The sequence below is a fragment of the Plectropomus leopardus genome, chromosome 4 (assembly GCF_008729295.1).
Source record: "Plectropomus leopardus isolate mb chromosome 4, YSFRI_Pleo_2.0, whole genome shotgun sequence".
NCBI lineage: Eukaryota > Metazoa > Chordata > Actinopteri > Perciformes > Serranidae > Plectropomus > Plectropomus leopardus.
The window spans coordinates 10719250-10791338 of record NC_056466.1 but is presented as its reverse complement, the minus strand read 5'-3'; the positions used below and the strand labels follow the sequence as shown (position 1 = coordinate 10791338).

The following is a 72089-nucleotide window of genomic DNA, read 5'->3' as shown; positions in this document are numbered from 1 at the left end:
GGGCCGCTCTGCTCATAATGACTAGCGTCTCAACATTTCTCACCGACTGTGGAGAGACAGGCTGATGGAGAAAGTGAGAGGTTGATGGAGGAAATGGTTGAAGACATATTTAGCAAAAACAAAACAAACATTTATATTTAAAGTAGATGCAGCATTTTGTTATCGGAGTAGCAAATAAGTTATTGTGTGTGTTTCCATTAACAAGGTTTGGGAAGTGTTTTTAAAGAAACAGTGTGAAAAATCTAGGGGGATTTAGTGGCATCTAGAGGTGATAATTTCAGATTGCAACCAGTTGAAGCTTCAGTGTTAATTGTTTGGGAGGTTTTCACCGGGGGCTGAATTATTCTTAAATGTCTCCTCCTCTCCAAAATAAGAAGACCAGGTGATAAAAACCAGTAAAAACACTGAAAAAAGCAGTTTTACGTTACAAATTAGTGTTTCTTCTATGCTGTTTGGCACGTCACAGAGGAGGCCACTAGCCCAGCTCACACACACAGCTTTTTTTGCTGATAATTTAATGTGTGGTCATCTTTTTTCAGATCCACACAAGGTTATTACTGAGAGCCGAATTATTCGCAGATGTCTCTTGCTTTCCAAATCAAACGATCCCAGCAATTTAAACTGGTAAAAACACTGAATAATTCTCTTTTAACTCAAGATCCAGACTTTCAGGAGGTTTTTAACAGGAGCTAGATTATTTGCAAAGGTCTCCTCTCCAGAATACAGTGATTAAACCAGTAGAAATGGTGAATAAACAGCCTGTTCTCATTCCAAAGCTGTCAAATACTGCCGCTTTGTCAGTAATTTTGGTGTAAGATACCAGCCTAGCTTTCGCCGTGGTATGATATGCTGCCAGGTGGCATCCGTTTGTTACAAGGCCGGACAGACTCTTTCGCTGAGTTATGTTAGCTGGCGGTGAGCTGGACAGCACCTGGCACGGCAGTATGATGCACCACTGAATGGCATCAGGTTGAAATACCACCCGTTACGATTTAATATAAGGAGCTGGAAGGTCCCAAGAGTGTCGGTGGGAGGGTTGGTGGATGTCTCCAACAAACCCCAGACTTTCACCCAGAAGCCAGCTCTTCACTTCACTTTCCTAATGAATGTAAATTTAAACCATACAACCTCGGGTGCTGTATGTAGACGCAAAGGGATGAAAAAATGTTGGAAAATAGCACTTTCACATTAGAAAAAAATCAGTGTTTTCCTGAAGCTTTCATTGCATCAGGTTCGTAAAAATGTTGGGCAAAGCAAAAGAAAGGCCCTTGTTTTGTTTGTCATGGCTACTGAAGAAAAGTGGCGCTGGTGGACTCTGTAGATGTCTCATTCTAAAGTTACAAAACCACAACAATTCCTATTTTCAGGTGATTAAACACCAAAGAAAACATACTTGTTAAATTATATTCCATTTCTGCCACACTAGACCTTTAAGGTGCTGAACATAGCACAAAGCTCAGGAAAGTTAATCTCTGGAAACCTGCAGCCAGCAGAGAAAGCGAGGAGATTATATACAGTGCTACCCCAACCCCCAAACATGCACAGACATCCACACTCCAGCTTTGCGATGAATTTGAACCCAGTTGATAATGCTCCTCTCTTGATCATTCAGTGAAAATATCAGATAGTGCACTTTTTAACAGAGACAACACAAGACTCAATTAACACATTGGTTGAAAAATGTTCCATTAAAGCTAAAATGAGACAAACAGCATGTCTTTGCTCGTTCAGCTTTCACTTCATCTCCTCGCTTGGTCTGCCCCTCACAAGCTTTTCCTCTATCGCCCTTCTTCCTCTCTGCTGAAGTGTCTTCTCGTACGTTAACCACAGACTTCCAAAGCACTTCACCCCACTTTAGATCCATAATAGCACAGTTCTACATGGTTCTTCTAGCTGCTGAATGTCACTTATGAAAGGGTATTGTTTGCCCACTTCAGCTGATATGGCCTTGGAGCTGTAAATCACTAGTTACTACTTAGCTTACTAACACTCCATTCAGGAGCTGGGCACAATAGATCCACAACACATTCATTCACCCGCTTTCCCACTCCCGCCCTCCTGCTATTCAACCTTACTCTCCTCCCGCGCTCTCCCTCTTTCTTTCTCCTCCCTCCTGCTACGCTAAGCTGTTTTCTCTCCTTCCCCTTCTTTCTTCTGTATTTCTCCACCCATCAATTCTGCCATTCTGGTTCCTGATGTGGTTTTGTCTGTTGTGGGGGCCAGCAGTTTCCCATGCACCTGCCAGGTCGTAGATATGTCAGAATGCACACACATACAAGCACAAATACAGCTTTGATTTAACCCTCTAAAAGCCCAAAGAATTTGCTCATCTTATGAATCAATCTTATCCAAAGCCTTTGTTGTGTTTGCGAAAAGGCTGAGACACTGAGAGAGAGATCCAAACTGCACCACAGAAAGGAGCATCACTTCTGATTGGTCTTGACATTTCAACAATCTTTTCTTATTGGCTGTGGCACTTCAAGAGTATGCAGTTTCACTCCCTATCTGTTGGGTGTTAATGCAGTGATAACCACACACGAACTCACATATGCGCACACAAATACGCATGCAAAGAACACCAGCATTGACTGTCAGACACAATCACCTCAAAGTATGCTTCATGTCCGTGCAGCAGGTAAGAGCAAGGAAGTGAGAGAGGAAAGAAAGAGTGAAAAAGATAGAAAGAGAGAGAGAGAGAGAGAGAGAGAGAGAGAGAGAGAGAGAGAGATGCCAAAGCAGTGATTTATGACCTGAAAAGACAGATTAACTCCACTGGCTGCCTAACTGGCCCTGAAACAAGCTGAATTACAGCCCAGACCAGAAGGAGAAGAGAGGTAGAGAAATAGAGGAAGAATGAAACTGAAAGGTCAGTTGCATGGCAGGATTGAGAGAGAGTGTAGACGACAAGATGGAGGAGCAGATTGGTATGGAGGAACTCAAAAATGAAAAGGTCAGAGGTAAAGAGGAAAAGATAGATTGAAGACTGCAGGGGGGACGCAGAGGCCGAGACGGGTGAGCATGGTCCAGAAAGAGACACCGGAACATGTGGATTTCGTATTTGGCCCTCAAGTTTGTGCAATCTGTTGAACCCTATCAAACCATATGTATCATATGGGATCCCATTTCCGTTGCAAGCTGTGAAAAAGCAGGGTTAGGGTCAACCCTATTTCACCTGCTTGGTGGCACGAGGTGAAAGGCCAACATACGGTGTGTGAGCAATTCACACAAATCATTTGAAGCTAAAGCCCCCCCTTATCCAACCCCAGCACAGCCTCCCAGTGAGCTGCGCCGAGGCAATTTTCTGTTCAGAGGACAGAGGAAAGCAAAGAAAAAAACAATTTCAGATGTCCGTAAAGGGAAAAGCTATGATGCTTCACTCATTTCACAACCAGTTTTAATCTGACTCATATAAGGAGGGGAGACTAAGCCTTAGCATTCCCTGCTAATGAAATGGAGTCACTGGCGGGCAACTGGGGAGTTCAATCATGTTTTGAAGTGGTCCAGACTTCTGCAATGTTAAATTATGGTCTTAAGGACCGGCCACACCAGCATTTAAAATGGCTAAATCGAGTAATTCTGAAGGATTCATCACAATCAGTGGATTTGCCCAAAAAGGCAGTAAATCCATAGTTGCAAACCCTCCTAACTTTCCTGGGAGACTCCCATTTTTAACAGCCCTCTCCCAGCGTCCTCCTGGCATCACATTTCTCCCATATTTCTCCCAATTTTGAGCTCCACGACACCCTACACTCTTAAGTCTACTGTTTCCACATGGACAACTGTGGCGACAAAATGCTTGTCACGTGACCCCAGAAAAGAGCTACTAGCTTCCGCCTTGCTAGCACCCACAGCTTCTTTATTATTATAAGCCCACATCAGAGAATTACTCTGTGGTCATTCTTACTTGTTGATAAGTAAAATAAAAACAATTTAATATATAATGCTGTTGCAGTGCACATTTGTATGTTGTTTTTTTTTCCTGAAAAAAATGCACCCACTTCATCTATATCCCACATAATCATCAGTACAGACAGTACAAAAAGTCTGAAGGCACCAGGATGCATTAGACTGTAACAGTTTCAAATGCAGGTTAAATGATAAAAATTAATTCAGCCACTGAGAAAACATCAGTGTCTAAAGTCAAGAAAATGGTCTTGCCCACAAATTTGATTACATATTCTCACTCTCAACTATTTCTAGATATTTTGACTTTTGATGTGTACATATGATGCTCCATGTATCCTGGGTGCTTCTGTTGTTGCAGTCCTGGGATGCCATGTCAATTTACACCTGGTACATGCATTGTGTCTTTTCAAAATACATTTTGTTTTTGTCATTTGGCTGATAATGTCAGTCAAGTCAATTTGAGTCAAGTCAAGGTGGTGCAAGCACCATTCAAGAAACCATTTTGTTACTATTTTGCGAGTAGACCATGTGAAAGGAATTGATAATACTGACAAAGACCCCTGATGATACTAACTACAACATGCCATAATTAGTTGCTCTCTTAAAATGCTCCTCTATTGAATAAAATGACAAAAAAACTTCCTCAATCACACATTTATCAGACTATTTAGTTGCCACATCTGCGCAGTAATCTACATCACTAAATCCGACACAAGTTGATGTCTACAGCGTCTGGGTTACAGCACAGGTTATTCTGTCAGCTGAGACAACCACAGGCAATCATGTTAAAGATTAAGAAAAGTACAAGCTTAAGCTCAGGCAGCTAGTAATCCTATGATGCACAGGGAATTCAATTAGACAGAAGGAGAGACATATGAGATCAGCTTTTTAGCTACTGAAAAAGAACCAGTTAAGATGTTTGAATTCCTGCTACACTCTCAGCATTGACATTGGGTCCTTGCTGTGTGAAGCCCCTACTAAGGTTAACACCAGTGACAGGATTCACAATACATCCACGATGAAATTCAGCTTCATACAGTGCTCTGAGGCTCAGGTTACCATTCTTTTGTCTTTCCATTGCAGAAAAAGATGGGACATTGGCCTCTTTTGCACATGCACTGCAAACCTAAAATTACCTGAATATTAGTATGTGAAAACAGAAGTGTCTGAATCAGTTGGATTGGACATTAAACAGACTTTAACCTGCAAAATCGTCAGTACAAAGTTTGTGTAATGTCCAGTTGAGCCCATATGAGAATAGAGCAGGTAATTGTCCAGAGAATTAGTAGTGTGCGATTTAGCATGTTGATGATGCTTCTATCACCGAAACTGTCACTGTCACCGAATCATCAGACAAAACAAAACAAAAACAAAAAACAAAACAAAACAACAGCAACAGATTCTGTTGTTTATGATCAAATTATGAACTGGCTACATGACTGCTATCTGTCCTGCTGAAACATTGTCATCCCAAATTGTCATATATAATCCCGCTTTGCAGTTGATTTTCACGTCTACATATAATGTTTTAACAAAACAAATCCAAGTGGCCCGATGACGCTGGACATGTTTAGACAACACAAGCACATGGCAACCAATGCTGCAATGCCAAAAAAAGCACATGCTGACATGAATGGCTAGGATTAGGTTACAAGGGCACAGATGGTTTGGTTTAAGCAAAAGGACACATGGTTAAGTGCAGAAGAAAAATAACACATTCAAACAAGAAGCAAACACTGGACTGCTAGGGCAAGTCCAGGGTTTGTTTGATTCACCCACTGCCTTTCCCATCTGCCCTTTAGGAGCCTTTGTGCTCCTTATATTATGTTGTTAATGACAGTGTTTGAACCTGACACTGTCCAGTGGTGTATCATGTTGACGTGACAGGTACCATCCGGCCGCGTTCTCAACTGATGCCAACCATCTGCATATCATGCTGCCGCAGTAGGTGCTATTTGACCATCTGCTGCTGTATAATAAGAACTGATATCATCCAGCGGCATATCATGTGGACAACAAAGGTGGCTTTCGGCATTGGGATCTTAAACTGAAAGCATACTCTACCCAGGTGTCATCCATCCCATAACCAAGTATTTCCAATACGTGGGAATGCTTCTGACAGACAGTCCCCTGTGTTGTGCAAATGGCAAACTCTGGACAGCCTTATTCTCCAGACATTCTCCTTTATATTGGTTGCAATGTGTGTTCTTGTTCAAAGTTTATACAAACCACTGAAGTCATGGTCTAAGGTGACTGTGTACAATACCATATGCATTAAAAGTCATGGAAGTAGCTGTGATACCACACTAAAAATACTGACGATAAGCTATAAATACAGTGCAAACAAAAATGTCTCAGTCTTTTCTCTCCTCCTTGGCCTTTTCCACTCCCACTCTCTCTTTCACATTAACTAAACTAGCATAAACAAATGATAGAGACAAGGCTATAAATACAAGCAGCTACCTCTCAGAAAACGTTCAATAAGAGCTGTTGACAAATGAAGTAGCTGTTCACCAATTGCCCCAGGTCCTGTTAATGTCTCTCAAGTTTATTAACTTACTGTTTTAATGGTTATCCTGCATCGTATTTCTGCATACACACACAAATACACATCCACTGACACGTCTTGTTCCATTAAGCGTGAGTGTGTTTATGTGTGCCTGTGTGTGAGTTATGCGACCGGTCGCTAATTGCAGACAAATCGCTTTGCCGCACACAATCATTCCTGTTTTTTTGATGTTTAATTTCACCAGTTGATTACCGGCGGAGTTTAGCGCCGCCATTCCTCTTCCTCCGCCACCGGGACGACTCATCCGTCTTCTCACACTCTCACTGTTGTGCATACATAATGAGCTCGCTCTGACGAACAGAGGGGTGGATTTCATAAATCATGCTCTTGTTTGTAACAGCTTTCCTCTCTCATTCCCTGTCTCTCTTTCCCTTTCAATTAAAGTAGCAGAGCCCATTTTAAATGTTGAGTGCCTAGAGACATACAGTCTAAGTAAATTATTTCCTGTATAGTTTTTCGATTTGCGGCAATTTTGCTGCCCTTCTCCCGATATCCTCCTCACTACACCTGCCAAATGACACTCCAAAACATTGGCTGGGCTTTTCTCCTCATTCTGAGTCTTTTATGTCTGTTGACTTTCCAATAATAAGTGCCATAAAGAGAGTGAAGTATAGACACAGCATAAGGACAGCAGTGGGCCAGGGATGAGGCTATAACATTGTTTATATCCACGCACATACCATGGTAGATATTTCTGTGTTGTTAAATGGTACCCAGCGGGCTTTTACTGTGTATTGGTTATGACAATGTGCATCTGCTAGGTGAACAGAAACTCACATTTCTGTCACGAGCACACACACGAAAGTGCTGCTGTCGCTGACGAAGGCAACTGTCTTGCACAAATATATTCACACACACAAATGCTATGCACGTAAATGAAAAATGCAAGCAAAGCTTAGCATTGGTGTAATACAGTTTTTATTACTCACTGCTCTCTGTGATCGGAAAATAAACCCTGCAACTAAATTGATTTATTTGTTTTTATCACTTGCTCTGTTGCTCATCCCCCTCCTCGTTGCAGATTGGATTCTCGTATAAACCCGAGAGATACACACTTTTACAACCCAATTTAAAGGCATGTTCAGAGAAACGGCAGGGTGTGCAGGGTGGGTCTGTTTGCTGGTGTGTTCTATTTAGGCTCAATTTTCCTTTGTAGCATGTTGTCTCTCTCTCTTCACCCCCTGTGACCTCTTTGAAAGTGCCTTCCTGGGTTAAAGAAAAGAGCTCTCTGGAGGTGTTAGCGCCTCTCCCTCACAGCCCGTCTGCTAACAGGTTCACTCTCATCAGCTAAATAAATAGCACCTTTCACTGTTCCTATTCAACGCACCCCCTGGCCAGTTATACTATAGTTATAGTTATACAGTGTGTTTGTGTGCATGTGTGTGTGTGACAATCCCTGTTGCGGCAGGCAGGAAATATTGAGAACTGGCGTCTGTGTTTGTGTGCAGGCATGCACCTTTTTTTCCTCACGTTCCAAATGATGTTGTAAGCTCGCCCTTGGCACGGAGGAAATTGGTGTTCGATCCTCAGCAAGGCTGGCGTGCCTTCAGGCTAGCTATTAGCCATGTGCTAAGCTAAAAACAATGCAAATACAGGCCCAGGGTCAAGCAGAGGATCATTAACAGGCACTCAGCCTCTTCAATTATACAACAGGTGATGCATGGCCGCATTGAGGGGATGCTTACACCAATTGTTCCTCAATAAAGCTCCAGTGACACACTCACTTACCTAGCGAGGGGTCATGGGAAGTGCACTACGCTGAGACTGTTTTGAGAGGGGTAACTGACGCTGCAGGCTGTGTTATTATAAGCTTGAATGCAGTGTATGATGTGTTGCCCCCGTTTGAGATATACTGATAAGATCTGGACAGGTGGCCGTTTCAAGAGATTTTGGAAACGGATGAGGGAGCTCTGCTCTGTTTGGAGCTCTTATAGGCTTAAATATATGGTGCTGCTTGAGATACAGGCATTTACTTTGATAATGGTTTTCTGGGAGGACACATGTCACTAGAGGGTAGGAGGAATAAAGCTACATTCAGCTTTAACTCCAGGGCCTCCATCCATCATGGCTGAGGTAGGTATTGACCACCTTCTCCAACTAAGAATTCCTTCTCCTGTCTTTCTTTCTATCTTTCTGTTGGTCCTTTCTGTCTCTTTCCAGCTTTTTCTCATCTTTATTTCCATCCTTTCCTTTCATTTCTCCTTCCACCTTTCTTTCTCTCTGTCTCTTTCGTCTTTCCTTCTTACTGTCTCTTTCCTTCCATGTTTCTTTCCATAATTCTTTCAGTCATTCCTTCTATCTTTTCTCCCAACTTTGCTTGCTACTATTTTTGTCTCTCCCTCCATCTTTCCTTATGTCTTCCTTCCTTCCTTCCTTCCTTGTCTTTGTCTCATTTTTTCCTACCATCTTCCCTCCCGTCTTTCTTGCTTTCTAAATTCCCTCCACCCTCCCCTTTGTCCTTCTTTCTTTCCTTTTTCTCTTTTTCCCCTTTCCTTACATCTTCCCTTCATCTTTTATTTTTGTCTTTCCTTCCATCTCTCAGCCTTTCCTTCTTTCAATCTCTTTCCTTCCATTTTTATTTCTTTCCTTCTCCACTTTTGTCTTTCTTTCCTTCTTTTCTTCACCTGTCCTTCCATATTTCCTTCTGTCTTTCCTTTGTATTTCAATCTTTCTTTCTTTCTTTCTTCCTTAAATTGGGATTTTTACAACCACATAATCCAAACACACTCACACACTCACACATAGAGGTAAGGGAGGAGAAAGTGTCTGTGATAAATAAGTGTGTGCGCAGTGTCGATGCTGGTGACCACTGATGTTAATTCATCCAGACTGTGTGCATTGTGAACACTAATAGACTCTGGCTGTGAGTGTGTTTGTGCATGTACTGTAAGCTCAGTGAGCGACTGTGGCTCGCTGTGAATCTCAGAGTGCATTTTTACACACCAACATACCACCGCCGCCCTATTTTATCAACCCTGCTATGTTCTCTGGTGATGTGCATGTCTGCGTGTGTGCACAAGTGTAAAAAGTGTGAGTGAGTGCGCATGTGCGCCGTAGATCTGGTTGTTCAGTGATTCTCTTTTTGCTGACAGGAATGAACACGCTGTTGGGCTGGGAGTGCAGTGAGCTGAGACCGGGGAGGAAGAGTGGAAGGGAAGGAGAGAAAGAACGACAGGAGAGGAGAAGCACATCGGACACCACCTATTTATCACCCTGACTCCTTCCGTCCACTGCCAAGGAGAGAGAAAGAGAGAAAGAGAGAGAGAGAGAGATGGGGCAGATGAAGACAGCAAGGCAAGAGCAATAGAAATAGAAGAGAGAGTAAAAAAAAAAAAAACAAGGAATTGAATCAGTATGTGGGCACTAAGGTCTGCCTTAATGCTTGTTGTTCACCATGGTTCATGCTTCCCTCATAACCCTGACACCCACCCCCCGCTCTCCCTAAAGCCCTCACCCCCAGCTGATTTGGTACAGCAGCATTAGATGAACAGAATAAAAGGGGTGTTGGGGGGTGGGCGTGGATGGGGTGCTGGTAAGGGGCCCCCCAGCGGAGAAAGCTACTGTTACCAAGGAGAGAGTGAAGGAATGTGCATTTCAATAGAAAAAAAATCATCCAGTGGAACACACTATAAAGAGAGAGATTTCTACCTCCAATAAAAGCTTGATGATTAGCTGGTCGATATCCAGCAAAATGTTGCAACAAAATTATACATCTAACTTCCGTATCCAAACTCACTCTCCACACAATTTCTTGTGTGTACGTGTCTGAGAGTGTGTATGCGAGTGCCAGAGGGCATACACAATAAAGGTTTTTATGCTCACAAACCAATTTACGCCTTGAAATGAGATCTAAAGTACCGTCTCACCACGCTCTCATAATTAATTGAAAAGAACTAAAATAATGATATCTGGGGAGTTATATTGATAGCCATGGTTTATTTCTGACAGCTGGCTCCTACTGAGCCCTGAAACCCTTTTTATTATTAAGCCAGAAAGAACAAAAGATTTAAAATCTCCATGGCTGCTCAGCATGCCTTGACTTTTTTTTTCTGGTTTGAATATATTTGCTGCCATTGTCAGCATATGGATAATGAGAGAGGGAGAAGACAGGGAGGAATATGTCATGTTATTGTTGTAACAGAGCCATATTATCATATTTGTAAGGCTTTGGTTTGAAATTATTTGATCTTTGCTTGTTCTACTTGTTTAGTTATTTAGGGGAGGAGTGAGAGAGAGAGAGCATTTTGTTCTATGGGCATTTGGACTCAAGCAAAGGTCCTTACCACCAGTGGGGTGATAAATTGCATGGCTAAAAAGAAGGGACACCTGTCAGCTACCCCCTACCTACCAACACTACAAAAGAGGAGACATACACATGTGTGCCCACACTTACACACAAACACACGCAGTCACGCACACACAAATTCTGTACACAGAGTTCACATCACACAGCGCAACACTAGATTGATTGGAGGTAACCGTCACCTTGAACTGTCAATTCTTTCATCTAGAACATGTACTGAGCTGTCAGAGCGCAAATGAAGTGTGTGTTATAAGCTTAGCAGTGTGTGTGTGTGTGTGTGTGTGTGTGTGTGTGTGTGTGTGTGTATGCATGTGTGCACTGGCAAGCCTTAGTGTTTATGTGTTTATGTGTGTGAGAGTGTGTGTGTGTGTGTGTGTGTGTGTGTGTGTGTGTGATCCACTTTCCACTGAACTCGTCAGAAGTTGTGACAAGTAAGAAAAGAAAAGTGCCAAAACTCAGCAGCGTTTGGTGCCCCGTTAATCACATGATAATTCTTCTCTTCTCTTTGTGTGGCTGGCACACGCGCACGCACGCACGCACACACGCACACACACACACACACACACACACACACACACACACACAAATATACAAATTCATAAGTAAAGTAATACTTCATTCACAAAATTACCATTTGAATATCAATTAGTCATGCACTGTTACGTTGACTTCATGAAGAAAAGTTGTTTTCTCACATGCCTCCATGGAAAACGGTGAACATATTGATTTAAGAATTGATTGGGGACCATGTTCTATATCAGAACATCTGTTTACAAACTCTCACACAACTTGTGCAGTATAATCCAAGTCTCATTTATCCAGTTGTATGCTCAGGACTTCCCAAACACATGCATGTTCAATACAAAGGTTTTTTTTAGCAGACTATAGCTTTGAGTTATGAGAGCACCAACACATTTCACTTTCAGCTCAGTGTTAACGTTTCACCATTGTTAAAATGCTGTCTCCAGTTAATCAGTAAATCACTATATACATTGTTTTCCATGGAGGCATGCAAGAAAAACAAAGTCTGGTAATACTTTCTATGAAGCCTATGCCTGTAATGCATTATGACGTATTATGAACATATTATAACATAATGCATTATAGATGGGCTTCATAGAAAGTGTTACCCATCATTTTGTCTTTCAATCCTGTCAACACACACACACACACACACACACACACACACACACACACACACACAATCATTGCCCTCATGAACTGAGGCATTGATCTCAAGTAAAAGGCACTTAGTGTACATCTGTGCAAAAGTGCTGCAAGAGCCCACCTGACCTTAAGTATAAAGATCAAAGGTTCCCTGTACATTTTTCCATGTTTGGAAAACCTGACACTGCATCTGCTAAAAAATTATACTGATCCATTAAAGTTAGCATTTTTAACGGCAGACAAGTTTAAAATGTTGCTATGGGAAAGGCACAGGTTTAAATGAAAGAATTAATTATGGCTCAACTCCATTTAGCTTAATTTCTTTCATTGTGCTGGTATTGTTTACTGGGTCACTGGTATACTGGCGTGATTTACTGGGGCACTTGAATACAACAGAGCCATCAGTAAAGTTATCAGTTACATCTGATGTTTTCTTACGATGACTTTAACTTGCAAAAGTTATTTCTTTATTTTAAATTTCTTTTGCGTATGTGTGAACCAGAGCGGAATAAGTGAAATTTTGAGTTATATATGACAAACAAAAGCTCCTCATGAGCTATTTGTACTGCCAAAAGGGAACTTGTGAATTCCAAATCAATCCAGAGATACCAATAAAAAAAACAAAAGACTTAAAGGTCCAGTGTGGGGGATTTAAGGGCATCTATTGGCAGAAAGATAGACTATTCATAGCTATATTTTGATTAGTTTCATTTTTTAAAATTGTTGCATTTTGTAACCTTAGAATGTGTAATTTACATCTACATATGGAGCAGGTCCTCTCTTACAGAGTCCTCCATGTTGTTCTACATAAACCCAGAATGGACAAACCAAACTTTGACTTTACACTGGGTAGTTCACGCTTTTGTTTGCTCACATCTCGCGCCGTTGTTCTCCTACATGTTGGACAAACAGGAGAAGATTCAGTTTTGGAACCTCACCTTTGGATGCCAGTAAATTGGAATTTTAATTATCACTAAACAAATTGTGTAATTGGGGCCAAATAGGGCTCCTACTCACTTAAGAGTACATTTTTCTATTAATTTTAAAATATTGTTTATTAAGTGCATCCTAATCCTACTTATGCCCCTCTGGTTCTCACCCCTTGTTTTGTATTCTAAATGTAAATAATTGTTAAGCACTTATAGTTATATTATTAAACTACAGGTGCGTGTTAATTTATGAAATGTATGACTTATGACTATGACTAATTATCACACAAAAGTCTGATAAAAGATATTTATATCAGGTTGTCATTTAAAATTAAATGAGCAAAAGGTATTTCGTGAATTTAGGTTTCAGTAAAAGATGTGAACATCACAGTTAAAAAATGTGTTTGTTTACAGTGATGATCAATCAGGATTCATTTTTTATTCTGATGTAAATAAATCTCCACGAAAACTCAAAGCAAGAGTGAGTGATAGACAAGCAGTTAGAGACTTTGACAGCACCTCAGGTGCTCTTCCAGGGATGTGGGTAAATTTTCTGGTTCAAAGCTTTGACTTGACAAAGAAGTAAAGCTCATTTGGGTGTGAAAACTCCCAAAAAGCCACAAAGTCAGCATTTAGAATATGTCTTTTTTTTTCTTCTTTTAACATCACAGCTTACATTTCTGAGCTCAAGAGCCGACAGAGTATTCATCAGTATTACTGAGCTGCCAAAGACAACAAATTAGAAACATCTTTTCGTAAAAAAAAATACATAAGTGCCACTCAAGCTAAGATTGGAATCCAAATGATGTGTTCTTAAAGAAAAGTGGATATTTTAGACAAACACAACTTTAGATGTGAGATGATGGTATCATAATTACTTGGAACAGAGCTGATTTTCTTCCTCGCTGTTTGTGTGTTAGTGGGGCATTTTGGCCTAATGAACTCAACTATAAACTAATTAACTTCCTGTACTAATTGGCCTGTGGGGGTGTGAACATGGGCATCATTAAATCATGTGCTTCTCAGCAGTGGAAAAAAGTCGAATCTCCTATTATTCGACCAAGCATCTCACGTTCAAACAAGTCATTGAAAAAGAACAAGAAAAAAACAAGTTAAGACTTGTCTGTGTTGTCACTAAGATACATAACCTTACTTTTAAGATTAAAAAGGTTATTTCTTTTGTGCATTAGCATTATTCAACGTAAATCGACAAAGGTTATTTCTTTTGTGCATTAGCATTATTCAACGTAAATCGACAAAGCTGGTTTGCTATTCCACATCTATGAAAATACAGACCTGTGATTCATTTACATTTACATATTTTGCAGGTTTAAGACAGCAACAGATTGCAAACACACATCCCTATAAATGTACCTGTAGTTCATTTTATATCAGGTTTTTCCTATTTTCTTGGTGCCCCTTTTTACCTTCTCTGAGACTGAGGGTGATGCAGGGTAACATCATCAACTTCTTAACTTGACAAAATTTTAAAAAGACTTGCAACTCAACTTGGCATTTAAAGTCAATAACCTGTGATTTCACTTGGGCTAGAGCCTTTTGACTTACAAATACTTGGTACCTTCGCCCAAACCAAGCGATTAAGTACATTATTTAAAAAGTGTGCCATGAATCAATAAAACTATCTTCAGTTCCTGAATCAGCTAACATGAACGCTATTCCTAACAAGTTTACACCATGATAATCTAACGTGTTACTGAGTACCAATGGGAAAAATTATTCTGAAGATATTTTGTACAAAAACTACATGATGGTGAAGAGAGAAAGAATTTGTGTGGGTAAAAAAATATAAAAGGAGATACAACATCCAACAACCTTATTTTAACAAGTAAACACAAAATTTAAAAAGCATCAGTATTTTTAACTACTCTGTTGTCAAAATGACACATTTGCTTAAAAGCACATTGGGACTTGTTTAGGAGTAAAACTCAAAGTTTATAGGACTTGGGACATGTCCAACTTGACTTGAGTACAAAGTCCTGATCTTACCTCTGCCATCAAACTTCATGGTGAAATCATTGTTTCATATCTCTATTTTTGTCTTATATTATGGTATACATGTTTTAATTGTTGATTGCTTTCAACCGGTGACTCATTTCATTATTGCAGTGTTTGGTACGCAGGAGATACTGTTTGACTCAGCAGCACTTAATTAGCTAAATATTGTTTTGCTAATTTGCAAAAATACAAAGCTAAGCAGACATTTTTCTGGATACAGAAACATCTTGCAGTTGTTACTTGTTGCGTTCCCCTTCCTCTCTTTATGAGCTCTAAAAGTCATTAGATAAATGAACAGCTGAAATCACCTCAATTAATCAGGGATGTTGGCCACAAGTATCACTGCAGCCACTTTCTGATATTTCCTATATTTCATTTCAATACAGCCTTTTTTATAGTCATATTTTACACTACAAATATGGCAATCAGCAGAACCCTGTTTGCACAAAGTAACTGGAGCTGAGTTATGCAGAAAACCTCAGCAAACATTTTGCTATAACTATTAGTGCTAGATGTGAAATGTGCATGTGTATGTACTTGGAAATGTTCAGCATATATTAAAAGCTGGAAGCTGCATAATGATACTAAATGTAGTTAAATTATGCATGTAAATGTTGAAAATGATTTGCTGGTTGTTTTACAAAATCTGATGTTTGAAGAAACCTTGGTTCGTTGGTATTCCTTGTATTTTTATAACCCTTAAACATTCTATATTATTTATAATCTCAACATAAGTATATGGAAAGCCTTCCAAGAATTCAACACCACAGCTTATTATCCATGAGAGATGATTTCCATTCATTTACATAGTGTGCAGGAATCCCCATGGATTTCTTATTAAACATTTCCACATGGTCCACTCCGTTTTATCCTGCAAATCCATGGTGCAGGATTACTATGGGTGAGGGGCTAAAAATAATGAATTTGAAAGTATTTAAGCACATTTAAAGGAGAATGCCAAAATGCAAAAACAGAAAAGAATTCGTGACAGTTTTCATTAGATGAATGTTCAAGCACAATCAGTGTACAGACCTTCAGCAATTACAACACACTGCATTTATGCAACACTGGGCCTCAAGAAGTGACTTCAGAGATTTCAGAAAATAATAGGTATTTGATGGGCATTTGTTTATGGTTTTACCTTTCAGAGGCAAATGTAGGAAAAATGAAAAGAATGATGATTACAATTATTGCCATTGCTTTGGCTGAAAAGACAATGTTGGAACAATCTCTTGAAATCCACAAATGTAAAGAAAACAATTTTAAAAATATATGCCCTTGTGGTGTTCAGCTTTCCCCCCTAGCAGCTGGGTTTCAAAATTGCTGTTGCAAGACTACACATGTTTAATGGCATTATCAGCGGGAGGCGGCTGACAAATTAAGTGTCCTCTGACTGACGCACACAGACTGCTGCGTGATGGCCATGATATTGCCAGCGCAGAGGAAAACAATTAAATGAAATGCATTTGAAGAAGATGCTTAAACCACATGTTAATCATGCGTCACAGATTTCGCATATGTTGAGTACTGTTATTATGATCATTCAACTGAGTTATGCTCATGTACTGTAAAACCCTGAGGCAACACAGTTCAGTTCAAGGAATTTGGACCTCGCTCATCTGTCGATTACCGTTTTTCTCTATTCCTCTATTCAGTGGTGGAAGAAGTACTCATATATTTTACTTAAATAAACCTAGCAATACCACAGCACAGAAATATTTTGTTGCAAGTAAAAGTCCTGCATTCAAAATCTTACTGAAGCAGAAGCCCCAAAGTATTAGTATCAAAATCTACTTAAAATGCCAAAAGTGAAAGTGCAAAATGGCCAGAAAATTGTTTGTTTTATTATCAGATTCTGATTGATGTAAGCATCGCTCTTATGTTAGTAAAAGTGGCACTAAATTAAATTAGGTCTACTGGATAGCATAATCCATAAAATAGGGGAGATAGGGGTTGGTTGGCACACTTTTCAATCTTTGCCATATTTCTCTGGCATAATTAGGGGGGTAAGAAGCAAAATATTTATCTCTTTAACTTTAAGTAGCACAAAATGGAGATACTTATAAAGTACAAGAACCTCAAAATTGTAGTTAAGTAGATGTACTAAGTTCTATTCCACCACTGCCTCCATCCAAGGTACTTCCAAACAGGAAAAGTGGGGCCCTACTGTGTAATGGGAATTTAGAGCCGACAAAATATAAAACAGACCAGGAAATTCCCTCCATATTGGATGATTCTGCATGTTTATGTCTGATTTCAATGTTCAGGAATAATAAAGAAAATAGCCTAACCCTAACCATATTTTATTTGCACTCACAGAAATCTCTCCCTAGTCTTAACAATGCCAGAGTTGCCATGTGCAGTTATTATTCATAATCTACATTCTTGTGTATTCTCAGAAATAGTTGATGGTATGCTGTACAGTTCAGGCCATCACAATGATTAAGTGACTTTGCACAGAAACAATAAAAGCAGTGCTATGAAGCAAAATGTATAGTGAGTAAAATTCATTTTATGTTATGTTAATGTTAATATAAAACAAAGCATGCAAAAATAAACTATTTTTTTAGTTATTTTATGAGCTTGTTTGGGGAGATGTACAGAAAAATAAAACTTAAACTCTATTAAATGCTGTGTAATATATTTTCTCTCACATTGTTCAAACTGGATGCTCCAAGCATCACTATAACAGATACTGTTACCACTTTTAAGGATTTTTATACAGATTTTCACATTTTTTTGTTTTCGTCTTAAGTTATTCTCCTTTTAGTCTCTATGTGATTTCCTCTAACTTTTACAATACAAACATCATTCTTACCTTTAAAACTTTTTGCTTTAATAGCTTTAGTATTCATTTTTGCATACTCTCTTCTGAAAAAGAGTAGGGGACATGTCCCTTGTGCCTCCCCTCTAATGTAAGCCACTCAGTGCAACCTAAATATTCTCTACTTTGCAAGGTGGCAAAAATTTTAAAGTACAATAGAAGTGGTACAACAAACACAAAATGGTGTCACTAGCTATTGAATTATGAACATCAGTTCCTCATACTGTAGCTCATTTATAGTCATGAAGTATTACCCTTTTTTTCTGAGTGTGAAGTGTATATAGGCACCCTGCTATATGTGTTTAAAATAGCTGAAAATCTGTGCTTGTGTTCTCCTTCATCATTGCTCCTCTTATCCTTCAGCCAACAGTCAGGCCTGACTGAGTGATGATTCAAGTGAAGAATATAATGGAATTCCCTGCTGGGGATCAATAAAGTTATCTTATCTTATCTTATCTTTGCACGACTTCTATACCCTCATATGGCACACTAGACACATGTTTCATAGGCAGTGGTAAAAATAGCCTTCTATGGGAAAACCAAACAGACACAGGAAGACTCAGAAAGCATGCTGGAAGACAGACAGTATGACAGGCACAGCTTTCACACTTTATCAAAGCAATATTGTGGTGCTTTTTGTCCAAAATGACCTTCATCTGGTATGTCTTGATACAAGCTAAAAGTCTGACAATGTAATTAAAAATTTGTTTCGATTAAATGTGCAGAAGCAGTTTTCCTTTTAAAGTTCAATATGGCCACATTTTAATAAAGTGTCATGGTTTGTCAGTTGTCATTGTGATGCAGTTATTTTAATCTGATTCCATTTAGATCTAAAAAAAATAAAATAAAAATGTAATTTTATAAAGTCAATGGCAATGAGAAGGGGAAAAAAAGCAGCACACACTGCAAAAAACCACAGTGTTTGGTACATTAGTGAAAGGCTTTGAGGCATGTTTGTATGATAAATGTTAATAGCAGTGTTAGCATACAGCAGCTTGTCATTATTAAACAGCTTTGATTACCAGAAAAGCAAATGACATGCAAATACAAAACAAATGTGGCTTTTATTAGATCATACCGTCACTGAGATCTGTCTCGTGTTGTCACTGTGGGTGTTAGCATGATGCTTCTTCATCCTCCTCTGCTTCCTCTCACAGTCTCGCACACTATTTCTTTGCCTCACTCAGTGTTAACTGGCAACCCTGTAAGGCAAACACAAAGGGTTTAAAAGTTGCTGAATCATTAGCAATATAATAATATTACACTGGATGCTCTAAGACCTTTTGACCTAGGAGGAAAAGAAGCCGGGGGCAAATTGAAGCTGAGAAAAACATTAGTTTTATATGTTGGTTGTCTTGGCAACAGAGAGGACATTACAGGAAAAAAAAAAAACAGTTTCACTAGTGAGTGGCACTTTTTTAAATTGTATATTTTAAAAAAGTTCATTCTAGTCTGCAAAACACACACAAGATTGTACCTGCAAACATGGAGACGCCCACTCGTGCACAATGTGTAAAAAAAACCCAAAAAATATTCATACTGAATCTGCAAACACGAGGTGACTTCCTTTTGCAATCTTGTGAGTTTTGAGGGGAACTTTTCTTATCAAACAATTCTCCCTCCCTTCCTCCAGCCCCAACCTATCTCTCTCCCTTCCCCCGTGTATCTGCCTCTCCCCTTGTCTATCTCTTTCACGCAATAAGTTTCTCGATTTTCATTTTGTCTTGACCCATTTTAAAGAGATAACTGTCGAGTAGGCAAGATAAAAGTGCCTTGTGCATATGCAAGAACAAATGTGTGTGTGCTTGTGTATTTGTGGATGCGAAAATGGGTGTGAGTGCAGTGCAGAGATAGATATTCTTGTCATTGGGAGTTGAATTATCTTGATTAATAATTCAGGTGATAACATCCCCAGTTTTTTTTCTTCCTCCTCTCTTTTGCACTGTATATTCCTTTTCATTTATTATTTTATCTCCTCATTTTTGATGATTTTTTTTAGAAGATGCTATCATAAAACTGAAGCATATACTGTATCATGAGCAATGATAATGCCTCCTGCTGAATGCAAAGTATAACAGACAGTGGGAAAAAATCTACAGGTCATCTTCCCTGCTTCTTATTCTAGATGTTTAACACTGTTCAGCAGAAAGATACAATAGATGCAGCTGTGTTTTAGCTAATTTTACAAAGTTTGAGCAAAGTGCTCAAAATGGCAATAAAGTCACAAGACAGTGCTGAAACGTTTATGTGCTGGTATCTGTGATTACGGGGGAATGAAGTGTACGCTGCCTCCTCATGAATATTATATGAAGCGAATGACAGATAGATGGGATCAATATGCCAGCAGTATTAAATGACTTTAATGTCTCGTAATAACTGCTGATCTTGGCTTAGCCTCTCACAAATGAGAATATATATATATATCAATATAGATATAAATATATATAAATTGAGTTACTGAATGATTTCTTAATTTGTGACATGATTCACACATGTGCCCAATCCTCATGGTTTTGTTGTAGTCTATTCTCATTCCAGCCTGACAAATATCATCCCTTTGTCAGTGTTGTCATGCTCAGACACCTTTTTTTCTAATCCTAACCATGTGCTTTTGTTGCACAAAATAAAGTTTATTCATTAGTTTTAATGGATTTGATTCATTTTCATGGTATGTAGCTGGCTTTGTTTTGTGCTTGCAACTTATACCTCACGCCTGGAGTGACATGCTGTATAAATAGTTTTGCTTGTATGTAACAAGCAGAAACTTTACACTTCCTGTGAAAAGGGAAGTGTAGTTTGAAAAGACACAATGCACGTAACAAGCATAAACAATGTAAACAATTTGTCCTGTAATGTCAACAACAGACAGGAGAGCACCAAGTGCATCATATTTAGATCTAAATGTCCACTGACAAAGCGGCAATATCTGGCACGTTGGGATGAGAATCTGTTGGTTGGTCATGTTTCAAGGTTCAGAAGTGGATTCGAATTCAGTACACCACATTTGGAGGTTTGAATCGACCAAAGGCAAGCTTCTGTGACGTAAAGCTGAACAAAAAAGACAAAAAATGAGCAGGCATCAAAACTAAGGAGCAGGCTGAAGTGAGACAAAGTGGGCTACCAACAAAAAACACAAAATCAGACAAGGAACAAACTGGGAATTGAGGGAACCCAACAGGGAGCGCAGCAGAAACCAACACAGATGGACTGACAAGGAACAAAGGGAAACACAGGTGTATGTACATACAGAACTAATCAGAAGAACAAGACACAGCTGGAGCAGGCAGGCACTGTCTGGCATAAGCAGGGAAACACAAGAATAGGCTGACAGACAACAAGGGTGTGGTAGGTAACAACAGTCGGGTGGAGCAAACAGGTCTAACACAAGACAGGTGTGCAGGAAAAACTCTGGAACAGGGACAGATTAACAAGACTGATAGACAGCAGGTGTGAAAGGAAACAGGCTGGACACAGACAAACATAGAGAAAACAAGACATGAAGTACAACAAAATGAAATGGGAAACACTTATTAACTGAATGAGTAACTATGAAAAAACAAAACTAGAAAACAAAACCTCATGATAACTGATTAGGTTCTTGACTAACAAAAGGTCTTTACAGTCTCTAGACCTGGAGCAGCACTGTAACAAGTTTAAAAGACACCATTACAATATTGTTGCAGTTAGCAATCTAAAATACATGTTTTCTTACTGCTCAGTGCCCCGTAAAAATACGCCTTACATTCCACACCCACTGAAAGATGTCTGCCACAATAAAAAAAGATTCATATATATCAGCCAACCAAAGAAATTTAACAAGTGGAGGTAATTTTTACTAAAAAGTAAACCCCTATGCTTTCGTAGGGAGGACAGTAAAACAAAAAAATGAACCTCATTTTTATTTTTTTCTGTTACATAACTAACAGTGTCTCTCCTCCTCAGAAGTGGCATTAACTGCCGGTCTCTAAAGGCGCTGACAGACCAATCCGACAGTCAATGTTGAGACTAGTCTTAGCGGCCCTTCAGCCCTTGATGACTTTTCTCGGCATGCTGAATCAGCGTTGGAGACTTCTGAGTCTGTCGGCTAGAGAAATCACTCTGATGGTGGCTCGGCTCAGCACACGAGGAAAGAAACAGAAGTGAGGAATGTAAACAAAGAGCTTAAATCAAGAGAAAGTGAGATTGAATCAAACTTGTTATATTAGCTACGATTATTGTTTGTCACTGAGCTGTTCGGCAGTAACATTTTCTGATGGTTTGTTTTGCTGCTCGCTGCCGTACGGTATGTATGCTTTTTTTCTTTCAACATTGTGTTGCTAACTGGCTAACTTGCACAAGACAGTCTTCAGGTTTCCCTTTTTTAGATGATGATTACAGACTGCTGCCATATTGGTAGCAGCATGCACATTATCAGTGCAGAACGTGCATGCTGGTTGGCTGTCAGTTATAGTCTTTGCAGTGAAACAGACAACATTAGGTGAAGCAGCATTTGGCTTTTGTCACCAGTAGTACTTTGATGTCGCTAAGGTGTGTCTGGGTCTTAAGGATGGCAGTTATGTTCCTGAGAATAAATGTTCACATAGGGATCTTAGTCTTTATTGAAATTATACTTCACATATGTTTCTACGCTGTTGCTATTTTTTATGAGACAGTAAGTTCATAATTTTAGTTTAAACTACATATAAACCCACCATTTTTGTCTATACATAAAAAACACTTTGTTCCTAATTTCCTAGTATATGACTAACCTGTTATATAATCTGTTTATTATATTTACAATTTTATACTAATGCCTTCTTGTTTTTGTTTTTTCCCATATCATGCATTTTATAATGTAATATTCAGCATCTGTATATATTTTTGTCTTCATTCCATAGATATTTTTAGGGTGAGTTGCAAGTTGAGATCTGAAGTATGTTCACAAACAAATCCAGGCCTGACGTTCCCTCTCAAAGCTGGCATGAAACCTCCAGTTGTCTATTTATGGGAGTAAGAGAGAGCACTGTTTTCCTCTTTTCCCTCCATGTCTACCCTGCAACCCTTCCCAAGTGTCATGTTGTCATGCCAACATCTTTTCTAAACCAGGAGACAGGAAATGATTGCACCCCAACAGCATTTTCTCTCTCACACACATACTTGCAGACACGCACACACCTGTATACGCTGAGGAAGTGAAAGCAAACACCCACACCCTCCCACTCAATCACACATACTTACAAAGACACAAGCACTTGCATATACACACAAATGAGAGCAATTCTTGAGCATATATTTAATAAATTATTTAACGAATACATAAACATGTTTGAAATGCAACATCACAAAACACCCAATTTCTTATTTAGGCTTGAAGGTTTATTCTTGACTTTGGAAACAGCAAAAACTAACTAACAACAACTAAAAAAAGCCCTCTGTAAATGCAAGGTTCAACTTTTGTGTTGTTTCTGATGCACTTCCATGACAGGTGAAGAGTTCAGCCACTGAGGATGACCATGATTTCTGGTTGAAAGTCTCAGAAACCCAACAAGTAAGTTGTGTTGAGCAATTGCTGTTTTTTTTTTGTTTTACATTACTAATTTACATTTGTTGATCTACAATATACAGAATGAATAACTAACTAAATTCAGCACTTAAAGAGGCAATCATCTCAACATTTGTTAAATAATAATGTCTGATTAATGAATAATTCAGCAGCTACCTTATTCTAACATTGCTGTACTCGACTGTGTCTTTCCCCATATACATATGCATTGCTTTGCTCCCAGTTGCATTTACTGATGCAGAAATGTCCTGAGTTCATAACATTATGCATTCAAATCATGCATTCATTTATTTGTTTAGTTCTTGCTATTTATATCAAGTCAAAATGGCAATCTAGGTTTTAGACCTCTGAATCACTGCCAACTCTTAAGGTTGTTACTCTTGTGAATGTCTGTTGCCCCATGTGGAGAAGCGAGTAAGCTGATGAAAGTTACCCTAATGCAGCCAATAAATAATGAATATTAATTGATTGAGTTATAACAAAATAGCCATTCTTAGTATCATCTAAAATAAATAAATAATCTGCATTTTGATTGTTTTTTCTTTTTTGCTTCTGATTCACCCATCATTCACACATGGTTACCACCAAACTACCATGCACGGTGCTAGCTGATCCATCAGGAGCAATTTGGCTTCCAGTGTCTAAAGGACATTTCTTTACAGGGGACTGAACAATGTTTGGACAACCCACTCTTACTGCTGAGCCATAGCTGACCCATAGAGACACTGAAGATACTCTGCCATAGTTTCACACAAACTTCAAACTTCACACCACTGCTGCACTACTTCACACTTGCTGATCAGTGGGCGGATGTGGCTCAGGAGGTAGAACGGTCATCCACTGATCAGGGGGCCGGTGGCTCTATCCCAGGCCCCCTACAGTCTACATGTCAAAGTGTCCTTGGGCAAGATACTGAACCCCAAATTGCTCAGATTGTGAGAGTGTGTGTAAACGGTTGTAGCTCTTGATGAGCAGGTGGCACCTTGCATGGTTGCCTCTGCGTGGGTGAATGCTGGCTTGTGTTGTAAAGCACTTTGAGTGGTTGCTAAGAATGGAAAAGCATGAGATAAACGCATTCTATTCATCCATGGTTTGCAGTGCTGGACATTGCAAATTTAGCCTGACTGACAATTTTAACCCAAATTAAACCAAGAGAATCATACCCCTAAAACCAATGAGCCACACTGATGATAGTTCAGCCAAATTAGACCTCTTGGTGAGAATTTAGTCTTGTCCAGTGTGTAGGATTTCTGAGAATATTTGTTGGCAGAAAAGGAACATAATAAAATAAGTATGTTTCCATTTGTGTATAATCACCTGAAAATATTAAACATTGTATTTCCGATACCTAAAATAGAGACACTCAAGACAAACCAAACATTGGCTCCAGTAAGGGCTGCTTGCATTTCGTTTACAGTAACTGTAGTTAGCAGCCCCTCCATGATGGCAGCATCGGAAAAATGGCTCCCAGTAAAAACATCCTGATTGGCTGGGTCTTAAACCATCAGAGAAAAAAGGAGAGCAAGCATTCACAGGAGCTAGGCTGATGACCCATTGCAGACATGCCAAAAAGCATAGGAGAAAACTGAACTTCAACATAAAAGTGCCTTATGCATGTTTTTACCAGTTTTAATTACTGGTCCATATGTTTTGGAGAGGAAGACACCTCTGCGGATACTTGAATGAACAAAGAATTCTAATATGGGAAAGTTTCAGCTGGTTGATTGGTTGAAATCGTCACTGCTAGACGCCACAAATCTCCCTATATCTTACACACTGTTCTTTTAACAACCTTTCGTTATTAAAACAGCACAGGGGACAGCTTGTGGTCTCACTTAATTTTTTTAGAGTAGAGTGAAGCCAAATTGTTTATGTTACTGGTGAGACAATGAAGGATAGCATAGGGCAGGATTTTACTAATCTGGAAAGTGACCAAGGTGGCATCTTTTGTCACAACGATGGCAAGTTAACCAGTAGAAATGCAGCACTCTTTTTGCAAATGAATCCACAAGGAGCTCTTTCATGTATTTGATTGGCCAATGCAGCCCCTTGCAGGATGGTGTTGGATTGCAGCGGAATTTGAACCTGTTATTCCACAGCCCCAACAGATCCAAATGTGACAGTTAAATAGACTTTAATGTTTAACATTACAACTGACACGTAGCACAGAGGGAGTACTGAGTCACACAGTCTTAAAAATAGACACAGGTTCAAAAGTTTGACATAAAGTTTGATCTTATGAGGTGAGGTACGGTGAAATGCAATGCCTGTGTAACATGATGAGACAGACAAGTGAAGTGAGCCTTCAATGGCAGATCAAGGTTGTGCCGAAAAACCCACACTAGACTTTATTTGATATAGGTGGGAAATGGGAATTTGATATTGATTTGACTTGGGAGAAGAATAGGATATGGTGGCACACAAGAGGCAGCGAAACTGAACTGGACAGATGCTTGTCATATGTCTAAAAAGGAAGCACACTGATAGTAGAACTGGATGATTTGACACGGCAGATATTTGTGTATAAAAAGCTTTTAAAATAAGAGTAAAAGCTGAGTGTAATCAGAAGTCCTGGTCCTCCACAGAGTTCTCTCTGGTTACTTTGAATAGGAAAATGAGCAAAGGGAGTCCTAACAGATACTATTCCTCCAAAAGAAAATCATGAAGATGGGAATGAGGTTAAAGAAAAAAATCCAACAAAACAACACATTCTCACCCCTGACTCACCAAATACTGATGCCTAGTATGTGGCTCTACATGTCAAACTGTGACACTTGAGGTACCCATCTAGTGTCGATTTTGGATGCTTAGGGATGGTGTGTCAATTTATGCTTGTTACATGCAGTGTCTTTTCAAAATTAATTTCCATTTTAACAGGAAACGTTGGCTCGTTTAATGCATACAGTCTCTTCAAAATAAACTCTGTGTGTAGCATAGTAGGCTATGCTACACACAATCAGAGGGTCCCTGACCAAGCATCAGAATTTGACGATTTGTGAGTGAGACCGAGTTTAAATAAATCACAATTTTACTTTGGTGATGAATTTTAAACTTTGGACAAATGGTTGTTTCTTAAGACGATTAAACATTCTGAGTAACACAGTTATTTTTCTTTTGCTATTTGCCCATGCAGAATCTATTGCCTGTAGGAGGCGACATTGATGTGTCTACACATTAATTTCTTCTGCTACAGGTAGCCTGTTGACATGTCTCAGCCTAACCCAACAAAAACTGAACAACTCCCTAATTTAAAAGAAGAAACCACTGCTGAACATGAACAAGTGGGTTCATGTTGTTAGTGACTTACAAGACTGTTCCATTAGAACATCTGAAAAAGTATGTAAGCATGTTGGGGCACTGGCAGGAGTCTTAACTTGTACCTCTGCTCTCATTAACCCCTTTTCAGCTCCATTTTTCTGCCTTTTTCTGTCAAATGTCTTGGATTCAGCAGTAAACACAAAACAAGGCATTAAGGTTTACACTGAATCCATGTTTTAATAATCATGGATATTAGTAGAAAACTGCCTCCTGAACGTTTTTCAGTGTGTCCTGTGGTGCAACACTGTTAACTTTTTTTTTTCTTTATACAGTGGTTTTTGCAACAAACTGTTGTTAGACAGGGATTAATAAAACCAATATATTAAATGACAATATGCTGGAAACAGGAGCATTTTTATGTGTACATGTAGGTGTGTGTGTGTGTGTGTGTGTGTGTGTGTGTGTGTGTGTGTGTGTGTGTGTGTGTGTTGTGTGTGTGTGTGTGTGTGTGTGTGTGCAGGAGAGAGTTGTGTGAGTTTATATGCAGTACTGTAGTAAAATGCTCGGACTCTTCATCTTCCATGACTTATAGTGTATCAGGCTCAGGTCCATTTGGTAACTTCCCAATAGTTGACTCATCATAAAGGCCTCACTACTGCTCTCTCTCTCTCTCTCTCCCTCTCTTTCACACACACACACACACACACACACACACACACACACACACACACACACACACACACACACACACACACACACACACACACACACACACACACACATTATCATGAATCAGCTGATGGTTAAAAGCAAAAATTATATTTATGACTGTATACACATCATTCCAAAACTCATTATTCTAAGGCCTGTCTTGGCAGGATTAATATAAGGCCTTGCGGTGTTTGTGTGTGTGGTGTGTGTGTGTGTGTGTGTGTGTGTGTCTGTGTGTCCTGCAGTGTGGAGTTTGTGGACTGATGGAGGCCTGATTGATTTGATAAAAATGAAAGCCATTGATTCTGTCATGAATTTACAGCGCCTCATTTACATAATTCAGAAAGCTGAGTTGCATCTTAGCAAAGACATTAATGGAAACAGTGCTCCCTGCAGTGCACCCCTACCACACACACACACACACACACACACACACACACACACACACACACACACACACATATATATATCAACCCCACTGCTGAAATGCACATGAAATAAATGCTTACCCAGCAGTCAGATGCTAACCTTCACAAATCACATGTGATGCACATTTGACACATTTCAGTAGCTGTGTATATGTTGTGTAAATCTATCCACATGATGGTAACCATTGCTTCGAAAGCCATTCTACATTGTAGATAAGTGCATGTCAACATTGGAAAATTACCAGGTAATCACACCAGCACTTAATTAACTATGACTGTAATAAAGGAAAGGGCAAGTAAATAGAAAAGATTGACACATGGAGGCTGAAATTACCAAAACAACTCTGCTCTCTCAGTCTTAAGTTGAAAAAAGCAAGGCAGAAATTTCACAAAAAAATCTGGAAAATGTGTTGTTATCCTATACCACTTTAGCCATGCACGCCAGAGTCAAATATACTTTAAAACTGTGACAAAATTTCACACCTTGCTTAGAAGTATCCAGTTAACAAGAATAGTAACATTCACAATTCACAGAGCACAAAATGATGATCAACTTGTAAATTGTAAAAAGAGTGTTTGTACTTGTTGCCATGACACTAACTCAGACTTGCCTCACCATCACACCTGCTGCTTCTGTCAGTTATCTTACATGGCAGTGTATTTTCAGTCATGTCTAAAAACAAAAATGTTGTAAATTAAGGACTGCAATGTATCACATGTTTACCCAATACCCTATAATTCAGCTGAGTTATGTTGCACTTAGTCCACAACTGTTATCTGCTGTTCATGGAAGACTTGCATGTTGGCTTCTTTGGGTGTTTTTAACAGCATATTTGCTTCATCAGTAATGCTGCCTAATTAATTTCCCCATATGGTCAAAGTCCATCCTGGCAATGCACTGTACCTAACCCTAATGGATGGTGTGGTTGTGGCCCTTAAAGAGCTTTGTTATTCCAAGACATGTGGGCATGCGTGACATTTGGCAGTGGGATGCTCTCCTGTTTTGTGGAGATAGTGGAGCCATCCTGGAAAGGCCAGTTCATACCCTGTCTGCCAAAAGAGACACCCTGTCAGTGCCATGTTAGCATTGTTGCTTAGAGAGTAGTAGGTCTTGGATTTGCAACTGGGTCTCTGCTATAACATGAAAAGCAGCATGGATGATACACACAATCCTTTTTACCATGAATTGCTTGTGATTGACAAAAACTGTATGAATAACCAACCCAATCGCCAGAATAAATGTTGGCATTACACATTTCTGCAAACCACAGAGATGTTAAATTTGTATGTTTCATATATACATGGATATGTTGAAAATTTTTGATTTTCTATTTTGTGTTGTGATTTAGGAACAAAAAAAATCCATGTAGTTATGTTTAGGAAAACATCACGATGTGGCTTAAACTACCTGGTGTAGTCCCCAAACACTTGGATTGAAATTGTCCTGACCTGACATTAAAAATACCTGCCTTAGATGTTACAAACACTGGTCTGCTGCTGTCTGCAGCATGGTAGCCTTTTTGCCTAGGTCTCACTCCATCCACCATCCCAATGTCCTCTTGATAAGAAACTCAGCTCATATAAAATGTATTCTGAACGGCATCACTTTAGAAATGCTGACATGATACGTATGAGATATACAACCGTTAGGCAGACACAAATGTGTAAAAAGCTCCCCCTTCCTGCAGGTGTCACATGCTGTTGTTTCTCTCCACAGAGTTAGGGTTAGGGCCCATTTTGCATAAAAAAGTGTTTCCCAACTGGTAGGTCAAGGTCCAAAAGTGGGTTGCAGGCCTGGATTGCAAGTGACTTGCAAACGTGTTAAGTTTGTAAAAAACAAACAACTAAAACCCAAAAAAATCAAACGCTTTTTTTTTTTTTTTTGGAAGTACAGTGAACTTCCGGCACAGAGCTTATATTTTGAAGTGCAGTTCCTGTTCTCCTGGTAATGTCCTATTTCTGTGTGTTCTGAGCCCACATGCTGTTTACATTTTATTTCAAATAAGAATAGAATGTCAAAAATAAATGTCAATTTAAAATTTGAACATTTGGCTTTGAAATATTTACAAAGAAGAAGTCTGGACCCTGTGACTAGACCAGTTTGGAACCACTGGCTTAAAGTATTAAGCCCATCTCAAGTCTATTAGATAAACTGAGGGGATATAAACAATCCCTTAAAATGCATTATGGTTTCTTTCTTGTGACTTCTTCAAAGTGGATGGTAATTCCTTTATTTTTTTCTTTTAATAGTACTTTTTGGGTTCTTTTATTGACATGACAACTAAGCCCTTTGACAAGAAATGCAAAGTTAATAACAGCAACTTCACGAGGATGCTCCGGCTTAGGGGCCCCCGACCCCCCATTTGGTAATACAACCATGATACCATCAAGTCCTCCAATCCATACGACCACATAAGTTGTATGTTTATCCCTACAACACTCCCCTGACTTTGTCCTGTGCTCCTATAATAAGTACTATGGCCACAAGACACCACTGCCTTACAAAAAATATCAATATAAGGTATAATTTCAGCTTAAAAAGATGCCCTATGTGGTTGTATTTTGGAGGAGGACCACTTAAAGGTACAAATGCATCATTTCTGTGGATTGTAGAACTGTACAATGCCAACATTCATTCGGGCAACTATAATGAAATCACCAGTTAAAGTAATAGAATATGTATATTAACTTTTTACTTAGCCACATAAAAATCACAGTTAAGGGTTGTGTTTATAAATGTTGACTATAAAAGTTCATTCCTGACCTTAGAAACAATAGTTTGTAGTAGTTTTGAAAACACTATAAAAAGCTAGAAGATGGACCTTTTGGTTAAGATCATTTGACAAACTGTTTCTAAATGTGTTTAAAATTAGTAAAGACATCCAAATGTATATTATTACATCTGTTGACTAACAATAAATTGTTTATATTCAAGTTACAAATGCTCCATATGAGGATAACTATATCATAGTGTGTTTTAGTGTGTAACAAACCATTTATTAATTACAGTAACTAGAGAACTTGAAATGAACTACAACCAGTAAATACAAATTACAACATGACACTACAGGATGAGCATAATTACAAACACATCCACGAACACATAGGCGCACGCACGTGCACACACACGCACACACACGCACACACACACAGACACACTCTCCTCTAGTCAAATAAACATCTTGACATCTTGCCAAGTAAAACATATTTACCCCGAGGTGTTGGCTCACGACAGGAGGTATTAAAGAGAGAGACAGAGAGATAACGAGGAAGACTAAGTTCAAGCTCACCCACCCAGTTACCACCCAGTCGTCCACAGACAGCAGAGAGAGAGTGTGCGAGAGAGAGATACGGGGAGACGATGAGTGACAGATGAATGAATGACGCTGTGAAGCCCTCTGTGTTGCTTTAATTGGATTTGAATGGGCTGTCATTGTGTGGAAAAATACTGTAGAGAGAAGAGGCTGTTGCACATGTGTGTGCACACACATACGCAGACACACACACACACACAGGCAGACAGCCGCAAACTTGGCAAATGCAAGAGTTCTTGGAACAGGAACAAAATGTATCATTTCAAAAGATTCATATGGACCATGAACATGTGTTAAAATGGCTCATTCACTGCAAATCAATGCTGATTCTCTCTGTTTTGTGCAGCAAAAGATAAAAAAGCTTCTGTTATACAGAAACAAATGAGGCTTTGGTCCGATTGTAATGAATGAAGCTGATATATGAAAAGAACGGCACTGTATTCAACTGTTGTAATGGATAATTATAATTAGCCTCTCAAGAGATATTTGATCTAGGTGAAAGCTATAATCCATTAATGAAAGTCCATTTAATTTATACTCATTTCATTCTATGTAAACACGATAATTACAAGTCACAATCCATTTATATTATTTTCTCACACACCCCAAAGTTTCAACAGATAGCTGAAACTCTTAGAGTCCATTGTTTGTCTGTGCTGTGACATGTTGGCATTTACAGTTTGATAGGCACTCTCCTATTCAACTAGTGGGAGGAAAGGGACTAAAATGAAATACAATGAGTTGCATGTAAATGAGCCACCACAAGGCACAGTGTTGATATTTATTTGTGAATTAAGTCATGGCGACAAGAGCCCCCCATAGACTGCGTCTATTCTCAGGGCATCACCAGATAATTTGGTGCTTTCACTAGCATGCAAAAACAGGATTCACTCATAAACACTCAATCAAAAGCCAAACAAAATAAACAAAAAACAATTTCAACAGCAACATGAATGAAGAATAAAAGGAATAAATCCTCTGTTTTAGCAGACAATGATTATGGGACACTGGTGAGTGCATGCCTCTTAGTCTAGCTCACTGTTTAACCAGGTGAAAGCCCGACTTATCGTGACATAGAGGGCAAACAAAACACTTCTGCAGTGTACTCAACTTGTTTTGCCCTGGGGCAACTTTTGCAAAATGACTTGAGGCCATGGGCCAGTTAATAAACAAACATTAGTAAAATTTATCAGATACAATGAACGAATGCAAATCCAGTCACAGCAGTCCTGCACAGGTCAGGTGTAAACAGAGGCATTTTTCGGAATTGATTATCTCTGAGGTGGGGCTGGAACATAACACACTGCACCCAGTTGGCCACCATCATCACTTAATGTTGATTTGGTTGAATTTAGGTTGTGATGTCAGGTGATGTAAGGTGACCGAAATTTGTGATGACGAAAAACGTCGAATGCCAACATCAGTTTGACATAGAACAGATGACAGTGATATTTTGTTGGTTTTAGGTTGAGTTGTTAAATAACCAAAATCACTGTCTTCCAAATTTCTCATGCAAACTTCATTGTGATGTAAAGTAACAACATTTAGTCATAAGGTATGGAGAACAAAATTAAACATCAGCAAAATGTAAAAAATATGCTAATGTCAATTCAACATTAAATTTGTATGTCTTCAGACAGTTAAAAGTTTGGCTACCTAATTATCATTCCAACCAAATTTAACGTCTGTCAAACCAAAGAGTTCAACATCTTTAAGACATCATATTAACTTCCGGTGCCAGCTGGGTAAAGTATCACTATGTTTTGTACGACAAAAACTGTATCAATACACGAACACTAAGTATCAATTTTTTTTACTATATAAATTGTTAATATTGCAAATACAAATGAAACTTTTGGTAGCTTATATCAATAATAAAATCATTTGTTTTTTCAGTATATTTTGCTGCAATAAAGATGACTGAAGTGAGATGAATATACTGAAAACTATCTTATTCGATAAAAAACTGTTGTTGACAGTTTTCGCTTTATGTGTAGCTGAAAAAAGTTTGAAAACAAAGTATCGTGAAAATATTGTATCATAGGGCCTCTGGTTATTCCCACCCCGAGTGTAAGACCTGATAACAGTGAGACAGGAGGTAGCATTTTACAAGTGACTCTTCTTCCTCTTTACAATACCATTCATGCTGATGGTGTTTCTTCACTGTTTGACAGATGATAACAAATTCAATCACCTATTGGTCCTGTATTTTGTAAATTATATCATCTCTTTGGAATTATCTGCCTGACATCAAAGAATGGCGTGAACATCTGAACAGATAAGCGCATTACTACTTTTGTCCGTAGTTTGAAGTTCAAGTACTGAGGGTTGTTAACTCCTGTTTTATCAACTAAGAACAACATCAAAGCAAAATTCTCTCATCCTTGTCAGGTTTTGATAAAGTTATTCTTTCATTCCCTCACATGACCGATAGTGACTGCAAATCCTTCTTTTCATGTCTTAGCTGTGAAGCACCCTGTCGTACCACTCATTCAAAAGGCAGTGGCAAAACTTTTTACAAGACGGAGGAATGTAGATCATATTTCCAGTTTCCTGTGGGATTCCCCAGATTAGGAACACCAGTGATTAGATGTTCCAGTTACAGAAAGGACAGTACCAATTTTCAAGCATTTGTCACTCCACCCTGACGGTGACACTCTTTTCTCCTTTGCTACTTCTTTATCTAAGTTTTAACAATAAGGAAAAAAAAACATTTAGGAGTGACTGCAGTATTTTATATATATAAAAAAACATCTCATGACTGGGAAATAAGGACAAATTTGATATACTTCAAATCTCTTCTAAATGCATCTTAGGAGGATTATTTTTGTGTTGCTTTGCCAAACAGTATTTAAAAACAGGTTCATATGTCTTAACAATAAGAATTGTAGAAATTCTTATTTTTGTATCCAAAATCAGTCCCTTTAGAAACTGTGTTGCTGCAATCTGACACTTGAAACACTTAACTATTCCCGGCATGATTTACGGAAGCTTGCTATTTTACACTCATAATATTTTCACTAACAATGAATTGTTCTGTTAAAAAAAAGGAAGGAAGAAACAAGAATGGTTAGATTAACGCTGGAAAACTGTGTTGTTTTTTCCCTGTGCAGCAGCACAGTAAATCTCTGGAGGAGCAGCCTTTCAGTGTGAGCAATTTTCATCATGCTCCGTTGTGTTTTGCACAGCTGCTCAACAGGTATGAGACAAGTAATATGATTAGCAAAGACGTTTATCCCTGATCACCAAACCCTCTCAATTACATTGCAAATTAACCACCGTTTGCAAATACAATGCACAGACTGTGCTTAGATTTGAATAAAAAATGTGCAATATGGATGAAAACAACATTATTAGAGTGATTACTATGGTGATTGCAATTGCATGATGAAATATCATCCATGGAGATTTGAGTTTTTTAGGCTACATTTAATATTTCGAGAGAAAAAAAAACTAGTTTATTCACTCAATTTAAGGAGAAATGTATCTACAAAATAAAATGGAAAATGAAATAGCTCATATACTGGAAAATGCAAAAATAACCACCAATGTAGTGTATAGTTTTAACAGTTAATGTCTGTAAAATTCAACATTCTCTTTGCATGGAAATGGGCAACCAAGGTCAGGTAGCTTGGGGCTAGTAGAGAGAGTTGATGCTAATCACTCTAACATATCAAAATAAATCTGCGTGTGAGAGAAAGAGACGGAGAGAAAAAAGGGGACTCAGAAAGAGGAAACTTACAGAGAATACAATATGTGTGTGTATCACGTTACAATTATGTAAAATCAGGAGGCTGCTAGCTCGATCATCCCTCATTCGAGAGACGTATCACCACAGCATCTGAGACAAAAAGATACAGACAGTACCTCCAAAGCAGACAGAGTGAGCGTCAGAAGGGAGAAGAGAGAAACAGCAGGGGAGAAAAAGGAGTAATAGACAGAAAATAGGAAGAGCAGAAGTGATCCAGACACTGATACAGACACTATACTACAGTAGACTATAAGAGCCAGAATGAGGGATCAAAGGCGAGAGAGGCAGTCTGGGGGAAATAAAGGAATGAGGTAGTATTGTCTTCTAGAGGATGAAGTCATTTTCCCCAGACACAATGTTCCTGTTGCTGTTAAGCATCATGGGAAAGAGCTGACATAGTAATGGATCACCACCTGCAGAAAAAAAAAAACCTGCACTCACACATGTGCACACTTGCACACTCTCACACACACACAAGAGACAAAAGGTAGAGAGAGAGAGAGAGCAAGAGCATGATTTCAAAAACTCACACATTCAGTCTACATCCCACAGGCGCTCGTCTTGCAGCTGCTCCACCTCTCTAACTGTGTGCTGTTACACTTTACACAAAATTGTGAGTAGTTACGGAGGAATGAGTGCAGAACAAAAGGTTAAGAAATGGTCAGATAATTGTGAAGTAATGAGTGACTAACTACTTCATTTGAAGGGACACAAACATACAGAGTAGTTTGTGCATCAATTCACAGATATTTATGAAATAATCATTACCTCATGATTCGTCAGTATCTCCCAGGCTGTTCTCTATAATGTCTCAGTTGTTCAGGATCCAGTTATTACAGTGGAAATAGGCATGTTTTTCGCTTTAACTTATTATGAAGTAAACGTTGATTGCACAAAGTTATGGCTATGGAAATATCATACCATCTGTGTTTTGACTGGTTCCCAATAAGCCTTGCTTTTACTATGTAATGAAACCCAATCACCAGTAGTTAGGTTTGGGCACAAAAACCACTTAGTAACGGCTACAAAAAGCCAAAAAGTCCAGAAAGCAGCAATGTCTCTCTAAAAAAACCCTACTGCTTTTTGGGCCACAATCCTGGCCAGAAAATCATCGATGTCTACGTTAAGAACATCAGCTTCTGTGCCTAAAAAGCTGATGGAAAAGCAGTAATGGGTCTCTACAAACACCCACATTTAGTGCCTAAAAAGTCACTGGGAACACAGCAATGACTGGTTAAATCACAACCATCCACCTTCCCCTTCACTTCTCAATGACAAAGTCAGCTTATATATTATGCTACTTCAAAAGTTTGATACAGTATTTATAAAATGCACAAATATGACATATACATATTATGCAGAAATGTACACTACCAACATTTTCTTCCAGCAAATGTTGTGCAATTCTGTCTGCCACCAGGTAGGCTCTCAAGGTAAAATTAAGGCACACGGGGAAAAAAAAAGTGCATCAACCTGCACACTGCACAGCCAAAACAGGAAGAGGACAGCACTTTGTTTCCCTCGTAGCTATTGGTAGCTATCCCAGTTACCAAAGAGTTTCAGTATAAGTTGTTTGCAGTTACTATTGACCTGGTCTCACTCCCAACTTGCCAAATACCAAACGCTGGGTCAGTGGCCCTGGCGTCAAACACTGAGGCACCCTTTAGTGGTGGTATGCATCGACACATCGTTCCTGACCATTCAAAACTGGCACTGGAAAGGTACTTAAAGCATCATAATTTGATATATAGCGGCAGTATTTGATAAGTTGGGAGCGAGATTGTGTTGAGAGTGGAACAACTGAAGTTAGTGAAAACTGTGGTAGTTGCTAGACTCTGAGGAGAATGGAAAGGGATCCAGCTGTCTTTGTGACAGCTGCGCCAACAATAGTACCACTTGGAAATGCTACTTTGATGAATCATCATCAGTTAGTTTTAGATTTGTTCCTCACTCGTTCCTTATTTAGTTTTGTGCACCATATTGTAAAGTGTTACCCTGTGTGTATCAGTGTTTGTCAGTAATCAGGTTGTACTCATGAGGTAAATTACTGCTAATGATTCCAGGCTGGATTTCAGACTCTAACATCTGTTGAATTGGGTGGATAAGCCAGAGGATTGAGTACACTAACACATACGCGTACAGTTACACATACGTGCATGTGCACACACACACAAAGCATTGTTAAATTTTTCCATTTTGTCAGCCAGGAAGAGTTTCTGTAGTAAAAGCCGTGCACTGGTTGCAGAGGAACTCACCCTGCCAGCATCTCTAAACTGAGCTGATGGAGCTTCAGAGCACCTTAAACCTCTGTGTCATACCCCTTAGGGGCACCCCGAGGTGTACCTGTCAGAGCAGACTTCTATTCCCGTGTACAATGATTCCTGCCACAGCGGACCTCATCTAAGTTATCTTAAAAGAGGGGATAATGTGTGACCAGACTCTGCAGCTCAGTGGTTAATGATGTCAGCTCACAGCAAAGCTTTAACTCTCAGCCCTGCTTTCTTTTATGTGAAGTTTGCATGTTTCTTCCCATGTTGCTTTCCTCTCTACCAAATCCAAGTCTAGTGAATTGAAGATTCAAAATTTGCCCGAAGGTTTAAATTTGTTTTTCTGTTTATGCATTAGCCTGCAATGCATAAGCAAACCGTCTGAGGTGTTTTTCTGCTTTCCCTGGGATCAACTCAAGCGCCCCCGTGACCCTGAAAATGAGTAAGCAGGTATGGAAAATGAATTAATGCTGCCTGGTTGTATTGCACTGTCTCAATGAACTGCTGTGGGCTATTGCTGTTTCTGTTTGCTGCTGTACTCGAATATTTCTGACCTGCATTCATGCACACATCTGATACTAAACATACTGTAGCTCTATAAACAAAAGCAAATGCTTCAGGGAATATGTGTTTGTACATTTCTGTAAGTTTCTGCTTCTTCCATCTGATAATATGATCTGATAAAAGCATCATGCACTGTGTTAAAGCTTTCTTCCTTTCTGTTTTGAAGGTGCATAGCTCTGTGCACATGTATGCACAGTAACCCAAATAATTCAAGAATGTTTATGTTTTGAGTTTTTAATAAAGTCCATTTATTTTTGAAATCATTTTTGATATTTATTCAACTGGTGTGCAATTTTTTTGTGGATAGGAAGATGGTTGTGTGATCTCCATAGTCTAGTAAATAGTAAGCTATCTTCGTTTCTTTATAAGATGTTACACAATACTTCGTCTAACTCACCGGACATAGACTGTGGCCTGTCATTGGCTGACCTTTTAAGCCAGCATTCTCCCCTCCTTCCACTTTGTGTTTTTTTACCGTTTTCAAGATTCCCTTCACTACGTGAAACAACAATAACAACCTCTGAGTGACCAACTTACACTGAATATGGCAAGTTTTGACAAAGATTTGGATCTTGCAATAAGGCATGTCTGCTTTGCTCTTTTATTGAATTATTGCAAAGATCTACAACAAACAAAACAACTTTGTGAATGCACCTTGGTAAAGCCAAGAGTCTGTCTCGTAGGACTCAAACAAAACCTGAATGCAAATATTTCTGTCTATCCTTTCTGTCCCTACTTCCTGTCAGATCAGCAAACTTTTTGTTGCCGCTGTCAATGGAGCCGCTCTCCTACCGGAGAGTCTACGTGATTGGCACAACTAACACAGCAGCAGCGCTAACTTCCAACACTGAACCGTTACACTACAAATTCACAACAATGGCAGAATAGCTCAACTCTGACATTAAAGCTGTTAATAACTGCTGGGTAAGGCTAACAGTTAGCCCTGTCACTGTGTTTGTTTCCCTCGCCATTTTGCAATGGCACTAACACTGCATCCTAGGACTGTGCTGCCCAGGATGATTGTGATTGTTTTAGATAAACAAAAACAAACCAGAGTGTCTTTTTTCCCTTTAGCAGAATGGTAATATGATGATTTCATTTGTTTCTCAAGGGATGTTACAGCGCTGTGGAGATAAGTCTGGCTACACAAAGCTACACAATACTGAACATAGTACAGGTTGTCTGGTAGCATAAATATTTAACCTCTACCATAAATCTACCGTAAAAAAAACACCTTAAAAATATTTAACTTAATTAATACTTTTCTGAAGTATCAGAGCACAAATACAAAAGGTTATTTCTACCGTGACTCACATAAATTAAAATGACGGCAGAGGCTTTTATTGTCAGTGATGAACCAAATGAAAATGTGCCAAAAAGATCGTCTGAAGATGGAGCATCTTTGTTAATGTGCTTGTTGTTAAGTTGTGTTTACTGTTTTTTTTAATAGTTTTCCATCAAATAAATGTTGCCTAACCAACACAAAAGGTGATAGGCACACAACGTTCGACTGTCTCAAGGCAACCCAACAGGGCATCCTTGAATAGACACCAGTGTTGCCAACCTAGCAGTGTGGCTGGATTTGGTGACTTTAGTGACTTTATTTTGCAAACAAGCCTAGTGATAAACCTCTTCAATTCTTGGGCCAACATCAGCTATCCTTGAGGACAGTTGCTATAGCTCGATGAATCTGCTCACTGTGGCTGTGTCTCTGGGGTGACAACTGCGTTCACTGAGTGGGAGAGAGGAGCAGCTACAAACACTCAACCGCACAGCAGCCAGACTGAAACAGGTAAGTGACAGCATGGTGTCTCCGGCAGTATGTGAGAACAGTATGCTTTACATGGTCTGGTCATTTGGTTCAGTTCACAAGTGGGTGGCTAAATGTGCAGTCTTGTTTTTCAGTAAATAATATTGTTGACTTTACAAATGTATTTATTATCACATTTAAATTTACTGTAAACAATGATACAAACATTTTTTATAATACATTATTTATGTATGAATAATGTCAACCCTTTTAATAATGCATATTTTGAGATATTTCTACATATTCTTTATTGGCTTTCCCTCTGCATAACTATGTTAACAACTTACAATTCAGCTAGTAGGTATTTACTTAAAAATCGACACAGACTTAAAGGTCAAATGTGTAGGATTTATTATAAGGGAATATACTGGCAGAAATTGAATATAATTAGTAGGTTTTCTTAAGTGTATATTCATGTGAAAATAGTAATTGTTGTGTTTCAGTTTCCTTAGAATGAGCCATTGATATCGACATAAGAGAGGGTCCTCATCCACAGAGTCTGCAATGTTGCATCGCCATGTTTCTACAGTAGCCCAGAACGGACAAACCAAACACTAGCTCTAGATAGGGACATTTTTTGGTCGGCCACCCCTCCATGAGGAGCAGAAAGATTACACAAAAAAGCATATTTTAGAACATGAAACTGCATTCTTCAGTGTATTTACTAGTTGAAATCACCAGTTCTGTTTGTTTTAGAGAGAGAGAGACCTTTGCGGGTAATTCAGCTCCCGGTAAAAATCTCCTGAACAATGACCACTGATGGATTGCAAACCAGGAGTTCACGCTTGCTACACGGAGGAAGCTTCAGCTGAGTGAAGTCTGCAATCATAACCACTAGATGCCACTAAATCCTACGCACTGCTTCTTTTACCTGCAAATTACCATTTCTACCATCTCCAGTTCCATTTATGTTCTTTCAGTTATTTGTATTCTCAACACATTCATTTATACAAATATTTCATACTGTTCTGTGAATCCTTTTCTCAACAGTGACAATAACCCATCCACATGGGGATCTTTATAGCTTCATCTAATTTCCAAATAAATGAATCTGATAAAACATTTTATGGATTTTACTTTACAGAACCATCTGTAAGTTCTAAACGTACCAGCCATTCAGTGTGTAATGATCTGTGATTCCACAGCATCTACAGACAAAGTAAAATTGTTTTATTGGCATCTATAAATTAAGACGCTTTCTGTTACGGGGGATGCAAAAAGAAAAAGACTTTTATACAAACAGATGGACAGATTGATGACGGACAATCAGGCGGATTGGACTATCTGATAAATTAACAACAAGATTGATAACTTGAGAGAGAGACACAAAGCGAGGGCAAAAAGAGATTGGCAGGCTGTGTGGACAAACAGATGGACAGACAGTTTGAACAGACAGACAGATAGACAGATGGTGCTTCTATTAGGAAAAGCGAGCTTTGATGAGATGGACAAACAGACCAGCAGACTAGCAGACTGACAGATACTCTACTGGGACTCACTAAATGGGCAGACAGGAAAATGAACAGGCTTGACATTCTGATGTAGAAATGGGGCTGTGATGCCCGGGGCCAGGTGAAGAGAGGACGTCTTATCTCTGAAGACCATCAACATGAGGAAGGACTCAACTTTAAAGTGTGTATGCAGGTGTGTGTGTGTGTGCTTGCTCATGCAGCAGTGTGAGTGTGTGTGTGTGTGTGTGTATGTGTGTGTGTGTGTGTTTGCGCGCACATGCATGTCTAATACTGCTCCAGCCATTATCGAGGTACTAGATAAAAGTTGTGAACACGCTCCCAAAACAAGGTGCTAAAAGACTAAAAATACTAATGGCAAAGGATTTGAAAAGTCATCCACATGCACAGCAACAAACACAAGATGCACACAAGCACAGGCACACATACAAAAACATTCACACACACACACACACACACACACACACACACACACACAACAAAACACACATAGGGCAGAAGGACAACAGGGACATCTGTTCCATAGTTTTATCTCCTTTCGAGCAGAATGCTCTGAAGGCACACATTGATGAATGAAGAGAGCAACAACAAGCCTTATTTTAAAAAAAATGTTGAACTCTAAAAATGCCACCTTGCACTCCCCTAAGATAACTATGAATGACAAGTTTTATTCATTTAGTTAATCAAAGACACACATGAGTACAGTATGAAATAGGTAAGGTAAGCCATAACAGGGGCAATAGGGAGGGGGAATGCATTTGCTGCTCAGCATAAAGTTTTTTTTTTTCTACCTTGCTGAATTTTGAAGTGTATAGTTTTGAAGCCTCTTCCTATTAGGCAAAAGCATAAACATCCATTTGAAGGCTTAATAGGAAGTCTTGGAACTACTGCTTGTGTGGTGTATGTATGTTTGTGTGTGTGTGTGTGTGTGTGTGTGTGTGTGTGTATATGTGTGTACCAAGTCCCCCACAGGCCCTTAAGTGGTGTGTATTTATAGAGAGTGTGTCTCTCTGAGGCCCAAAGGCTGGTTATATGAGCCCCTTCTAATGGCTAGGAGGAGAGGAAACATCCACAGTCATGTTCCCACAAAACAGACACACATGCATGCACGCATACGAGCATGCACACACATACATGGGCATTAGATAAGGCAACCAGACATGCTGTTGCTCTGTCCTCTCTTGGATAAATTTTGGTCTCTGAGGGCACCACTCTGACCTTTTTTACATGAGTAAAAATGATGCAAACAGAAGAGGTCTGACTTTAAAAACTAGAATTACTGCGTCTTGGTTGTTGGTCTCCACAAACCATTAAAGTTGCACTTATGGTTTACATGCATGCCTGTGTAAACATGGATGCTTCATACAGAGAGTTGAAATTAGTGTATGTATTCTTGAGTTATGGCCAAAAACATTCTTTGTAAGGTCACAGAGGCCTTTGACCACCAAAGTCTAATCAGTTAATTTTTGGGTCCAAGAGGACGTTTGTACTTAATTTGAGGATACTTCCTCAAGAAATTCTTGAAATGCTGCATTCACGAGAATGACAAAGATGCAAGGTCATGGTGACCTTGACCTCTGACCACCAAAATCTTATCAGTTAACTGTGACTTTAAGTGGACGTTGGTGCAAAATCTGAAGAAATTTCCACAGTGTTCTTGAGATATAGCATTCACAAGAATTAGATAGACAAGGTCATAGTGACCTTGACTTTTGACCTATGACTGCCGAAATCAAATCAGTTTTCCAATGAGTCCAAGTGGATCTGTGTGCCAAAACTGAAGAAATTCCCTTAAGCTATTTTTGAGATATCACATTCACTAGAATGGCATGGACAGACGGACAACCAGAAAACATTTTGCCTCAGGCCTTGGCTGTTGCTGGCGTGGAGGCATAAAAATGCATCTGCAGCACACTGCAGTGCTGATAACATGGAGAATTTAATTCAATCTTATAATTCAATCTCATGCAGCCTGCCTATAGCTGGTGGTGGAGCGTAAGTGGTTGGGCAGCAGGAGGGCAGGGATCTAGGCTCACTTTAAATGGAACGTCCCGTGTGCACCACTTTATTTCACCCCTCTTCCTGTGTTCTGTGGCCTGCACAGACAGGTGTTGCCAGATCCTCTTGTCCTTCAGCTGCACCCAGGATACATACAGTAAATGAGGTAAATGAAGAAAGAGAAGGGCCATATGGCTTTGTTTGGATCTGTACACAGGCCAGCCAGAATAGGCGCACATGTGTGTATGTGTGTGTGTCTGTGCATGTTTGATCTGTACGCAGGCCAGGCTGCGCTGAAACAGCAGCAATTTAACTGATGCTCCCACCATATGGTTAGAGTGATAGCATTAGAGAACCTGATCTGAACCTGAAAAAGAGACAGAGGGAGAAAGAGGGGGTAGGGTGGACCAGAGCTAGAGGCCAGGATTTGTAGAGCAGGGCCATTATGGTACACTGGTATGCAAATCATGCACACAGACACACATGCATACACACTAACATGAGTGCATGAGAACACACACATACACTAATGTCCCTACAAGTGCGCAGGCATGTAAATGCAAATGAATGGGTGTGATCATCACATTGACCAAAGTTTGCTTGCAGGGAAATACTCCCAGGCTTGTGCACAGGTATATGTGCAGGTGCAGGTGCATGTGCGTGCACACACACACGGATGCATAAACATAAGCGCAGAGTGATCCTGTGTGTTTCAGCAATCTGGGTGATTTATGCGTTGAATACTGCAGTGTTTTAGGTGGGATCTCAGGGAATTCACAGCCATATGTCCTCATTTTCCTCCCTCTCTCTCTCACACACACACACACACACACACACACACACACACAAACTGTATCACACTCATGTACACAGGCACACTATTTTCAGCTTAAAGGGCAAGGGCAAAAGAAGAGTGTGCAGGTTTGGGAGTGCGAAGTAGGGGGGATAAGGGCTATAAGGCAGACAGTCTGAATTTTCTGCTCCAGTTTGAGAAAAATTCTCAGCTCCTGCTTTGGGAGTAAATGGACAAGTGGGAAGAAAGGACAAAAGGGGTCACATGGACACTGGTATAATGGTGCTAAACTGGTGCAACTGGCTGATAATGGCCCAGTGTTTTGTTCTGACAGAATGGTGTGTCGGGTGTGGTTAACGATGTGGGTGTGTTATAAAAATTGCACCTACAGTGTTCAACACTGGCTAGTGCATTACCGCCTCTAACAGCCGAATGAAAAAACAAACAAATGTCCTTTACTTTATAGAACCACAGGACTGCTGCAATGCAATTAATTCCATCAGGACACTTGACTGTACACCGAAACAGTTTCTTTAATAACATGCCAGATATGACTAAATTGCCATTAACTCACTGTTGTGTATGTATATCATATAACAAAAAGCTAAAGTTGGGTAAAGGAAAGAGTGACAAAAGTTACTATAAAAATATATTAAAGAATATATGACGAATTTTAAATATGCTAAGGTCACTTTAAAGTCACTAAACACTATAAGATTATATTTGATATTTTTTTAATTATAAGACCTGAGAAGATAAACTACCAATGAGTAAATACAGAGCTTCATATTTTTCATACTTGTTTATAGTATTTCCCAGCAGCACAATGCTTGTCTCTTTCAAACAAAAAAGAACAAACAGACTATAGAGTGTATTTCTCAAGTGCCTCTTCATTTTGTTCTAGTAAAAGTGTGTTTACATCCTGGATGGATATTGTTACCCAAATAACGGGAAATTCAGCTATAGGACTCTGAGTTACTGGCGGTGGGTAACATTGCATTTTCAGTGCACTCCTGTTGTTTGACAGCAGTAATACTTTGCTGCCTACATACTATGCTTATTATTTTATGTTGGAGCAAATTAAATAAGTTAAGTCAGACACATAAACAATGGTAAATGGTGATGCAATTCAAAGGTGTGGACACTACCTTAGTTTTTCAAACTGATATCGGACACTGTTTCTCTCATTCACAGTCCAAAGTAAATGTTTTGTCTGTTTTACATTTACCCAGAAAAAAAGTTTATGAAATCAATAGCTTACTGTGTGTGGTTCCTTTGAGATGTGGGTTTGGTGGTGGAGGAAGGGAACATGGCAGGAATCTTCTTCACCTGATGATCTCCACCTTAGTATATAAATCAAGAATCAAGAATAAAAATGTGTTGATGTTAAAAATGGAAAAATGTGTAACACTAATAATGTACCTGATGGTTTACTCCTTGTTTTAGCAGACAGAACAGTGCCGTTCAGTTCAGTCATTGTGGCTTGTGGAAACACAAATAAACATAGGCTTGAACCATTGGTATTTAGAAGCTAGCACATACTGCATCCTAAAAACTAAAGCTCCTCCTTAAGACAAACCAAAGTTAGTTTCTAATCTTTAAAACCATATATGCAACATTTCCACATAGAAACAATTTTTACAATGTCTACACATTACTGAAATTACATTAACACAGAAATAGTTGCAGTCCAAGTTGTTTCATGTACTTAAAAATGACAATCCCCCCTAGTCTACCTACTCTAAAATCCATTGGGATTCTCCACTTCCTTTCTGGACCACAGAGCCAAGCCCCCAGGAAGTGCGGCGTTACTGCGAAATTTACGTAGTGGGCGAATGTGGAATTTCACCGTTCGGTCGGTCACTCGATGACACTGGCCCAGAAAGACTTTACCCATTGACTAACATCGGGAAAGAGACGTCTGTGAATCAGTAAATAGGTTTTTGTGAGCGTCAAAACTCCCGCGAAACGTCTTGTATCCCCATCTCGATGTAAACCATCCGGTTCGATAACATTTGAAAAGTCTAAAAGTGCCGCAAGTTCAAATTTTTTAGACCGCCATTCAAGCTAGCCAGGAGCTAATCCGGAAGTCGGTTGCTCCGCCGGCGAAAATTACCGGCTCGGCCGCACTCGGCCGCGCTCGGCCACATTCGGCTGCCGTTGAATGGGCGAGTAATCCGGGTATTTTACACATTTTAAAACCCGGAAAAATAGCTTTTTCTGCTTTCTGCGCCGGTGAGCTTCACTAAAATACTACTTCACAATAATACATCCAAGCCACAGGGGTAACTGAGACTGGAGCTCATGCTACAAATATCAAGGTAACTGAATTGATGAAGTTGGACTGAATGTATTTTGGTTATTTCATAAACAAATGTGAATGATGTCAGTATGCAACTTAAAATGAACTCAAATGTCTAATTGTTAGCTCGTTAGCATGCTAAACTCCACATTAGCTTAATCGCTTTGGACATGTGTCCTGTTCATAGACTGTAAATAAAGATGGACGACGCGCCCCCACTTACCCCCGTTCTGCTGAAGTGAGGTTAAATATTCCGGCTATGCGAATTGCCATTTTGCGAGGGTGATGTCATTGGGAGCCTTGAAACTGCGCAGTAATGATATCCGCGGTGGGGGAGTTCCTGCCCGTCCGACCAATCGTGAGCAGCGCCATTGAATATGAGCGCACGGATTGGCTATCCCAGCTGTCAATCATGGCGGAAAAGTCCTCTTTTGTATAATTTAATTACTCATTAAAACCGAATTTATCACGAAAACAAACACTTACACAAACATCAGGGTGATGAGAACTACCTTCAGTGACAGAAACCATCTTTGGGAAATATTTATTTAGCGTGTACTTTGAGTTTTTAGTTCAGCCTATGACTATTCACTAACATGGAGGGGCGGGTCTTAGGACCTGTACTGCAGCCAGACACCAGGGGCGATTGAATAACCTCACTTTGGGGGACCTGTCATGTCGTCCATTTTACAGTCTATGGTTGTGTTACATCTGGTTATTTAATTAACAAATGTGAATATTGTCTGTATGCATCCTAAAATGTGCCAAAATCTCCAATTGTTGGTTAGTTAACATACTAAATTCCACAAGAGCTCAATGACTTTGGACTGAATGTATTTTGTGACTTTCATGTCTTGTTTTACGACATAAAATACATCAGTAACTACCCCACTCACAAACTTTGAAGCTTTTGTGTCTTAAAAAAGACCGTTACTAACAAGTAGCTAATTGAGACTACAGAATGCATCATGCCAAACACGGTTGTTTAGCCTTATAGCGTTGGCAACACAACTTTAATTTAGTTCATTTACAGCCTAACATTAGTATTTTATCTGTGGTGACAACATTTAGGCTTCAGAAACCCTGAAAGTGGTAATTATTTGTGAAGATTATCTTGCTGAACAAAATGTGTTAGTATCATAAAAGTTTGTTTGCCACAGAGCTTATTTTCTGCAGTGATCCAAAATCCAAAGTAAAAACCTCATGGGCTTTTTGACAAGAGAACCAGAGCGATGTTAGCCTTCCGGTTGGCCCACAGAAATGCCTAATACCTGGGGCACCTGATACATGCACACACACACATACACACAAGCTTTATTGCTGGCTGAGTTGCTGGGGCAGGGTCTTATGGGTCAAAACAAGTTTGATTAACACTATATATATATGTAACACGTTCATGTTTTTATTCTTCTTTTTCTGACAGCACTGTGTGTTTGGCAGAGTAACGTTACATCTACATCTATAATTTAAAGTATCATATCTTTATAAAATATGAGAACTAAAACAATGTATGGCCAATTCTTTTTTTTCTATTTTTTTTGAGCTTCATCATGATTAAAATCACCCTGAAATAGCATATTGCTTACCAAGGCTCTTTCCACACCAGAGTTTCCGGTTCCTAGTCCTCAGCACATGTCATGTTTGTGTAGATGCGGACACACGGGCAAACTTGTCTTGATATTGCTCTTCTTGAATGGTCAAAAGATAAAAAGTAGGAATAAATGATGACACAGATGCAATTAGTCCACATTAGCTTCTAAACTAGAACTGCAAATTTATAGTGCCGGCAGGATGAAATAAATTAAATACCTGCAGCAACTGGAGTGTGTTTGGCCAGTGTGCAACCTGCTCATACAGGGGACGAGTTAGCAGCATGACAGTTTCAACACAACTTATTATTTTATATCAGCTCTGGCTCTCCAGTCCATTAGTGCCAGCTTGCACCTGCAAATAGCACAGCTGCCCAAAAACTAGACACTTGTGAATTAAAATGTCAAGAGAGGAGAAACTGGGATGAAACATCAGTGGGGAAAAAAAGAGGAACTCTGTCATGCAGTGATATGGAGAGCAGGAGGTGTAAATGAAGAGCAGCCTCATCAAGCCACTTTTCATATACACTGACCATCCAGAAACTAGTCAGAAGAGACACTGTAGGGTGTATGTGTGTGTGTGTGTGTGTGTGTGTGTGCATCAAGGTGTTTCAGATGGTGTAAGTCACCTTGACTGCATGAGTACAACCCAACCGTGATTTTCATTCCTTTGGCAGAGAGTCAGGACCGGCTCTCACAGGAGAAAGAGCCTTGACTTTTCCAAGCTGTAGGCATCTTCATCTGAATTTCCAAGTGTTCGCAAGGCTACATGATGTCAGATTGTTGTTTGTGTGTGTCCTCAGCAGAGCAAGATGGATTAGCCCCCAGTTTAACCCATCCTGGTGAAAACTCATCCTGACAGCGAGGCTCCCTGAGAGAGAGGCAGAGAGGAAGAGATTCGAGGTTGGATTCTATTATTGAAATTGTACCCCGTATTAATATTGAAATATCTACATTCTGAGAGCCATCATCTTCCATCTCCCTCTCTTGTTCTCTCTTTCCATCTTTGTCTCCCTCCCCCTTTTCACCTCCCAGTTTCTCAAAGGAGAACTGACAGACTCGAAGTGCAGGCTGGGGCAGACAGAAAAGCGTTTAGTTAGAAGAGGGGGGTGACAAGCAGAAGGGAAAGACGGAAAGTGAGGGAAAACTAGAAGGGACAGAAATAAAAAGGAGACAAAGGAGAAAGACGGAGAGAGGAAGAAAGGGAGGAGAAAATCGCAAAATTGTGTCTGGCCATTCATCTTGGCGCGTTCTACTCTTCCTCAATCGCTCCTCCCTGCCTCCATCCCTTTCTTCTTCCCTTCCTTCTGAAGTCTGAAATCTCTAAGGAAGCTGGCTCGTAAGGCCTAATTTATTTACCACCACTGCTGCCACCCCGGCTGTATCGCTTCGTCATTAATTTACCAATGTCATATTTGTGAGAACAGTTGGACACAAGCCCATGCAACTCTGCAGCTACATACATGCAGCGAATCTCATCCATAAACATGTACTCTATTATTACTATTCCCCACAGAGTTAAAGCACTTGGTTATGAACCACTAATGAGCCCCAATCTGACCCATATATTTAAATCATAGATGTACTTTAGCTATCAGCTGTTGTGGCCATTATCATGAATTTGCCTCATTTGCTGTTACATACCACTACATGGGACTTATGTGTTGCTGCTTTTTGTTTTACAACTAAGTGAGACCACTTTTGATGAATATAAAAAGAGGAAAATAACCCTCACTGAGCCTCGTTTGCATTCGAAGAATTTCAACAAATGTATGTGCCAGAAACACACACAACGAAGACATGTATGAATTAATCACTGCTATGAGGACATGCTTGGTAATTATACATGTATGGGAGACAGAGACCCTCTGCGTGTATGTGAGGGGGGAAAAAGGTGTATGTGTGTTTGAGTGTACAGTTTTTTTCTCCAAATCTTCACAGCTCACTTGCCCGCTAAATATTCAGGCTAGTATTACACTGATTTTGCATCACTGGAATAACGAAGTTCATTCCAATTCATTAAGACTCACATCAAACACATACATTTGTGATGAAAGAAGATATTAAAAACTTGATGGAGAGCTTTCAATAATACAATGGCGTAATGAAGCAATAAGTCTCAAAGCTGGGGGTGGGGGGGTTCTACAAAATGTCAAAAGAAGTTAATCTATTAATCGATAACTATGCAAAGTTCATTTCAGGTTCTTAAAAATCATTTACTTTTACTTGTTTTTGTCAAAGCAGTGGAGGATTATTCAGGCTATATGCATTTTAAAGAGCATCAAAAGGAGGAAGGAAAGTATAGATAGTTTCACTGGGCTGATATTAATGAGATGAAACTGCAGTAGCCTGCTGGATTTGAACCTTTGTCTATGCACAATTTGCAATACATGTCTGTAACATAAGATCTGCCCTGTGGACACTTTAATGTAATCTCATCCTCAGTGGGGTTCAAGGAAGATGTAAAGGTATCGATGTTGAAAGTATCCTCCTGCGCTGTGCAGCAGAAAATTTCTCAAGTGTAAAAGAGATCTTTACATCTCTTTCAGGCTGCAGACTGACAGGGGTTAAAGCTGCATTTGCACTTGATGTGACAGGGTCAACGCATGCTGTCCATTCAGGTTCCAAGACCTACCCTCTTTTTGACTACCAATAACTGTGAGTTGTATGCTGCTCTGCTTTGGTGAACATGACTTTCCATGGAGGATCGGGATTTTTATTTGTCTGGATGTTATTAATGTTTAAATTACATTTTCATCACCAACCATCTGAATGGTCTAATAAAAGAGTGAGATAAAGAGAGAATGTATCAAGTATTGGACAAAGAGAGAGTAAGCTGAAGATTTATCATTATTTTGTGATAGGTAATCATGTGTAATTAATTCTTTGTTTTAGCAGCATGTAGTTTGGTATCAAACTGGAAGCAATCCATGACCAGTGATCACCTGTGACATTGGCCTCTTTTGAATGAGACAAACATAAACACTTACCCGCCCTATCACCATTATACAAGTGTTTCGCTGCTGGAATGGTGGCTTTTTCATAACAGTAGGATGTCTATGGAGTAGAGAGATAGCCTTTATTGTACCATAGGGAAATTTGTTTTCACAGCACTGTAAATCACACGATGCACAAACACCATAATGCAAATACTTTTGAAATTGATGCTTCATCACTGGAGAAAACAGAAAAACGATGCTTTTGCTCAAGAGGCAAAAAAACCCTGCAATTACCAGAATGCACTGCGCTGCACCAGACCAATAAACACTCAGGAAGTTTAAAATAAAAAAAAAACAAAACAAAACCTCCTGTTTTGAACTGGAGTTGCTTTTGCAGAAAATGAACACCAAACATATTGTCATATTTAGTAGCATCAGAAGTGAATATAGAATAACACAAAAGATACGTAGGTTACTAAAAATATGTGTTAATGAATAACCTGACCTGCAAACCACAAACTTTATGCATCACAGACTGTTGGGACTGAGACGAGTGCCACTCATAGAAGTGCGTGTGTGTGTTCAGAGGGAGAAATAGTGGAGGAAGAGAAGGTGAAAGCGAATGATTTCATGCAATAATTCTGTAAGATATTAATGACTTTGTTTGAACGCTGCTTTGTGAATTTTTGTCCCGCACATCCGAACCACCCGAGATATTTTCTAGCCTTATCAATTACCAATTATCTGATGGCATGGCTCCCATTAATATAGCTGATGTAAACTTAGTTTTAGTGTGGTATTTACTTTTAAAAGGACATAATGCTTTTTCTAAAATTATGAAAATAATAAAATAGGTTCCTGTTAAAATGCTGAAATGCAACAGTTTTGGTTTTCATTGTTTTTGTTGAATCCGCCTGTAATGATGGCTACCCCCACTATATTCCAGTGCCATGAAATTCTTATTACTGTTTCTAAAGGCATCCAGGGTATATAAAAGGCTCTGCTTTACCTCTAACAGGTGCTAGGAAGCATATCTGGCCTTGCTGGAAGATGTGGCAAACTGTGCCTTCAGGAGAGGGTGCATCTTCAGAGACCGGCTTATCAGCCATTTCCGACATTCACAGATGCTCACCGATGGTCCGACACTTTAATATGTGAGTAGAAACAACTTTACCTCTTTCTCCATGATACACCTCCTGGCAAGTGTATTCCTTATATAAAGAAATGGGGGTGTGGCAGTATGCTGTATAGTATAGCAGGCATGCGCCTGTCAGTTTGGGAGGATTCTTATTCTCTAACAAATGCACAAAGGTATGAACAAAAATGGCCAGTGCGCACATATCTTCTTTCAGGTGGTTATTTTGCATGCTTACGTATTTTACGTGAAGAGTAAAAACATTTTTTACACATACCAGCGAATGAGGCCTAGTGTTTTGTTACTTTTTTTGCCGTCATTTTTTTTCTTCACAATTGCTCTGCATGCTAATGATGTAAAGTGAGTGTAATGTTGTGGTTATGGCAAATAAACTGTACTTACTATACTTAATGTATGGTTAAGATTAGGCAGCTAAAACATTAAATGATTTGTAATGGCTCCAGCTGATCCAAACATGACTTAAACTGACAAAAAAAATAAGTAAAAGCATCTTCTGTTGTTGCCTGCAGTCAGAGATTACATTTACAATATAGAAAATAATGTATTCAGTGGAGGAGACATAAATCTGCTTTGTGTCGCAGCACTTTTCACTCTTTCCTTGTCTCATATTTAGTTGTCAGAATATCTTCCGCTATAATAGTACAACATTGCTTTTGCCTATTTCATTATTTATATTCCATTATCACATTACATACATTATTGCGTTTACTTTATTTTAATGACCATACAACTGGGACCGGTGGAATTTATGAACAAACGCACACTGCCTAATATATAGACAGAGAAGTGGCTCTGAGTGCATATTGTTTGAACAAGGAGAGGATGTGTTTGAGCAGGCAAAATGGAAAGGGTGAAATATTTTATTGTTCTTACTACCTCCCATGCAGTAAAGACCCTCCATTACTGAAATTTTCAGTGTGTGTGTGTTTATGAGTGTATTCAATTGCAAGACACCACACAGGCAGGATAGGTGGAGCAAAAAGCAAGCTTCAATAACATAAAACTGGTACAAAAAGAGAAAAACTCTAGCCAGCAACAGGTAGCAGGTCAGTGGCAGTTCTAGCATGTTTTGTGCCATAGGCAAGCTAACCCGAACACTATAAAAAAATAACTACCTGCTTTAAAGTAATTAAGCCCTTCATTTTATTATGAAACAACCTTTAATGTAACCTTTTTTGTATGAAAAACCTCTTGTAAAAAAAGAAAGCAAAAAGCTTTTGCTATTTTTTACCATAATTACCTCTCTAATCTCTATTTTATATTGCTGTGAGAACATCAACAAATTTCTCCTTCAGCTTATTTATTTCTCTCTAAAAGCTACATTTTATGAGATCACAATGAACACAATATGATAATGTTATAGTTGACTTTTGCGTAGTGCTCATTTTTACTGAAATGAGTTTGAACGCATCATAACTCTCATGAAACTTTCATGAGCTGTTCATTGTGGCCACTGGTTGCTTAGAGGTAACATTAATTATCATTCTTCCTGCCAATTCAATGCAGATTTTTTGGTTTGTTTTCTCATCTTGTTTCTCTCCACATACAGCCCTCTTGGTAGTGTAGTGTTAGTTGATGAGGTGGGTGTACATCCAGGTAGATGGGTGGGTTACAGAGGAGGAAGTAGATATATTCTTTTGTGTATTATAATGGCATAGTGATTGGTAGATGGATGTAAAAAGCTCCTGTGATGTACACTTGACTCGTGCATCGTTCAGACTGTGATGACTGACTAATTTTTTTTTTCTGTGCCTCTTGCTTGGATAGTCGCTTTGAATACAGCTGAGCAATTAATTCTCTTCTTTGTAAGTTTATTGTGCATCAGAGGTGCAGTGCATTGGAAAGCTTTTACTGTGCTTGGGTTTATACATAACGCTGTGTCCTAACACAGCAAAACTGTAATCAGCCTTATATTGTGTGCATATGATTTAGTATGCCTCTAAGTGATTTTCATTGTCTTTGAGAACACTTTTTTGCTTATTTTTTTTATTATATTTAATCTTTCTAATCTCAGGACAGTTCCATTTCATCTGGCAGTGCTAATTAATTCATTGTATCACTGTCCACAGTAGCCATTATAAATTGCCAGAGAGAATTTTTTGAAGTCCATCCTACTCAGCTGCCTCAGGCTTTCTAAGTTAAGGCAGCAGTCAATACAGCTGAGTGTGTGTTTGTGTGTCACAGAGGTGAAAATCTACATTTATACCGGAGAAGAGTTTTTAACTGACGGTGAAGAAATGCCAAACGCATTAATGCGTCCAGTGCACACATAAACATAGGAGGCAAGTGTACAAACACACACTCCAAAATATATTTTACAGCAAATTATGCATTTCATTCAAATGCCAAATTCTTCACTTTCACCTTAATAAAAATGTACACAGTGTTACTCCAGCAGGTTTTCTGTGTCTGAGTAATACTGTCTGCCAGCTGACTTGTGAATGGTGTGTGTGTGTGTGTGTGTGTGTGTGTGTGTGTGTGTGTGTGTGTGTGAGTGGGTGTGAGTGGTGTGTGGGGGGGGCATAGTTGTCACAGCAGCAGGAGGGGAGGTGTTGATAACTTATTTGGCATTTTGACAGTGATAAAGGACATTTGTTGCCCTTAGCGATACAGAAAAACACACACAGACATGCAAATACACACTAACGCACAGTGTATGGCTGCCAGACTTTTATCAAATTAGTATATAGATTCAAAAACGTCTGTATCATAACAAAAGAAATTCTCAACTTCGCCCACATCTTACTGAAATAATTCTAGGAGCTGTACTTTTCTTTGACAGAAAGCTGCTACGATATGAGCAACTAAGTAAAAGACCCCAACAGCAACATTTCCTTAGACTCTGTCGACCACAACAACAGTTCTCAATCTCTCGCAAACACATATAAGCCCATTGTGTACACTTATTTTCACCCACACAAATATTGACGTGCACAAAGACAATCACTTAGGAATGTTGTAGCATGCGTAATCATTACATCCTCGGGGCAATCAAACAATTAAACAGAAGGAGATGCTTCACAGATCACAGTTGTTCCTGTAGGGCTAAAATATGGATGCAAATGAAGCTTTTCAGTGTCAGCGCTGAATGTTTGGGTGTGTGTGTGTACATATTTGGGGTGTCACTGTGAGCAAAAGAGGGAATTAAAGTCTCTTTGTATCTTCAAAGCGCTAGATAGAGTGAGGAGTAGCACGCCTAGATGAAAGTGACATTGGTGACAATTGCACCACAAGGCACACAAACACACTAGCCCACAGCCCACACAAAAACTGTATGTGCAACCTGCTGCATGTGAGAGGAACGTAATGAGGGATGTTTATGGGGAAGGAGGGACGCTAATCAAAAAGGCAAAGGAAGTTGGGAGAATATTAAAGAAAAAACAAATAAATGTTCCAAGGGCACATGCAGCATAAGAAGGCACAAAGCCCGGGTGTATTAAAGCATCACTCTCACAATATTTACCATCCTCGCCCTGTTTGCATGAGACTGCTGCATTGAATTTTTTGTTTGTTTTAATCAGGGCGAGTTTTCATGTATTTCTGTCATTTTAGTGGGTTTGCTATCCCACTTAGTGAGAATTATCACAGAGGGGTTCTGCCGCAGTCAGAAGCAGCGAAACAGGAGCCCACTCTGTCCTTATCGGAAATGTCAAAGACAAGGTAAACATGTTGAGAAGAAAATAACGCTTTATTCGCTCATTACATTACAAGCAACATCTGTTAGGTTATTTGTTGTAGTTTTTGTGTGGCTATTTTCGTGTGGTTGTCTGTTCCTTTCCCATCATTCTTTGATGGTTGTGTGTCCGTGCAGTCCCTCATCCACCTCCCCTGTTGATTCTGATCTGAGATGAACCCTTATCCGATTGGATCTTTCTCGCTCCCAGGGGGAGGGTCTGGAAATAGGCTTATCCTCTGATTGGATCGTTTGCCCCTGAGGGAAGGGTACAAGAGAGGTCAAAAAGGAAAACCACGCTATCTTTTTTGGCCAGCGCAGACAGGGGGTCCTGCATTAACTATCACACACATACACACACTAATAACATCAAAGTCTCCAGAGAGATTACAGTGAAGTGTTTGATGACCCCATGGAGAGAAAAGCAAGACATAAGAGAGTGTGATAGCCTCCAAAGACATAAACGCACAGCAGACTTGTTGACCTCAATGAGCTGCCAGAAAAATAGTACCTGTCCAGGATTTATGAGGATCAATCAGCAGTGTGTTGTTTTGGGGACACCAGAGATGGATATAGTTGGATATGGGCTTGGTTCCAGTATATATGGTTTGCTTCATGCCAAACAATATTTATTTAGTTTTTTAAGCACTTTCAGTCATCACTTTTCACTTTTCTGTGTTTGCTTTTATACTCTCCTGCTTTTTACCTTTCAACTTTTACTAATGCAGAATCCAATAGTTGAGAAACACAGCAGATATTAAATAATTGTATGAATCATCTCTCAGAAGCAAAACACGTTGGAGATTAACATTTTTTACGACAGATCAGCTTTTGACATGATCAGATCGCATGTTTAAAATGATAAACTATTTTCAAAAAAGATGTAAGCCCTGAAGGAAAAGCTAGAGAGAAAGAAATGTCAGTATATCACAGATCACAAATGAAAAATAAGTCTTCAGTCATGTGTTCATGGTATAATCAAACACATAGAGGCTCCCAAAATGTGAAAAAATTCATAAATAACGGTAAAAACACGCCAAACATGTTCAGATCCTCCAACCATAGCTTTTCAAGGATGTCTAGATCTATGATTACTGTCATCTGACTCCACCCAAATACAGAACCTTTATTGATTGGATCTGTTTTTTCTAATGATACAATCAAATTATTATGTGTCCTATTGATTATGTATACAGAGTATTCATCTTAGCAGGTTTTGAACACGCTGTTTTCCAGAGACACAGCAGAGATACAGAGAATATTCTTAGTAGTTATGACAAATACAATACAAAATTTATACACAATGTGTTTTTAAGCATTCATTAGAAATAAATAAATTATATAAAAGGTTATTTATTGTAAATTTTGCTGTAAGGTAATTTATCACGTTCAAATTCTCAATCCATTAGAATGGACATAAGAAATAACACATAATCAAGTATTTTTATATTTTGGGGCTTTTAGCCTTATTTGAAAGGACAGTTGGCGTGAAGGGTGTAGAGAGAGGGGATGACATGCAGCAAAGGACCATAGGTGGAATTGGAGCTTGAGGCCGCTGAGGCAAGGACATAGCCTTTGTACATGGGGCACCTACTCTATCAGGTGAGCTACTGGGTGCCCCATAATCACGCAACTTAATGAAAATAAAATTGCTTATCATTTATGAGTGCTTTTAGAACAGAAATCCACATATTATAATTTAGCAATATTACACGAGAGGGTGTGCTTTAACGTCATTTGAGCATGACAGTGATGCGGTCCACAAGCATCACTGAAGTGCTCAAATGACGTTTAAGTACACCCTCGAGTGTATTATTGCGATTAAACAACTATTGTATGTATATCCACAGTATCCCTGTAACATAACAATATTAATTGACAGCAGCTTTAAATCTTAACAACAGTTTACATAGTTCACTTTCTTTGCTTGCTTTTATAACATATACTAACATTCTCCCTGGTACAAATTGTTCTCTAGATGGACAGCAGCTGCATTGTTGAAACAGAAGTTGCAGGCTTGTCAAGGCAAAACTCATTAGGGTTGTTGTTGAATTTGGACTAAAGAATACATGTAGGCACAGAACGCTTCCAGCAGCTCGGATGGCAACTTGTAGACTATAGGTCACATAAACAACACAGCATTATAATACCTGAGGAAATATCTCCATTGGAGAGCTGCCACCGCTGACCTGTGTCTGCCCACGTTGAAGACAAATATGGATAAACATGTCTTGAGCTAAACACTGGAGTTAATCATTTCTAACCATTGGAGATTTGTGTTATCATTGTCACTTTATGGAAAGAGTCAGAACTTAGCAATAGATACAGAAGTGCAAACATGACCTTAACAATCTAGTTTAATTTTTTAATTTGATACTTGTGCTGCACTGCCCTCATAGCGATTTAATGTGCATTCGTTCGCCGGTAGCAACTTCGCCATAGTTGTCTTCATATCAAACACCATTCTGCTGGTAACTTGCCATTTTTAGACACATCAAAGACGCATGTCACCCTTGACAATGTACCACACATGCTGGCAATGTAAATCTTAGTGCTGATTGTCAAATATCAACTAAACAGCTGTCAAACACACATGCAGTAAATGTGCATGCACACAGATGTCCCCAACTCTCTGTACTTAGAACACACACACACACACACACACATACACACACACACGCAGACACACGCATGAACAGTTGGTGTATATGTAACACTTGTCTGAGAGGAGATAGAAATAGATCAAGCCGTGGCTTGTCATAGCAGGAGTTAGCCATAATGACAAGAGGTGTTAGAGGCGGAGGAGACGGGAGGTGAGGAAGAGAGGAGAACAGAAGCAGAAAGAGGTATAAAAAAAGAAGGGTAGTGACAGAGTATGTGGGAGGGAGGTGGAGAGAGATAGAGTCAAGAAAAGTTGGTCGATTGTAGGACAGAGAAAATCATAACAAGAAATGAAGGTATGAGAGGGACAGAATGTGTTGTAATTCTGTTGGATTAAGAAGAAGAGGAAGAAGAATGTACACAGAATAAAAAATATAAATGCAACATGTTGTTTTTGTTACTATTTTAGTTAAAAAAGATTCTTTGCCTTATATCTCAAATGTTATTCACAATTTTGTTTAAGCCTGTGTTAGTGAGCACTTCTCCTTGCCTAAAATAATCGAGATGCTGATTAAATAGCATGATTACTACACAGGTGTGCCTTAGGCTGGTCAAAAAAAAGGACTATGTTCAGTTTTACCTTGAAAGAAGACATTTATTAGGATTTGACATAACTAGTGCTACAGAAATACCTTTTGTGGTCACAGATAATTTTTTAAGCCACACCTGTCGTGTGGATGGATTATCATGGCAAAGCAGAGCTCACTAACACGGATCTTGATAAATTAAGCCTTTTGTGTGCAGAAAAAAAAGTCCTATATTTTTTTTAACTCATGAATATAATAGCAAAATTACTATTTTATAGAAAAGGGATTTGATTTGAAAATGTGAATGACGGACAATTTGAAAACGATGACTACAGAGAATACAGTACATATTAGAACCAAAGCAATTACTTAATTGATTAGTCAATGAAGTGAAAATTAATGGGCCACAATTTTGAGAATAGATAAATCCTAATATCATTATCATTAATTGTATATGTTTTATGTGTTTTGAGCTGTCACTGCATTTTTAAGATGTTACCTTAGAAAACTGGCAGTGAGTAATGCCAGATAATTAATGTTATCTGGCATTTTATAGACTAAACAATAAAATAACTGACATGCTAAGGGTGAAGAAAAGCTACATGTTTTTTTTAATTCTGCTGCTGCTCCTTTGATGAAGCAGTGTGTAAGCAGCTCATCTCGCTCTCAGAGCCCCCGATCCTTCATTTTAACCAGTGAATCAGACTGGCCTGGTTTTCTGACCAGTTTTTCAGCAGCTAACTCTTGCTAGATCTGTTGATTATCACACGACTAGGCTGGAAGTGACATTGATACACTGAGAGCTGAAGATTTATCTGACGACTCCTTTTTTCACCCATGAAACTCTGATGTCATAATGTGCCTAAATTATATTATTACCATTGTCTGGCTCACTGCTCAATAAATGTAAGTTATTTTTTATCTTGGGTGCCTGCTGTATAGCAGAAGGCATACTATATACTATTGCTCATACTTATTACTTGTTATACTTTCGAAAAGTAATAGTTAAATGACTACTCCATCCCAACAGTAATTCATTACACATTTTTTCATATTACTTTTCCGTTACATCCCACAAAATCTGTAATCCCTTCCTTTCTCCACAAGATTCAGATTCAATGCTGTGTGTATCTGTGTGTGAATGATGGACCCTTGTTACAGCCTTTTACATGTGACTTGTCATAGTAGGAAAAGCACCAGTGAAACTGATAACATGAATGATGGTTCAGTTCCATTAAGGTTGCCAGTAAGCTCTTCCAATGAGCCAGCATGCATGATACCAGGACCTGTCCTAAATGCTGCCATCATTAATGTTAGTAAATGCACCTTTACTTTTCCTGCTAGCTTGCAAATGTTTTCTTTAAGCTGGGTGTCTTCTTCTGCTTTCGACTCGTGTTTTCTCAAGGATCTGTCTGAAAGATCAAGAGTCAGTTGTGGAGATAGGCAATACTTTATCCACCACATTTTCAGCCACAAGTTCTTCATAGCCTGCAGCTGTCCATGGTTAAAATCCAGTTTTGCTTGTATAGCCAGTGTAGGGCAGCAGCCATCCTCCGCAGCCGCAGAGGGCTCACCTTTGGTGGGTTTTACATCCTAGAGTTTTACGTTTTTGTCAGACTGGAGGTTTTGAGGTTGTAATTTTTGCAGTGGAAAGCGTCTCAGTACCTGGAGCAATGATGTTCTTGTCATCTGTCCTCCTGACAAAATCAGACAAATGTAAATATTTCTCAGGCCCCTTGTAAAACCACTCAACCTTGCAGAAAATATTTCGTAGTGGCCACTCGCAGTATTGCAGCAGAAAAAAAACCCTGCTGCACAGAAACATTCCCCCAACACCACTATTGCAAACAACCAATAAAACTGTAGACAGGACACCTTGAACTTCAGACAAGCTCAATTATAAATCTTTCAATTATATATTTTTCAGTCAAGTTGGTAATTTGAAAAACTCAAAATCTGTGACATCATCACAATGTAAAGTCTATGAGGCGAGTGGGAACTTGCGGGTGGGGCCAGCAAGAGAAACATTACTCCACATATTCAGTGGGCTGGAAATAAACCCAGAAGCTTTGGTCCGAAGTCTAATGATGGAGAGATTAATAGTTTCACAGGACAATTGGTTTCAAAAGTGGGAGAAAAATCAAAGCAGGCCAAAATTCACGGACACTCACTATTACCTTTTGTCCTTAAAGGGTAGGAAAATGTTTTTCCAGTGTTTTTAATGAAATGCGTCAATTTGTTTACCTATATATAGCTTTGACAGAATGACCTCTTATTTGAAAGAATAAATAAACTTGCCTCCACAGCCGAGCAAACAACTTTTCAAGCTGATTTGCCCAGTCAGTTTGTTTACTCCAGGGCTCTATGTTCTCCTCCAAATGTCTGCAGAGGATGTGTCAAGTCGGCCCCAGGCAGACTGCCAGCTTACCTGCAGAAAGTGTCTTTTTTTCCATAGAAATAGAAATAAATAGCCACGGTGTCCACAGGAATGTATTGGTTTCTGTGATGGATATCTTCCCCTCTCTACTCTGTTGACCTTCCTACTTAACCTTCTCTTCCTCTGCCGTTTAGCATCCCAGCAAGAGAACCTGTCCCGCGCTCAGCCATGCGTGCACAGCAACACTGCAAACACACACGCATGAGGTGCACAGGCATGCACACACCTGCGCGCACAAACACTCACGCAGAAGACACAAACAAACGAAGCCATGCATAGCAGATGTGTTATGACAGGTCTGATTTGATTTCACTTTCTAGGACAAGAGGCACTATATGGCACTGAAAAAAGAAACAGATATACGGATGTATTTAATAAGTTACGCAACCTCGTCTAACAACCTCGTAGCTCAAGGGAGTCAAAAAGAACCACAGTCACTGAATATTTCACAATGAAATGTGTGAAAGTCCAGATAGATAAGATAAGCAGGCAAAGATTGGCATGGCAGAGGAATCTAGTATTTTAGAAACAGGAGAGGCAAAATAGAGAAAGAAAATGAGAAAATACAAGAGCACACACTATTAGATGAAACAAAAGTCCACTTTTCTGCCTGACGACAGGTAATCGATAAGGAGAACAGGAGAAAATATGATAACATGACAGAGCACAAAGAGAGCACATGCTGCGGCTGGACACTGAGGTAATGACACACAAAAACACCAGCAGCATCAGCACACACACACACAGACACAAGCACACGCACACAGAATTTAAAGGTCATCAGCAAGTCTGACTACCCAGAAGACAGCTGACAATCAATAGAAGAAAGAAAAAGATGGAACAATAAGCAAGGAGGCTGTTATTTGGGTACTTGTTCCCTTAGAGATGAGAACACTTGAATGTTGTTTCAGTTGACCTTCAAATGGCATCAGCAGTCCAAATAACGTTGGAGGACATTTTATTACATTTTTCTCTGTGTAGCCATCAAAGTATCATCAATATGAGACTGAAAACATATAAACAATGAGTACAAAAAACATCATTTATTGCTCTGACATGGACATATTTTTCACACAGTCAGAGATTGCATTTGGTTTGATCTTTCTCTTTATTTAATTTGATGTTTCATGCATGTTCTGAAAAAGTTGAGAACATTTGTTTTACAAAGACCTGTGAAATTAAGTATATATAGTATATGTAACACTATATATATGGTGTTAATGTTCAGGCAGATCAGTCACGTCACTTGTCGTAATGATGACCAGATATGTTGCTTCCACATAGTTTTGATGCAAATTTGCATGATGCCAGCAAAATGCAGTTTAATTTATGTTTGGCTTAACTTGGACAAGTGTAAGGCATCGCATGAGAAAGACCATGATCTGGGACGTGCAAAATGTGGACTGTGTAGTTAAATATTTTGCATTTTGAATGTTTCAAGCTGTCCCTCCGCAAGTGAGCTGGGCTTTCAAGCCAACTTTTTTAGTGGCCAAAAGGTGGAATTACACCATTATGTCATGCCCTGCAGCCCAAAAATTGTTTTTCCTGCAGACTTACATGGCATGAAATGACTCCTTTCAGGAAATGTAACCATTCGGTCTGATAACAATTGGAAAGTCCAAAAAAAAGCTGCACTATTAAATAATTTTATACCAGTTAAAATTAACAGAGAGCTATATCAGAAGTAGCTGGCACGGCCAGCGGGTGGCTCTTTTACGCTTGCTCTATGGGCAATACAGTGTGGAGGCAGTGCCAATCATCAAAATTTTATATGTGGCCATTGAACCATTTTGGCTTCTTGTGCCACCGAGCAACTTTTTTAGGAATGTGCTGTATCCAGGTGTCGTTATACATGGCTGGGAGAGGCACCTATAGCTGGCAATGCTAAAGAAGCTAACATTAAGCACCAGGCTGCTGCTGCTGCACAAATCAACTCCCACTACCAGCGGTTTTTTGTCCACCATCAAACTGGGGACCATTTCAGGTACTGTGTCCAGAAACAAAACCCTGACTGCAGCGGTACAATGTTCGCTAAAGGTGGCTATTTCTCACCAATGTTATTACTCCAAGTCACGTGAAGACACTTGCTTGCTTTTTCAAGATTCCCAGATTTACATGCAGTGAATACAAGTGCTCATATACAGTATAGCCCCTGTCCCACAGCACAAAACACACTAACATCTGCCTTTTGTATTTAATAAAAAAAGGTTCAGCACTCACAACAGGTCAAATGACTAATTTGAGTCCCTTCATTGGCAAGATGCAATGATGCGCCACTGCAAAATACTGTTTTTTTTTTTCTCTGCCCAAGCCACGCTTAACATCTTTCCAAATTATTCTGAGTTTGAAAGAGAGTCTGAATAAGTAAGAGATATTAAAAGAAGTAATTGTAACATTATCACTGGCCTTCATGCTGCTTTTAATGTTCTCTGGCCTGTCTGTGACATTGAATGTGACAGAGTAGAAAAAAGAAAAAAAACAGAGTGGCACGCTCATCTGCTGCAGAGCCATGTAGACAGCTGTAGTGTACTGGCAGTGGGAAGGGAGTCTGTTGTCTATATTTAGCGGGTTTTCCAGTGTATAAAAAAACTGCACACACAAGCTAATATTGCTAGAAAAGGGATATAAATGTACTTTTGGACTAGCTCCGTATTCTAAAAAAACAAAATTGCTCTTATTTTTCATGTTACATTATACAGAGACATTTCAGAGAATGTATGTTCATGGAAATTTTCCTCAAAGGCATGGTAAACTCATGGAAAACTTACGGAAATTTATTGGTAAAAAGGTGTATGAACCCCGAAGTGTTGTAATTTATTATCAGCGTGTTGCCCCAGTAATTGCTCTCTTTCCTAAAACCACCCTCAGACTGAGGAATATTCATATGAGGGCTTTTTCACGTGTCTCCGCGTGAAAGAGACATTCATATCAAGTCTGTGGCAGTACCCGTGAAATGAGAGCTCCCATCCATTTTGAGTGATACTTAATGAAAGTAAAATGGGTTTACACAAGTGTGTGTTTCGTTGTGAGAGCGTGTCAGTACGGGATTATGCATGGCAAGGATCAGTCGGAGTTTGTTATTGTCACTAAACCATTCAAGTTATATTGTTCCCGCCGAATTAATGTGATCTGCAGTTTGTAGCCTTTGATGTGGTAATTTTGCTCGGCTGAATACACCTGAAACGTTTCCAAGATACAAAGAGGCAAGGAGGTATCCCAGGGAGCCATGCAAGGACATGTTTCAAGGAAGCGGGGGAGAAATATTAGTATGTAGCTGATATTTTACCCTGAGCGGCAAGGATAATATAGGTATCTCTGAGGGATTAAAGCCTTGTGCTGCAGCTGGTGGCAAACTCTTTTCTACCTCCGGGCGTGTAGAAGAGGCCTGTACAGGTGCTGTTAAAGTCTTGTTTGTTTGGGAAATAAATATGGAGTACGCCAGCAAGCATAGTCTCAGCTAATTATACTCACCGAAATGTATACACACACACCCACACACACACACACACACACACACACACAGTGTAATAAATGAATGTGCTTAACCTCTGTGTCTCCAGAAACACACCCTCACCCTTCTTATCGGGGGCAGGTGACACAAACGATGGTGGCTCTAGTAGTCAAGCAGAAAATCACGCAGTTATTGGGGTATTTACTATAACGCACGCACACACACATAGGGAGAGAGAAACCAGGCATTCTCGAGGGACAGTCACGTCTCTCTGCTTGATAATCTATCTCCATTAGGCACAAGTGATAGGTTCTGATTAATAGGGGCACAGGCAATAAACACACACATACACAAACACACAGAAATACTGACATAAACTCTTATTAGCCCAGCACCACCATCAACAACACAATCACAATGATTTATTATAATTGTGTCGGTCACAAATGAAAATACAATTTATGCAATTAAGGTATGCGCTTATTCTTTTTTTTACCCATGTAATGTTTCGGTTGAATGAAAAGCAAAGTGAATAAATTGTTTTCAAACCTTCGTGATGGCATCCCAGATGTCCATCCATTCTTTCATTCGTCCACTTACTCAAAACTTTAAATAGATAACATTTATACCTCTTTCGTTACATAAATTCGAAATATTTTGAAATACAGTCATCACGATTATGACCCAGCATCCAAAACTGACATATAGAGAGTTAATGAGTTATGACTGATAACACTGTGTAACACAACTGTATGATTACACACATGAACACATCTTACAGTGCACTAAGCAGGAGAAACTGGGGTTGGTTAGCATGCAGCTGTTTTCTGGTTTTCTGAAGGTTACAGAAACAAAACACACACCTGCACATATATATCATGTTAAAAGTCACTTACTTTTTTGTGAGCTTTACATGTTAGTTTTATAGTATAAGTTTTTGTACAAAACCTATTAGTAAACTGTGTTCGATAGAGACATTGGAAATTTGTGTCTTATGTTTACTGTAAAAAGGAATCAGGCACATTTTGATATAAGATTTGAAAGTCTGTGATGAGTGATGGTAGCAGGCTTATATTATTCATGTATTTATTTATTTTCAATTGTCACAAAGTTGTGTCAAATGTGAACAGGGTTGGCTCACGCATGTGCCAACTAATCGTTAAATTAACAAAACTAAATAAAAATTACATTAAAGCTATTTCAGAAAGTTAAAAGCATTTATATTGTTGCTTTGTTATTATTATTGTGGATGGTCAATGACTAAAGTAGTTAGACATTCCTACAGATAAATTGCTCAAAAGTGGTGTTCAGTTTTTCAAATAGGCAGATATTCTATTACATACCCATGCTTGCAGGTTCTTACTTTAATCGAATCCTCAAATGATGTCTTTTAGTTGTTTTTGTTTTTTTTTTTGTTGTTGTTTCTGGAGCTTTTTAACATTTGTGTCAACAAACCCCTTGATAGCGCTAATTGGTACGATGGTACACCGTGGCTTTAATCACAAATCACCTAATTGTAAAAACGTTCGTACATAACTTAATTTATAGAAGAGATCTTAACCATTCATGTGCTGCTGGTTAGAATATTCTAACGTAAATAATGCAAGAGAAATACAACAGAGATTTAAAAGTGGGCCAACCAACTCTGGTCTCCCCCATTTCACATTTGTAAAGATTATTCACCATAAGAATTAAAACAGTTGAAGAACATGTGTTCAAAAAAATGTATTAATTACTATTAAGTAATTACAGCTGTTATATTATGTTATTGATTATTATATAACTGTTTATAGACCAACCAACAAAAGTCAATGCTTCAAAGAGCGAGTTATGTTTCTCTTTAAGTTAATGAAATAATGTTATATTCAAAAGCAGCAGTGTTGGAGTGTGCCGTAAATATTTGTGTGATGAAATAGTGCAATTTAAACCAAATGTTTAAAGCTAAAATTTGGTGCGATGTAAACATCCAGTGACTTACTTTATAGTTAACAGCAAATTGAAATTTTAAACACTTTTAGTAAATCATCACCGCTGTGTGTCATTACTCACAGGTGTTGTGTCACATAATTCTAATTAACACATCTATTAAAAGCATTGTGGGAGTTTTATCAACATGTTGTGTACATGGTTAAGACATTTTCCCCCTCTGTTGTGGGGACTATATACAGCATACATATTACTCTCAATTTTAATTTGAATTTAGCAAAAAGGAGATGATTTCAGACAATGACATGGTCAGGTGTCAGATATGCAGAGCTGAAAATTAGAGCCCTGTGCGAGACTGTTTTCCCTAATCAAGCCTCTACCTGCTCCCGCTGGATTTCTGACCATTACTGGCCCTTCCCACAGAGTGTGTTGTCTGTTCCTGCCCTTTCCGGCACGGTGTGTGTCAGCTCCCGCAGACATTCTGACTAAACACACCCACACAATAGATTGATTATCAATAGATTTGAATCTTCTTCCATACCCACAAAGAAAACATGTTATTTTACTGTGGTATCAAGAAAGATATGCATACTGAAATTACTTTCAAGTGCATAATTATATCAGTTATTACAGTTACTTTGGTGTCCTTGGGATTCAGTGTTATTATTATTATCTGGAATGTTCCTGATAAATAACTCCAAATTTCAAACCTTTCTTGCTTTCCATTTAAATTGTAATGTCCTGTTCTTATCTTCTTTTCCACTTCATCTGTTGACGTCTCCATTATTCATGTTAATAAGTAATTAATCTCCCAGGACTCCCCTTTTTTCTTTTTCTTTTTTGCTTTTTTTTTTTTTTTTTTTTTTGCCTCCTGCTCCCACCCACAGCAAAGATAAAACTCAATTCCTATGAGATTTGTGTTAGGTCCTGCTGTACCCGCAGAATCCAAACACCAATGCAGTCCTGAACTTGTCAATACTGCCAGCCAATCACGGAACCAAATCTGTGTAGTCTGTAATGTTACTCCACCAGTTTCAGCCATTCTACTGCTCATTTGGCCACATTACTCTTCCCTCCTGTTCATTTGGTGCTGCCGGTAGATTGCTGCTAACGAGATTCTGCTCTACCTTTAATTTTTTTGGTTCTTTTATCCAACTAATTGGTATTTTCATTACACTAACTCTGCTCTTTCTGTCTTGATTTCATTTAATTACTGCTTGACCTCTCCTGCTTGACCTCTGCCTGGCACAGACCACATGTGCATCTTTTTAGCCTATTTTCCACTGCAAACCCGCTAACATCTGGCTTTTTAATGTCATGGGTTATAATCGGAATTCAAACTTGAGTCAAATAAATTCAGAGTAGTCATAGGTATTTATCGCCTCCGGCTCCTATCGGCATTGATTGAAAGACAACATCCAGGCGAACATGTTTGTTTTAACCCCTTAACCAGCAAGATGCATTGACAACCAACAAAAAATACCGTCTGTTTCTGCCCAAGCAGCGCTCAAACATTGATCCAAATTAGCCTGCACCAAGTTTGAAAAAGAGACGGAATATGTAAGATAAATAAAAAGAACCAACCACCATAAATCTCTCACAAGCCTCCAGTCATGCTGCTTTCTACAGTTTATTAACCTGTTAGCCTGTCTATGATGTCAAACACAACACACCAAAAAACCCAAACACACACAGAAAAGCATACTTGTCTGCTGTAGAGCCAGGTACACAGCTGTGGTCTTCTGGCAATGGGAGCGAACTTACAGACTATTTTTAGGGGGCATTTAAAAAGCAGCGAACATACGCCAATTTTGGTGAAAAAGTGTTATTAGTGTCAACTTTACGTACGAATGCACTTCCTCTGAAATCCCATTCAGTCAGAACACTTTTTTGGAGATGAGAGTGCAGCTTTGGAAACCAAACAGCTTTTTAATGAAGCTTTTGGTTAACACAAATGTCACATATCCATGTCATAGACTGACAGAAGCCCTGGGAAAAGGAAAATGCAGACTATTTAAGGTCATCCAGTGCATCAGGTAAATGAGCTTATAGTGTCAGACACTTAGACACTTAATGTGATGTGCTGTGTTGCCACATCCCACAATGGGCCAATTAGACAGAAAATCTATAAGAGCATTAGAACACTTATTGTCTATACCAAAGAATTATCTATCTATCTATCTATCTATCTATAGATTTCCTGCTCTCTCTCTGTCTCCTTCCACCTCTCTCTTCCATCACTCTTTTGGCTTTGTACTCACCAAGAGATCCAGCTAAGCCCTTCGCAGTCCACCTTTCATTATATAACCAGAAATAGATTTGAGTGTTGAGTTTTTCACACAGAGAGCCCACAATACAAGCTTCTCCACTCTCTGTGACACAGACTCGAGACGCAGCAATTTCATTTCTGCCCGTGTCCACTTCCATTCAATCCATATCTGTTTTCCCAGTTGACATGCGTGCACGATCATGTATGTGGCATGCGTGCATGCACACACAGACACACACACACACACATATATAAACATAGATACATGGACACACATGGACAAGTACATGCAGTTCACCTACATGAGACAACATTGTATTATTTCCCTCGTGACTTTGAATGGCAGGGTTGAGTAGGAACATTGAACCAGATGCTCTTTAATCCTGTAATGAGAAAACCAGCCAACCACACATGCAGGCACAGACACACACACACACAGACCCAATAATCTGTGAGACACAATGCGGGTCTTTTAATCCCGATCCCTCTCTCCCTCGTAATGATGACACTAAGACTCCCTCTCCTCTATTGCAACTAATCATTTATCTGTTTATCTCGCTACACACACTGAAAAACACAGATTGCCTTTGTGTTGCCGTCTGTTAAATTCTAACAGGCCCGAGAGGAGGACTGACAAGCTGGTGAGCAGAGAGACAGACAGATGTGCAGACAGACAGTGAGTCCAGTTGTACTTAGCAGTTAGGATTAAGTTTGTTAGTATATGGGGCATGTTTTACATCATACATGCCCTCTGAAAATGAAAAATATTTGTTTGTGCATGTAAGTGCATACATATTGATGGACTTGGTTATACGTGTGTGTGTGTGTGTGTGTGTGTGTGTGTGCGCGCGCATGCAATTGTATGCATGCAGACTGCAACCAAACAAACAGACTCCAGTAACCAGGCAACTGATTCACTCCTAAATCTTTTAAAACCTCAGATACTATTGCCATTGTTTCAGAAAGAGCACACCAACACAAACACATATGTGGATGTGCACGAAAATACACAAAATCCCAAATGTGGCAAGTGTGGTATACTTAGAATATAAACGCACCATTTCTAAGCTGCAAAAAATTTGAAACATATTCTCTCCCAGACGTGCTGGCATCCAGAAATAGACGACAGCAAGAGCACATCACACGCTTTGTTTAGGCCTAACGATTGAGACGGGTGAGATGTTGGACGGATAGATAGATACTGCATGTATGCTAAGTGAAAGGGTGAGGCAAGAGGGAGATGGGTGAGAAAGGGAGGTAATCACAGTTCCACCCAAACAGATCTTTCTCTAGCATGGCTGGGCTAAAAATCGATAGCACTTCTCCTTCTCCCCTGCTCTGTCACCAGCGCTGCCCAGAACAAACTTCAACACACACACACATACACACACACAACCACAAATTGTTGACAGAGAGAGATAAAGCACGCACACACAAATGTGCACGTGCATACGCAGCAGATGATGCACAGATCACTTTAACACGCTCGCACACGGAGTCACGCCCGTGGGCCATCTAACTGCCACCAGATATGAGGGTTTGATCAATACAGTAATATCAGTGTTTACACCAGCTACAGTCTCTGCTCTGCTCCTGCTTTTCTTTTATTTTTATCTTCTTTTTCCAACCCAGAAATAAAACCAAAAAACACCCACATTTATCATAAATGCGCAAAGCTGTCACACACGTAGTTAGCCTGTTTGTATGTGAATGTTATACACACACACACACATACAGAAGCAGTGAAGAGAGTCAGTGTGAATAGGAATGATTTGGTTTCTGCTTCGCCACTTGAATACAATCACGCACATTAACAGAGTTTTTATTATACATTTACCAAGCCTTTGTGCTTATCTGTCTTTGCATTTATACACAACCTGGTGTGCATTTGTGTGTATGTGTGTGTGTCAGGATAATGGCTTGTTTGTTTATTTGCCGTTTGACACCGGTCCGCCCTCTCCTATTGATTAGTGCTCCTGCCTCTCTCTTTAGATCTCCTCCCAGTTGGCTGGTTATGAAAACACTATTGTTGGAGAGACAAGTACTTTGCCTAAAGGCTTCAAATGCTCTGTGCTGTGATTTCACAGGTGGTCATAGCGAGGCATATCCAATATCCATGGGTGGAATCAACCAAAAAACACCAGTTGTGGTTTAACTGAACCAGTATTCAAAGGTGTAGTCTGTAGGATTTAAGGGTATAAATTTGCTGAAATCGATAATAATACTTTCTTTTTTTTTTGTATAATCACCTGAACTTAAGAATAGTGCTGTTTAAGTTACCGTAGAATGAGCTGTTTATGTCTACATAGGCAGTGAGTATTCATATACAGAGATTGCAGTGTTGTACCATTATGTTTCTACAGTAGCCCAGAATGGACAAACCAAACACTGGCTCTCGATAAGGTTGGTAAACTGTCCCTCTGAGTATGCTTTTATTCAGTGTTTTTACTGGTTTAAAATACAGGGTCCATTTGTCCAACCTCCAGAAGGTCTGGATATTAATGATGTGTGCTGTACAATGAATGTTAAAAGAGAATTTGATCACAAAAAAAGTTTTCAGAGAAAAACGTTGAGCACACTTAGCAGGTGCTAGGTTAGCGGCCCATCTCCAACATGCCAACAGTGTCTGAGAAACACTGATTTGTAACTCCCTTATTCACAGTTTTTACTGGTTTAAATCACTAGGTATATTTGCCCCTAAATTTCACACACTGGACCTTTAAGGCCTCTCTGTCACTCACATTAGCTGACACTTTGTTTTAGTTTTCTACTGTCCTGTTATTCTCATTTTCATTCCTCTCCTGCTCACATTCCCATGTACATCTTGACAGCCACTCAGACAGATCTGGTGTTAAGTCTGATGTCTGTAGGCTGGTTGAGTAGGTGACATATTGCGACTTGTCTTGTGAGTCTAAAACAAAGTACCCCTGGTGCTGCCAATAAATCTATGGAAACCATTAACTGGTGGCTCGGGACTCAACCTCATCATTTAGAGACACACTCACTCACACACTTCCGAAGCCTGCACAATCCAAATTCTGCAGACCTCCATTGCGTTTGTGCACGATGTTACTCAAAGCCCCCTGCTTTCAGCAATAGATTATAGCTAATCTCTTTACAGCCGTAAATCTGTTTCATCTGTACCTGCCATCTAAACCCAGGTATTCACCTTGTGGCCCACAGTGTAACTGAAACAGTAAGCTTTGCAAAAAGATTGTTGTAAGCAGAGAGATATATATCCACCTTTTGTATTATATGCCTCATCTATTTGGGCGAGAATTTGAATGTAAACAAAACAGAGCTGCTGGAAGAAAAACAGGTCTTCACTATCTATCCGAAATATTTCCCCACTCCTATCAGAGGAGTAAACACCTCTCCTCCATTCTCTCCTCCTCCCAATCTGTCTTCCTTCCCCCAATCTATAGTCTCTCACCACCACTCACTCCTATCTCCATCCCTCCATCTTTCCATTTCCTCACCGTGCTTACCTCTCTATCCCCTCAGCCTCCCTCCATCCCTTGAGGAGTGAGATACTATCTG

General features: G+C 39.3%; 1 long non-coding RNA gene across 1 annotated transcript; it reads right to left on the bottom strand.

Annotated features, from left to right (window-relative positions):
* Positions 1 to 18859: 18859 nt before the first annotated feature.
* LOC121942329 lies at positions 18860 to 45088 on the bottom strand. The gene is made up of 3 exons (XR_006105799.1): positions 45042 to 45088; positions 44881 to 44962; positions 18860 to 18916 (listed from the first exon to the last, which is right to left on the bottom strand). It is a non-coding gene; the product is annotated as an uncharacterized LOC121942329 (long non-coding RNA).
* Between the last annotated feature and the right edge of the window lie 27001 nt (positions 45089 to 72089).